Source organism: Corylus avellana, chromosome 3 (genome assembly GCF_965113065.1).
Source record: "Corylus avellana chromosome 3, dhCorAvel1.hap1.2, whole genome shotgun sequence".
NCBI lineage: Eukaryota > Viridiplantae > Streptophyta > Magnoliopsida > Fagales > Betulaceae > Corylus > Corylus avellana.
The window spans coordinates 13,328,104-13,385,440 of NC_142492.1; the positions used below are offsets into that span (position 1 = coordinate 13,328,104).

Consider the following 57,337-nt stretch of genomic DNA (forward strand, 5'->3'; position numbering starts at 1 on the left):
CCTACGCTTCACGCCAACTGAAGACTTAAGAGCAGAACTATCCCATGCACGACATGGAGTTGGCAACGGTCGTGTTTCCTCTAAAGATCTGGAGGCACTACTTGTATAGCGAGAAGTGCGAGATCTAGACGGACCATAAGAGCTTGAAGTACTTCTTTCCCCAGAAGGAGCTTAACATGAGGTAGAGAAGGTGGTTGGAACTGATAAAGGATTATGATTGTGAGATCAATTATCATCCTAGCAAGGCTAACGTAGTAGCAGATGCGTTGAGCAGGAAATCAACGGTGGAGCTTGTTGCTCTTGGAATTTCTCAACCCCAGTTGATCAGGGACTTCGTTGGAATGGGATTGGAAGTAATAAGCGAAGGTGTGCTTGCACATTTGACTAACCTGGTAGTTCAGTTAGAGCTTCTTGCTAGAATCGAAGCCGCTCAATTGGAGGATCTTGAGTGTTCCAAGATCAAGCAATTGCTTGAAGAAGGAAAGGTGAAGGAATTTTGTCTTAAGGACAATGGGTTCCTCTCCCATTTCAAGCAAGTATGTGTGCCAGAAAGTGGAGGATTAAGGAAGTAGACAATGAGTGAGGCTCATCGTTCCACGTAAACTGTACATCCTGGTAGTACTAAGATGTACAGGAACGTGAAAGGATCATATTGGTGGAACAATATAAAGCGGGATATAGCAAGATTTGTGGAACAATGCTCAACCTGCCAACAGGTTAAAGTAGAGCATCAGAGGCCGGTAGGGACGCTCAAACCCTTGCTTATACCTAAGTGGAAATGGGACGAGATCGCTATGGATTTTATTTTGGGGTTACCCAAGACACCCACTGGAGAGGATCACAAAGAGTGCTCACTTCATTCCCATGATGGTTAAGGATCCAATGGATAAGCTGGCCAAACTATATGTTCAGAATATAGTCCAATTACATGGAGTACCATCGGCAATTATATCGTATAGAGACTCTTGCTTTACTTTGAGGTTTTGGCAAAGTCTGCAGAAGGAGATTGGAATGAAGCTGAAGTTTAGTACCGCTTTTCACCCCCAAATAGATGGCCAGTCGGAGCAGACTAACCAAATTCTGGAAGACATGCTACGAGCTTGCGTGTTGGGTTTCAAAGGTAGTTAGGTCTAGTACCTACCTTTGATTGAGTTTTCCTACAACAATAGCTATCAAGCGACTGTTGGAATGCCGCCTTATGAAGCACTTTATGGACATAAGTGTCAGTCGCCCCTGTATTGGGACAACGTCGGTGAGAGGTAGACGTTGGGGTCGAAGTTGATTCAAGATACTCGTGACTAGGTGCTCATCATTAGAGAAAGGATGAGTGTAACTCAAAGTCGGCAAAAGAGCTATACCGATAATCAAAGAAGACCATTGGAATTCGAAGTCAGAGACTGTGTATTGCTCAAGATATCACCCATGTGGGGAGTGATGCAATTTGGGAAGAAGGGGAAGCTCAGCCCTTGATTTATTGGATCGTTAAAGATCACCCAGAGAATAGGGAGGTTGGCATGTAAGATTGCCTTAACCCCAGATTTGGTCGGTACGCATGATGTTTTTCATGTCTCGATGCTGAGGAAGTACATTGCTAACCCCGATGTAATTGTGGAATACAAGTTGTTAGGGATCCAGTGGGGATTGACCTATGTTGAGGAACAGGTGAAGATCGTGGAAAGAAGGAGCAAGTGTTACTTACCAAAACGATTCTTGTCGTTAAGGTACTGTGGTGTAACCATGGTGTCGAGGGACCATCATGGGAGGCGAAGCATGTTAAGTGCCAAAATATTCATATTTTAGCCCTTAACTTATATTTGTTAATTCCTTAGTTTTGTTGGTTTGTGCTATTTTATTTCTCTTTTTGTATTTTCTTTGTTTTATAGGTCATGGAAGAAAAGAAAGTGCTTTCGGAAAAGTTCGAAGCTTAAAGGGCAAATTGGGAAGACCTAGAAGATATAGTTAAGCTTAATCAATCATAATAGATGACCTATATGATGTGGTTAAGTTTAATCAAACAAATGAAATGATTAAATTGGAATTTCTCAAATTGAGTTAAAATCGGATTGGATTCAAATTTGGATTATGCACATGTCTTGGTATTTGGACCATAAATTTCAGCTCAAATATCCGATTGAGGTGACTCAAGTGGCATTGGAAATCTAACTCAAAATTCTACAAACCACTGTGAGCATTTTCCTAATTCGGACGTGCGCTATGCCAAAATCGTCCCGCAAGGTAAGAACGCAAATATGGATGAATCCTATTCCGATTTGGACTTAGGTTATCTTTATCCTAATTGGACTAGGAGATAAACCTCCGAATTTCCTAGTATTACTAAGGCTTTTAGGACTCTCCTAAGCCCTATAAATACACCTCTAAGCCTCATAATACAAGAGACAATTTAAGAGACAACTCTTGGGGAGAGGAATTGGAGGCTACTTTAAGGAGTTGTTTTTTGTTATTTCTTTCCCTTTTCTTTTTAGTTTTATTTTAATTATGTGTAACTAAACCTTTAGTAGGGCTAGATTGAAGCCCTAATTATGTTTCTTTAATATTTCAATATTGGCGCCTTTGTGATAATCATATTGTGATGCTTAACTTGATTAATGCCTGTTTTATTGAATTCCTCATATGTGTGTGATTGGTCATTATATACATGTGGTATGGATTAGTTATTTAAGTCAATTTAGATGAGCGAGCTTGGGCTTAATAAAGTAACAAAAGAACCTTACCACGGGTTCTTAGGTTAATCAACATGAGGAATCGGGAGTAAATACCCATACCGTATGCCTCATGTGTTTGTCGATTTTCAAAGATTTATGCTTTCTTAAAGAACAACTTAGTAGACGCCCATGCTAAATCCTTTAAGAAAGACAAGAATTAGAATAGATGCCCATGCCTAATTCATTGCTTAGGGAGATCAATAGCTTAAGGAATAGACACCCATACTCTTAGGTTGGCAAACATTAGGTATTCATAATATGATTAGAGCATTGGCATATTGTTATATTATTTGAGCATGATTAGTGGTGGATATCAAAGTCCTACCTTTATCTTTATCTTTATTTATTTTCATAGTATCAATTTTGTGACAAAATTGATATTTTAATCAATTCTAAATAAAATCAACAATCTCCATGGGATCAATCTTGTACTTGCTGCACTATACTATTGTTTTGATCTTGTGCACTTGCGAGTTAAAACGTACTAAATATTATCTATTAATTTAGGTAGTATTTGACACAACAAAGCATGATATGCGGAGTCGTTATCCACATTTGTTTGAGTGATTGTGTATGACTCTTTCCTTTAAGAATATACTTGGATAGTATACCTATTTCCGTTTTAGATAATGGAATACTTGATTAAGAAAGAGTTTGCTTTTCTCTACAGGATCATGGCACCTATACCAATCAACCCAGACTGCATGTGGAACTACTTTTGTGAGCTGATGGATTTAGGAGTAGAGATTGATGACGACTGTTATAGTATTGGTAACATTGAGTACGACCTGTTAGATGACTTGCAAGATGATTTTACGCAGTTGTTTGAGGATGATGAAGTGCTAGTTAATGGATGGGAAGAGATAGCCCAGGAACCTACTGAGCACGATGTTGACGATATTATGGACGAAAGGTAACATTCTGTTCCTCTTTGAATGCTGTTTTTTTGATATTTTATCTAGAAATTTCAAGGACAAAATTTTTTTAAGGAGGGGAGAATGTAGTAGCCCAAGTATGACATGGTATACGGGTACATGCGGTATAAGGGCCATGGGCTTACTATACATGTTAACTTTATGGTCAAAGGTGTGTGTTATATGGGCCTTAGATCCAATGGTTGTTTCGTGACTAGCGCAGCCTTAACGAGTGGTCGCTACAGGACGAACATCATTAGCGGTGTGGGCCACCCGAGGTCGGACTCGGTCGTGCCGCTAATGTGATGTACGGTAGCGTACAATGGCTAGGACACTGGCATTGTATTACAGGTCATTCGGGACAGCACCAACCCTGCTGAGAAGGGGTAATATATCGGGTAGACCATACTGTTGAACTATGACTGTTACTTTATATCATATGTATATATCATATATCTATATCACGTCTGTGCTAAACTGTCATGATGGAATTGTTATATGCTTTATAAAAACCAGATTTCATTACAAAAACTGGCATGCGCATTATATGTGTTAACATTCACTATGTGTTTAGACTTGCCCCTTTATTTTTTGTCTTTTCCTCTCCATTACAAATAATTGCGCGGTTTAGCTAGCTTAAACGGAGATGTCTTCGGAGTAGACGTAGGTAATCGCGCAGGATTTGATCCGAGTAATTTTTGAGGATTTGGGCCTAGTTTAGTTACACTCTATGTGGACTGATGGAGGAACCACCCGAGCAGACATGATTGAGATTGTTATCTCTCTACCTTTACTTAAACTTAGGATTTGATTTGTTGATCTTTTATTAAGACAATTATATTATGAGTTGTAACTTTATGATGGTCTGATGACCGGTACATTTGATGATTATCTTTATATTATGAGGTACTTTGTTTACTCTGGTCTATGAATGTGTGGTTGTGTATGTAATGCTTTTTATTCCTATAGTTTAGAAAGTCCTCCACTGAGATCTCTCGTCTTTAAGAGGTTGAAATCCCCTAGTGTTGTCTTGTGAGGGATAGGGCTGGGAGACAAACCATGGGATCAATTTCTAGCTAATTGACTTGCCAATCGGGGTCGTTACATTGTGGCCGGCCATGGTCTCTTCGCTTCCCATGTGCCTCTTAGGGCTAGCTCATGTTTAGCTCTTTCCTAGAAGCCCAATGCTTGGGATTTTGGTTTTATCCCATTGGCTCAATGCTCATTAATTTCTTCTTAAGATTTTAGTAATTAAATCCACGAGCCTAAAGCTCTTTTAATTGCTTAAGCCCTTAGGAATAAAACCCATGAGCGTAAAACTCTTTTAATTCCTAAACCCAATCAACTCCAAATAATAAGCAACATAGGAATTAAATTATTTGACCCATGTTTTATAAAATAAAACAACTCAAATAAATAAATGCATAATTGAGGCCCAAAACAAATAGTCAATTTACATTGGCTCAAAGAAGGACCTAAAGGAAAAATACATTTAGCTCTAATAAGCCTGTGACAATTGTCATCCATGACCTATCACAAGACACTATTAATCACAATTGATTCCATTAAATAAATGTGATTACACTCTAATATGTATTTTTTATTTAATCAATTAATTCTCGTGATGTACTTATTTATTACTTATTAACCATCCATGGAATTATTCCGTAGTCAAATCAAAGTCAATACATTGTTACTTTATTCACTACTTATTTTCTTTGAGTACCCAATTTAATTACATGATTATCCTTTTGTACCTTGTGAGACTCTATTTCACCTTGTACATATAAGTTTCAGTAAATTCCATTTCACCCTTGAAGAGGGTGTTTTCAAAATGTTATATGTGACCACCCAATGCACATAGATGTTGACTAATAAAAATATCTCATTCATAGATACATCAAAGTGACCTACACTTTACATCTGAGCTCACAATCTTCTCAAGATTTATAGTAACTAATAAGCCATCGTGCATGTACATCGTTCTTCAAGACAATATTAAAAGAATGATGACTCATGTGGTTCGTTCGGTGCATGGTACGATTTGATCTTACACCAACATATCAACCTGAAGCCCACTTGCTTTTCCTATTCAAGACAAATTGTTCAATTTGACATGTTATAGTCTACATAGATTTTCAAGTTCCATTTGCAAATACTAATTATCTTTTATATAAGTGACATGGGCCTATGGTTATGATTTTCTATGTGATAATTTCTTTGTTCACCCCATAATAAAAAAAAAAAATGTAATTTAGGGACCTTGCATGTATATAATATGAAAATATTCATATATATATATGTAAAACATTTATGTAGATGCCCAGTGTTTAGTAATAAAATTAGGAAATAAGCAATATTATTCAATTATAACCAAAGTATCTTCCAAACTTAGTAGGTGCAAACAGGGTTTGACTGGATGGAGTTCAGTGAAATATGGTGAGGTGGAGAAAGATATTCAGTGTAAAACAAAAAGGTCAGCAACCTTATAGACAACTGAAGGTCCTAACAATCAAGAGTAGATAAAGCAACTACAAAAGGAGATTGATCATTTAATGGAGATGGAAGATCTGAAATGGAAGCAACGGGCGAAGCGAAATTGGTTTAAACACGGGGACCAGAATACACAATTTTTTAATGCGTGGGCGAGTCACTATCGGAAGATCAATTTTATCGGGAAAATAATTGATGAAGAGGGAACACTATGGAGCGAACCTGAAGACATAGAGAGCCTTTGTCCATTATTTCCAGAGTCTTTTCACAATGGCTAATCCAGTGGGGGTGCAAGAGAGTATTAGTGAAGTTGAAGGCTAGGTTACGAACGAGATGGATGCGCAATTACTGAGAGCTTTTAATATAGAGGAAATTGATTTTGCTCTATCTCAAATGCATCCGTTGAAAGTTCCAAGACCCAATGGTTTTGCTGCGGTGTTCTATCAACAATATTGGACCACGGTGGGGCGAGATATTTGTAGTGCAGTGATGAGTTTTCTCCAATCAGGTAGCATGAATCCCGATTTAAATTCTACTTTTATTGCCTTGATTCCTAAGTCTAATCCATCTACAAAAGTCACTGAGTTTCGCTCAATAAGTCTATGCAATGTGATGTACAAATTGATTTCTAAAGTGCTTGCAAATAGAATGAAGAGGATTCTCCCACACATTATCTCTCCAAATCAGAGCGCTTTTATTCTAGGGCGCCTAATTACAGATAATGTTTTGGTAGCATATGAGGCTCTCCATACAATGGATTCTAAAATGGTTGGTAAGAAAGGTTATATGGGAATAAAACTTGATATAAGCAAAGCCTACGACAGAGTTGAATGGGATTATTTAGAATCTCTTATGCGAAAGGTGGGTTTTACGGAGCCTTGGATCAGATTAATTATGGAGTGCGTACACACAGTCACCTATTCAATCCTGATAAATGGTGATCCCAGGGCCATATAATCCCAACAAAAGGTCTACGACAGGGTGACCCTCTATCCCCGTATCTCTTTCTTTTGTGTGCTGAAGGGTTGAGTTCCCTATTATTGAAGGCAAAGGGGGAGGAAAAAATTTCCGGTGTTACTATTGTTCGAGGTGGCCTTCAGGTGAGCCATTTATTTTTTTGCGGATGATAGCTTGCTATTTTGCAGAGCAAATGTGATAGAGTGGGGGTATATACAACAGTTGCTTACCATTTATGAGAAAGCATCGGGGCAGAAAATTAACACAGGGAAGACTTCTATTTTCTTCAGCAGGAATACAAAGCGCGAGTTCAAGGAGTTCATTTTATCTATAGCAGGGATAGCCTCGTCGAACAACTATGAGAAATATTTGGGGCTTCCGGCAGTAGTGGGCAGGTTAAAAAATAGAACTTTTGTGAGCATTAAGGGTAGGGTTAGATCCAAGCTAAGTGGATGGGAGGAGAAATTCTTGTCATAGGCGGGGAGGGAGATTCTCATAAAGGCGGTGATCCAAGCAATTCCTATATACAGTATGAGTATTTTTCTTCTTCCTAAGACATTGTGCTGGGAATTAAATTCGATGATGAGTAATTTTTGGTGGGGTGGAAAAGATGGCTTGGGTGAGTTGGAAGTGGATGGGGAGACCAAAAGATTAGGGAGATATGGGTTTTAGGGACTTGGAAAGTTTTAACCTTGCAAAGCTCATGAAACAGGGATGGCGCTTATTACAAAATCCGGATACATTGGTGGCCAGAATTTTCAAAGCAAAATATTAACCAAATTCAACTTTTTTGGAGGCTGATTTGGGCAAAAAACCATCATATGCTTGGCGAAGTATATACAATTCCCGAGCACTTCTAAAATCGAGGCTGATGTGGAGAGTGGGGAATGGGAAGTCTATCAAAATCTGGGGGGATAAGTGGCTTATGTCACCAACTTCCTATGCGATTCAATCTCCAGTTCGGATTCTGGATTCGGAGTCTAAGGTAGAAAAATTGATTGGTGAAGATTTACGATGGTGGAACATAGCTCTTATCCAAAATATCTTCCAACCTGATGAGGTGGCAAAAATTTGCAATATGGATGTGAGCCCGTACGGTAACAATGACAGATTAATATGGAATAGCACCCCAAACGGGATGCTTTCAGTGAGGAGCGCCTATCACACTAAAAAGGCAAGAGTCTTGAGAGAACAAGGAGAAAGTTCTAAGGCCTCCAACCTTAATGGAACGTGGAAGATTCTGTGGAAAATGCAGGCCCCCGAGGTTGTTAAAAATTTTCTTTGGAGAGTTGGCAATAACTTGCTACCTACAAAGGAAAATTTATGCAGGAAGAGGATAGTGGAAGACTCTATGTGCCCCATTTGTGGTCTGTTTCCATAGACGATTGGACACATATTATGAAGCTGCAATTCGGCTACAGATGTGTGGATGGAGGGTGCAAGTAAAATTTAGAAACTTTCCAAAGTGGCTTATGATGGAATGGATCTTCTAGAGAAGTTATTGGAGGTGCTGGACGAACAACAAATGGAGTTGGTGGTTATCATTGCTAGACATATATGGCTTAGGCGAAACAATGTGGTTTTTGGTGGGGAATTTGTAACTCCGTCCAGATTGTATCGTAGTGCACAAATTTCTCTGGAAAATTTTAAACAAGCCGTTGAGATTGATGATCATCAAGAGAGGAGGCCAAGAAATAATAAGAAACGTAAATGAAACGTAAATGAAACAAGCCATCTGAAGGGGTTGACAAAGTGAACTGGGATGCTACTCTTGACACTACCTCCAAGAGGATGGGAGTGGGAGTGGGAGTGATCGTGAAGGATACAGAAGGCTTAGTATTGGCAGCCATGTGCACCATCTTTCCTCTCATTACTGAGTCTACAATAGCTGAAGCAGTAGTGGCATGGAGGGCTATGGAATTTTGCAAAAGCTTGGGATTCCAACGGATTTTTCTGGAGGGGGATGCGCTTGAAATTGTGAATAATTTAAGACAAGAAGGCTCTTGTTGGAATCGGTATGGGCATTTAATAGAAGATATCCGAGTCACTCTCAACAGCTTACAGAGTTGGGTTGTTGGTCACGTACGGAGGGTCAAGTGGCTCCACCAGGATCCCACATGGACTTGAGCCAAACCAGGTCTAGGTCCTCAAAAATGACTTTGATCAAGTTCCTCACTACCATTAGATAGTTCCCTGAATCCATCTCCTACTAAACTAGCTATAATGATGTAGATATACATATAAAGGGAAAATAATACAAAAGTAAGTCCAACGACTTAATGAGTAAAAATGCACATGATGTACACATTAGTAGATGATGAACTCAGTTGTATATAAACTACATTCAACATTATGAGGCGACATTTTATCATGAATGAAATATATATATATATATATATATATATATATAATACATGCTATAATATGAGAATCATGTCATAGTTTAAACTGTATAGTCTACCCAGGATATTACCCATTATCAGCAGGGTTGGCGTTGTCTTGAAGGATCTTTAATACAATACCGGTGCCTTGAATATTGCATGCTACCATCCATAACACTAGCAGCCTGACCGAGTCTGACCTCGGGTGGCCCACGCTACTAATAATGTACGTCTTGTAGCCTCCCGCCAATCAAACATAGATGCGCAAGTCACAAGCAACCATTTGATGCAAGGCCTATATAACAAACATATTTGACCATAGAGTTAGTTAACTTGTATAGTAAGCCTATGGCCGTTATCCCGCACGTATCGGTGTACCATGTCATACGATACAATTAGTCTTATCAGTCTTTTACATGCATGCTCTTATAAATCTCACCATGTTCATTATCTTTCTTAATCAACACATATTTTGAGAAAGTAAAGTTCATAGTAATCCAAAATGTTATGTTTTAGGTTGGCTAATTCGATGTCCAAAAGTGTATTCCTTTCTCGTTTGAAGCTCCATTTGCAAGACTGTTCGTAGTCCATTCGAACGTGCAGCAGCTAGTACTAAAAGCTGAGAGCTCCTTTTGCAAGATCGTTCGTAGTTTGTTCGAACGTTCAGCATCGAACGTTCAGCATCTAGTGCTAAAAGCCAAAAGCTTCATTCGCAAGGCCGTTTACTGAGTGTTTGAACGAGAGGTGTTAGAGAAGAGGTTTAACCAAGCCGTGTCCGAATGGGGTTTTAGTCCGTCCAAACGTCAGTTGTCTGTTGCCACATTAGGGTTTTTCAACTTCAGCTTGGATTTCTATAAAACTCTAGTTTCGTTCGTACAAGGCTGTTTGCCGTCCGAGCGCTACTGCGGATTTTCCATAATAAGCTTTTCTACTTCATCAAGGAAACCTAATTCTCAGTGCCTATATATAGAACTCTTTAGAGCATGATATTTTCTAAGCAATTAAGAGTCAAACTTCCATATTGTGCTAAAATAGGATTATTAGTATTCAGAGCTTCAAAGCTATTTTCTCGTAGAGTGTTGTTGTGTTTGAGAAGCCAATTTGTTCATCAACGACAAGAAGTCTATTGGAGGATCGGGTAAAGGAGAATCACTTTAAGAAGATTGTCGAGTTAGGAAGACAAGCGGGAAGCTTGTTGAACTTACAGAGCCGAGGAGTTACAAAGGGTTGTAAGTGTCCTTATGTTTGTAATTTGAATTTTCTTTTAGTGATTTCCTAGGTTTGGCTGTCCCAGAAAGGTTTTACTTTTAGAGAGATTTTTAAAAGGTTTCCTCTTCGTTACCAAAATATCTGTATATCTGTGATTTACTGCTTTACATATTTTGGTGATTGTTTATTACATGGTTCTTACTTTTAATTCCACATTGATTTTTGTTAAACACCAATTCACCCCCTCTAGGTGTATTTAGGAGTATGTTTTATATTTTCAATTGGTATCAAAGCAGGTTCACTCCTTGAATGATTAATTTCCTAAGTGTGATCTTAAACACCTCATAAGATGTCTCTAACTCTTAATTATGTTCCTTCTTTTGATGGATCTAATTATGGCTACTGGAAATCTCATATGAGATTTTTCCTAAAATCCATAGACATTTGGTCTGTTGTTGATTCTAGATGGAAAGCACCATATAAGCTAATAGCTGAATAGTCTACTCTTGACAAAAAAAAAAAAAAAAAAAAAAAAAAAAAAAATACACTCATTTTGGGAATGACAGAGCTATGAATGCCATATTCCTGGCAATATCACAAGATGAATTCTCTAGAAAATCTAATTGTGATAATGCTAAAGCTACATGGGAAATCCTATAAACTACATATGAAAGGTACACAACTTGTTAAATCTTCAAAACTTCAAATGTTAGGTTCTCAGTTTGAAGGAATCAGGATGCTAGAGGATGAGACATTTAATGAGTTTTATACCAAACTCAGTGCAATAAGTAATTCCATGATCAACCTTGGAAAAAAAGTTTCTGCACTAAAGTTGATTAAGAAAATCGTGAGATCTCTCCCTGAAAGATTTAGAATCAAAGTTACAACTATTGAAGAGAGTAAATACCTAAAAACTATGAGAATAGAAGACCTAGTTGGATCTCTTCCGAATTATGAGTTTTCTTTGCCCCAGCCTAAGAAAACCAAGACCCTTGCCCTTAGAACTCATAGAAAAAATTATGATGACTCATCTGATGAGGAATCAACAGATGATGAGGAACTTGACTTGGTAGCTAGAAAGGTCTTCAAGTATAAGAATAGATATGCCAAATTGACTGGGAAAAGGGAAGGGGACCTTAGAGGTGGTAAGGATGAGCCTGAGTGGAAAGAGATCCTCGGGGTCAAAAGTGTTATGAGTGCTCGGGCTATGGTCATGTTCGAAAGGATTGTGGTAATCTTAAGAGTAACAAGGGAAAAGCTTTCCAAGTTACTCTCAGTGATTTTGACAAGGATGACCTTAAATAAAACACCAACTATCTTGCTTTTGGTATTTCTTATTGTTAGAAGAGTCATTTGGGCTTGTGAGTCATTAGGGTTTGGGGGTATTTTGGTCATTGTAATATTTCTCTAACCCTATATAATAATATGTGTGGTAGGCTACAAAAGAACAAGTTTAATAGCTTCCGCCTTTTGTGTCTAAACCATTCATACAAACTATAACATAATATCAGAGCCTTAGGGTTTAAATTCTTGGCCCTTTGTTTGTTGTCTTAATTTTTTGCTCTTTTTCTTTTGGTTGAATTTCTCGTCCTGTTGTTAGTGAGTCTCCTTTTGGTGGCAGCACCGCTTGTGAGCATAGTGCCCACACAGGCGGTGCCTTGATGAAGTTTTAAATTTGTTCTTGGAAACCGAGAGAAAGGAAAAAAAAAAAAAAAGATTTTGTTTCTTTTTGGTGTTCTGTGATGGTGGTAGGCGTGTTCTGTGGTGGTTGGTAGGCATATTCTGTGGTGGTTGGTGACGTATACGGTCGTCGGGGTGTTCTATCTATCTCCGGCGAATGTTTTTTTTTTTTTTTTTTTTTTTTTTTTTAGGGTTTAGGAAATGTGATCATTGTTAGTTGTTGAGATCCGACCGGCCTTGGTGTTTTACGATAGGTTCTGGCTGGTTCTTGTTGTTTTTTGGCGAGATCCAACTGGCTGTTGCAATTTCCTACAAGTTTTCGACCGGCGTTGAAGTTTTTTAGCATATCTTCTTATTAATTTTAATTTTATTAGTCTTTGTAATGTGTGCTCCAAGCTGTTCCAGCTTGTGGGAGAGTTTTAGAGTATGTTTTTCGTTTGCTTGTTTCTTCCAAGCTAGACTTATATGATATATATGCTCCAACTTGAGGGGGAATGTTAGAAGAGTTATTAGGGCATGTGAGTCATTAGGGTTTGGGGGTGTTTTGGTCATTGTAATATTTCTCTAACCCTATATAATAATATGTGTGGTAGTCTACAAAAGAACAAAGTTTAATAGCCTCCACATTTTGTGTCTGAACCGTTCATACAAACTGTAACACTCATGATAATGGTAATGATTCCGATGATTCTAAATTCTCTGATAAGTAGTATCCTTCTAATAATGAATCTAAAAGGGAGAATGATCTTCAAAACACTTTTAATGATCTCATGAATAAATTGCTTGAAACTTTGAGTGATTCACATGATGTTTGTAATACTCTAAAATCTGATAATCGTGTGTTAATTGCTAGAGTTAAATCCTTAGACAATGATTGGAATGATTCTTCATCATCTGATCCAATAGAGGATAAGACTCAACATTCAAATATCAGAGATATGAAGATAAGATTATATCAACTCAACTCAAATTAATATTCACTGTAGATATAGCTCATCATCTCATGTAATGCTTATGTAACACACATGTTTATAAACATACATGCCTTAATACAGTAGATGCAAGGGCATAATCATTCACAAACTTAAGCAGTGCTTCAAACTCAACTGTTATATAACTCTTGTACAATTGGGCTGATGTTGAGTGCTTATAAACCATTGGAGAACCTTTATTAAAAAATGCCCATAAACCCAATGGTTTATGGGAACTCCACATCAGCCAAGTTGTACAAGAATTGTATAAGAGTTGAGTTCTTAGATTTACTCTATGAGCTAATTAATTCTTCACTGCACTCTATATGTAAACAATTATTTCCCAACTTTGCCTTAAAAGGGTCCTATATTGTTTTCTTGAGTACTCATCTGTATGCAAAGACGTAGGAACTTGTTACAGTACTCGTAAAATTAAGTTGTCTTGAAGCTTTGAATAAATAAATGATAAGGCATGAAGAAATTATACTTGACTTTGGTTGCTTGGCTTCAATCCTCCGAGTACATGCTTGCATTTGCAGAATGAGACCAGTATTCCTCGACAAGCTGCCCAAACAACGAGCCCTTCTTATTCATTAGCTTCAGTGGCTCATCATACTCTACTATTTTACCTGGTTAATGTCATATAATCAATAACCAACTGTATCATAGATAATGTTAAAATATAAATTAAACGATTAAATTCATCCTATCCTATCAGTTTAAACTTTTGAGATAATTGATGATTTAACATGATATCAGAACAAAGATACTTAGTTCGAACTTTTTTTTTTTTTTTTTTTTTTAATGACGGAGAACCCCCACAAGGTAGGGCCTTCGGACCTATCCTTGCAGAGTAAACCTCGGTTTAGTGCACCATACCCTCGGAAATTTCCCTACACGGAACAGGGCACTTCACTGACTATGCACCAGAGAGGTGTGGCCCCAAGAAGCAATATGCACTTGGTGAGTTTCGAACCGCAGACCTCTTCGATTGCTCAAGGACTTACGGTTCAATAGGCGCCACTGAGCTAGCTCCTTGGGGTTTTTAGTTCGAACTTTATCTTCGTCATTCATCTTTCATTTCAATTAAATATTTTACGTGCACTGATATAACAAGTAAGATGTAACCATTTTTGGTACAAGAGCTTGAGCATTTAAGACTCACCATCACTAATAGCAAGCACCTTATTGCAGTCCATCACTGTCGGTATTCTATGAGCCACTGTTATTACAGTGCAATGAGCAAATTCTTTTCGTATGGTTTTTTGAAGAGTAGAATCAGTTGCATTGTCAATTGATGCAGTGGCTTCATCAAGCACTAGTATCCGGCTTCTCTTCAACAATGCGCGTCCCAAACAAAATAGTTGTCGCTGTCCCATGCTCCAATTTGATCCATCTTGTATGACTGCAATCCAAGTTATTAGTTATGATTTTTAAGATCTTTAAAAGGCACCCCTACATGCATGCATAATATTTTTCTTACCTAAGGAATCCAAGCCATCTTCTTTTTCTTTAATAGCCTCTTGAAGCTGACATTTCCCAAGAACCTTTTACACATTCATAAGATATAGTCTATGTCAGGAATGAACAAGATAGTATATGTTAGAAATAAATATGTGGGATATTCGGAATTACAGAAAGTGAGAAAAAAATTGTATGGGAATGACTGAACTTTGGACAGTGTCACAGTAAGGTGAATTTGAATCTATCCTTTTAGAAAGATATTGCCTCCCACTTATACAATAAGTTTTGTAAAGAGAATACAACAATTCTGTTCTCAGGATAATTATAATGTGCAAATTGTAAACTCTTGACACTATTATGAACAAGAAATGTGTAACTGCAGAGCAAAAGAGGAGAAAAACTTGTGTCAATCAAATTTCTGAAATCAGCCTTTTATAGAACAATAAGAGTAATTTATGACTGTTACAATATGCTGATGTGATTTTCTGGGTAAGTGCTGAATGTTGAGACAGCTTCAATAAACCCATTTTGTGACTGCACAACTTACATCCAGTGGGAATTTCATTATTCTAACAATCCTACAACATCTAAAGGCCAATTAACATGGTAAATTGTTCAATACAAACCATAATCCATGCTGATAGTGTCACCAAAACAACTCAAAAGAAGAACTTTACCTCCCATATTTCCTGATCAGAATGCTCTGACAAGGGGTCTATATTGTATCTCACAGACCCACTGAAGAGTGTTGGATCTTGAGGTATGATTCCTAAACGTGATCTTAGATCATGAAGCCCAATTGTGGAAATGTCAATGTCATCTATAATGATCCTTCCCTCTGTAGGCTCCACCAGACGAAACAAAGCACTGATAAGAGTTGTCTTTCCACTACCAGTCCGGCCAACAATCCCAATTTTGTGCCCTCCTTCAAATATACAGCTGATCCCATGAAGGATTAGTGGAGCATTGTGTCGATATCTAACCTGATTGATGGCATCTAACATTGTAAATACATTTCCATATTTCTAGAAGTTGAGAATGAAAAAAGTAACATTTTTTTGTTTTTTGTTTTTTGGGTCTATGTAATATTTACCTTCAAATCAAATATATTCACTTTGCCAACAACAGGCCAATTGTGCATGGGTCGGTGACCTTCTACTACTTCTGCAGCTTCACTGGGAATATGCATGTACTGTTCTAGCCTTTCTACAGAAACAATTAAGTTTTCTAGCAAGCACCAGCTTTGGACAGAAGCAATAACGTGTACATTTAAAGAAAGACCATATGACAGTGCCATTCCAATAAATCCTGCCATCAAAAATTTGATAAACAAAAAGGTTGATATACAAGTATCCTATAAATGGAAAAATTCTACTAACATCATGGATATACAAGTGATGTTCTTCTGACAATAAAAAATGTACTTTATCTTGAACTAACAAACCATGATTCTAAAGGTGGGGCAGGTTGAATAAGTAAAGTGATGATCCATTTTCATCCTCAGTGGTTTTGACTGATGAAGCTTAAGACAGTAGATGTTGGAGGAGCATATGTCTGGAATGAACAACTAAATCATGCAAGAAATCATAATGCTTGCCGCATATGTAAATACAATGAAGGAGATTTAGCTGAGATGGAGCATGTTCAAGAAAGACAAGTGAGCAGAACAGATTCTGCTATAAGGTGTTAATTAGTGCAAGTTTTCAGACCTCAAAGTGAGATAAGGAGGTCAAACAAGACATGGTTTTGAAATAATAAGAAGATTAACCAATACTTCCATACTAAGTGAAGGCTTGGCTTGTGGCAAGGCAGGGGTTGTGGTGCTTTTGGATAAGCAAGTAAATTTTATTGGAATATAACATTTCTCTTATGTCTAATTGACATTGTGAGTGGAAGGAGCTGCTGTTTTGCTGCAGGATTTCATTTCTGCTGTTGCAGTATAGTGTTGCTGCTGTTTTGTTGGGTTGTTTCCGGTTTGTTTTGTTGTTGCTTTTAGATAGTATATGTTCTGTTTTGATGAGTTTAGGTGGCTGATTAGGCTTAAATCTCAGAAGATTGAGATTTTGGCTGTATAGTTCTGGTTGAGTTCCAGTAGTTCTCTGCTGAAGGGACTTTGTATTCTTTGTGTTTTTATAATCCGAAAAAAAAAAAAAAAAAAAAAAAAATCTCTTGTGATGATGCCCATGATTAACTGGGGGCCTTAGGGTTGTGGTGTTGGCCTGTTGCTTCTAGGAATTGGAAAAGCATCACAAGTATGAAGCTGAACGCATGATATCATGTGAAAGCAACTCAGTAGTTGAAGCTGAATATTACTAACCAGAGGCAGAAGCTCCAAAAGGAAGCAAAGTTGTGGCAAGTGCTAAGGATGAGAGAACAATTGCACATATTATTTCCAGACGTTGGATCAACCACTCGTTGGCTGAGAAACCATGGAAATAAGGACTTGAGTTTTTGTCAATAAGGTCCAAGTTCTTTGAAAAGAATCTCTCTTCCTCCCCAAAAGCTCTGATTGTCATGGCTCCGGCAATGGATTCGGCAAGGTGGCTAGCAAGCACAGACTTGGTTGTACCATCTGTTCGCATCAACTCTTTTGCAGAAGCAAGATAATATCTCTGTTTGTTTAAACAAAAAAAAAAACAATTGCCAAAATTTGCCAAGTAAAATTATGAGTTGCAATGTATGAGGATATTTATCAGAGGGAGAAAAATTGATTGGTTTCATTTCAATCATAAACAAATGTTGTTAAAAATCACATTATGTGATTAATTCTGGTGTACATAGTACCTGTAAAAGAATAGTGAGATAAACCATGGGTATGATGACAAACAAGACTGGCCAGGTTATAATAGCCAGAATTACATAGGTGGAGTATGCAGTCATAGTTGCAACTAGGGCAATACTTAATTTGTAAGCCACATCGATATCGACGACATTCATATCAGAAGATACCTAAAAAGGAAAATATTGATGTAAGTCCGAGTAAGTATTTCTTAAGAGTATTGATATTTTTTAGATTGTTATACGACTATCATACAACTTGATGATGTAACAGTGAATATCGTTAAAAAAATACGAAAGAAAATTAAATGGTTAATATTCACTACCACGTCATCTCAGTTGTATAAATAGCGGTACTCATTTTTGAAGCATAGCATAAAAGCATTACTTTTAAAACCCTTACCCGGCTGAGTATCCTTCCGAGAGGTGTCGAGTCATAAAAAGACATTGGTGCCCTGAAAAGAGAGCCCAGAAGTGTAGAAAAAATAGATAGTGATGCTCCAAAACCTAAACCAACAACAGAAAAGGCTCTAAGGAGCAAAAATAAAACCAGGATAGACCCAATCCCTGAGTAAACTGCAATCAATTTCACTCTGCTTATATTAGAATCCTGGATGTCAGCAGCCAACCAATAGTTTTGTATCAACTGCCCAACTATGAATATCAAATGACATATAGTTGCCAAGAAGAAGTACAAGAAGCCCTTGCTCTGACTCAGATACTGTATGTAAGGCTTTAGACCAGGGTTTCCTGTTTCTCTTTCCTCTTTCTTAATCAACTGATCTTCTAGAGATGATCTAAACTGTTCCTCATAATTTTTCTGAATTTCACCTGTAGAGGTTTTAGATTGCTGGAAAGAAGCATACTTGGCATGCCTCTGGGAACCAACAGTTTCATTGTGTGCATTGACCAAGTTTTGAAATTCTTGACTTGAGTCCAGCAACTGATCATATGTGGAACCTCTTTGAACATGCCCCTCAGACATAAACTGCCAATAATTTGAAGTTAATGTAGATTGTTTGCATAAAGTTCTATTCAGGATCATAGCCTTGACACAAAAAGATAAGAACAAACAAGAAAAGAAGATTAAGAAAACTACTGTAGTTTAAGTGATATACCAACCAAAATAGAATTAAATGCAGGAAGGAAGTCAACTTGGTGGGTCACCAGCAGGACTGTCTTCCCTGACAGAGCTTCCATGACATATTCCTGGCGGCAAGCCATGTTAGCTTTTCTGTTAGAAAAGATAAAGTAGTAGCATAAACTGCATAAAAAATAAATGTCATTACATTAAATAGACTGGTAGCTGTATGTGCATCAACAGCACTGAAGGGATCGTCCAAGAGATAAACATCTGCATCCTGATAGAGTGCACGAGCCAGTTGAACCCTTTGCTTCTGACCACCACTTAGAGTAACACCTCTTTCTCCTATTTCGGTGAGATCACCAACTGGAAGCATCTCAAGGTCCTTTATAAGGGAACACGTTCTTAGCACTTCTTTGTATCTATTTGGGTCCATGGAGGATCCAAAAAGAATATTTTCTCTGATAGATCCTGTTTGGATCCAGGCTGTTTGTGAAACATATGCTATCTTTCCATAAACATGAACCTGGGAATTTAGAGTCATGAGCTTTAGCAAGATGTTTTTTTCTTTCTTTCAAAAAAAAAACGTAGTAGTCTACTGTGTAATTGATGCTTCTAAATGAGCTGGTGAATTAGGTGAAAAGCAGAGGGGGGAAAAGGGAATGGAGTATCATATTCTTCAAAAATTTCTTTAAAAAAAACTTAGACTATACTATATGCCGATTGAAAGTTTGTTTAGAACTGTGGACAAAGATTGAAATGATTACTTACTATGCCTCTGATGTTTGGAACTTCTCCCAGAATAGCAGCTAAAAGGGTTGATTTACCAGAACCAACCTCTCCACAAATAGCTACCTTTTCTCCTGGTTTAACCACCAAATCTATGTTTCTTAGCAATGCCTTATCTGAATTAGTCTCCCATGATATCTCACTGGCCCTGATTAAAATGGACAGCTCCATGTCTTTGTCATTGTAGTTCTGTCTTCTGTTTCTGTTCTGCAACTCTGGTTCTTCAAGGAACTTAAGAATCCTAGTGAAAGAGACCTTTGCTTCAATGAACACTCCAGCAACATCAGGGATCATCCTGATAGGCTCCTGAACAATGCGCAAACTTGCTAAGAATGTGAATACATTACTAGCAGATAATGGAACTCCAAATAGGTAGCATGCCCAGAATGTGGCAACTGATACTAAAATGGGAGATGACCAAAACAAAACCAGATAGTATCCTTTTTGTATTAGAACTGCTACTATCCATTTTAGTTCTTCTTTCCTTAACCCTTCAATGACATTTTTAAAATGTTTCTCCCAAGCATACAACTTTAAGACCTTCATATTTCCAAGAGCTTCTGTTATGGTCTTCAATCTCTTATCTTGTGCCACCATGAGCTCTGTCTGATACTTATGCTGCATTTTGGCTACTGGTGAAGTTGCAAGCACTGTCAAGATGATTACAGCTAGAGCTGCAACAGTTGCCAGCCCTACAGAATAGTAAACAATAACTAATGCAAGACACAGCTGAAGGCTTGTTGACCATATTTGATGAAACCAATATGGAAATTCACCTATTCTATTGGCATCTACTGTTACATAGTTCATTATCTGGCCAGCTGAATGAGATATTTTAGCAGCATTTGAGAGTCTTAGCTGCTTCTGATAAATAACCGCAGATAGGAAAGATCTTACTTGGAGCCCAATAACCCTTGTTTGAAAGAACCACTGCCTCTCTGATAATGACTCCAAGCACTTCACTAAGAAGAGCAAGCCAGCCAGTGCATAACCCTCGTATTTAAAAGCTGATTTTCCTGCAGCAATCTCAATGAAGGCTTTGAGAAATAGTGGACTACTGGAGACTGTGAGGACCTTGATCAATGCAAATAACCCAGAAATTAAAATAGCTTTTCTCTGGCAGGAAAAAATTATTGAGAACATTGAAGGGGATTCATATTCTCCTTTTTGTTTCTGTTTGCTCAGTTTCTCTTCAAACATTAAGTAGCATGTTTGTGCTCGATCGTCCTGCCGTAACACGGGAATATCATTCTCCGAAAGGTTTTGATGTTTACCTTGCTTCATTAATGGATTCAACCACCAAAATAGCATTTTACTAAGAAATCCAGCTCTGGCAAATGGAGTAACATTACCATTTGAAGATTTTTCACCTTGCAAAGGTGCATATAAAGAATAATGACTGATGTCTGGATCAGTTTTCACATTCTTTTGTTCCTGAAATGCGCACAAGAGCAACAGGTTTGCTCCAGGAAATGACAGAATATCTAAAACCATCTTAACAGATGCCATTTTGTCCACAACAGCAAGCCAAAGAGAAGAAAAGCAGAGGAATCCTGCAAATAAGAAGGTGCCAATGGAACAAAGCTTCACTGTTCTGATATATGGAAGGCATAGCTTCTCGCTGATTACAGTAAAATCAAGCAGCAGCCATGTGAACCCTTGGAATAGCAAAACTAGCCATCCATGCAAAGGTAAAATGGTTCTGTTTTCATTCAACTTCTCAACTAGTATCCAGATCCCCAAACCCAAGTAAGCCAAACCCACACCACCATTGTAAATGGCTGAACATATCAGCATTGGAGAGAAGTGTTTAGGCTGTGAGGGTGCTATTTTCTTTCTTGAGAATGATCCATTAATGATTATATGCAAGAATATGAGCAGGAGAAGGAGAAAAACAGAAATGACCAAACAATGGTTGATGCATGTAGACGGCTGGAATATGGATATAATATCATAATTGCATGTCTTCTCTTCTGCCTGTGAACAATTCCCACAGAATACAATCCAGAAACCCATCACCTCGCTTGATTCTCGTGCCATGAAAGAGCTGCAATAAGACTTAAGGAGAAAAAAAAAAACACAAAAAAAGAACGCATATCATTCAAATGAAACTACTAGTTGCTGTTCCATGTTCTTTCTTATGTAATAAAAACATGTCTAGAAGTCCAGAAATATCAACGGAGAAACGTTTGTATCAATAACATAACAGAACACAGAAAAACATGCAGCATCATACCTATTACATTCACATTGGCCATCCACAAAGTTCACAGATTTTAAGGGTGATTTTCCATATTGAACTAAAGTTGAAGGCAGCACAACTTCAAGAGAGATATATCTCTCTGTGTTCAAAGAATCTTTCAGTACATTCCGAAATAGGGCTGTAGATGCCAAAAAAATGAGTAAGTTGACACTATTTTGTATGCATTATAATGGGAAGACAAAACTGAGCAATTTCATAGAAACAACGAGCTAACATTCTTTTGGCAAATCACCATCAAGGTCCTTGATTACCACTTCTGAACTAACAGTCCCCTCTCTTTTATGCTAAAAAGCCCATCTTTTTCTATTATTACAACTTACATACAGTTTTGCTTAAGTCCTGTGTGTTTTACTCATGAACATCTCCCTCCAATAGGCATAGATATCAGACTAGAAAAGGGTTGGATAATAATTATGACATACCATTTAAGATGTAGCCAGCCATCCCTGTTGCCCCATTACTTGTTGAAACTAGCCCACATATAGTACAAAAACATTTTTATCTAGCCTATAAATCGCTCCGCTCCATAATTCAACCACAAAGTTACTATCATTCGATCCCATATTCGAAGAGCTGCGTTGGAAAAAAAAAAAATTACATCTTCCTGAAACAAACACCAAAATCTTTACACCATCTCATAACTTACTCAGAAGTCAGAACCAAATAAACCGGATCAGTCAAGCTGACTGCTTTTAGGACGCCAGATGGAAGGCATTCACTAAAAATTGGTGATAATTAAAGATGACAACCATCTTTTGCATCATTCTGTTGTTAGGAATTAATACATTCACATGCACCTCACAGGACTGGTTTAGTGATTCTCATCATTATTATAAGGGGAATTTCACAAAATCCCATGAATTATCAGGCATTTTGAAAGTATCTCATCGAAGTTCAATTAAGAGTATTATACTTTCAATTTTTTTTGTCTTACTTGGCACATGTTGGGAAAGTCGTCCATAAGCTTTCTACACCCATGTCAAAGGACGACGAGTATTATACTTTCAATTTTTTTGTCTTACTTGGCACATGTTGGGAAAGTCGTCCAAAAGCTTTCTACACCCATGTCAAAGGGCGACTGACAACGGGTATATATGAATATCCTATAGGTGATATATATATATATATAAAATTGGGTTAAATACAGGTTTTAAAAAAGTGACAAAACTAATACTCATACTTTACAAATTTATCAATTTAATACATTGGTCAATTTAGCGTCTAAAATCCAACGAAAACTTTGCAACGTGTATAAAATGTCATTTAAGATCAATAAAATGTTGTTACATGTATGAAATGTTACTTCAATTTAAGACTTTGTCCAATCTAATAGCTGTTGGGGTGGTCCACCCCAAGGACCTAGGGGTGGCTTCGGCCACTCCAGACCAGACCAGACCGGCGGTCTGGATGGCCTCTATGCTAAACTGGGGTTGCTTTGGCCACCCCTTTTGATTTTTTGATTTTTTGATTTATCTTTTTATATTCTGATTTTAATTTTTAATTTTTTTTTAAAAAAAATATTAAATAATAAAAAATTGCAAATAGCCATGTGCCCTTTGCCACATAAGAATTAGATGGGTCAATTGTGAGAAATTTATCTCTTATCAATCAACACCTCATCATGTAATTAATGCTTCTAGTGTTCCACTTACCTAACTTTCGCAATTCCCCAATTCTTGGTCCCTAGAGTTTTCTCAGCTCCTCCATGCTTAACAAACACAAAGCAACAAAGACAAACCAGGTGAAGAAGAAGAAGATTTTTCTCGACCTGCCCCTCCTTGCTGAACAAACACAAACCAGCGGGGGCGAACCAAGAAAAGAGGAGTAGCAGAGGCTAGAACAAAAAAAATTTAAGAACTGCCTTACAAAGACTTATTTTCCAAAAATTTTGTAGAGGCGAGCGCCCTGCTTAATCACAGCGTGTCACGTGTCATATGCCCAATAAATAAAATAAAATAAAATTTTAAATTTTTAAAATGAATATAAAATATAAATAATTAAAAAATTAAAACAAAAAAATTGAAAAATGGGTGGCTTAACCACCCCCATTTCGCCCGAAGGGGTGGTCAACCATGGGGGTAGCTGGAGCCACCCCGGGTCAATCTAGAGGTGGCCGAACCACCTCTGGCCAGTTTAGGGGTGGCCGAACCACCCCCATGGTCCTTGGGGATTGTTCGGCTACCCTAGACTCGCCATATGGGGGTGGCCAAACCACCCTTAAAGGTTATAAAGTGGTTCAGCCACTCGTAAAATAAAAATTTGAGGGTTACCTTTGGGGGTAGTTGGAGCCCCCTCCCCCTAGGAGTGGGGTTGTTTAGCCACGTCCTAGGTGGTAGAGAGGAGAGAGCCACCCCCACCATTACCTTTTTTTGTTAAAAGTTCATTTTTTGGGATTTTTTTTTTTTTTTTTTTTTAAAGTGGCGAGCTTAGGTGAGATTTTGTACATGTGGCAACATTTTATTGGTTGTATATGACTTCTTTATATGCATGGCAAAAATTTTGTTAGTTTTTTAATGGTAGATAGATCATAGATGGAAGTATCATATTGATAAATTTATAAAGTTCAACTATTTATTGTCATATTTTAAAATTCATATACCCTTTTGAGGTAAACCAAACATACCAATTATGCATTTAACCCAATTAAATTTCATGATATTGTGTTATGAGTAATGTTACACTTACTCACACTTCTTTATACCAATTTTTCAACACTCATAAATTACTTTTAAAATTACTATTTGATTAAAATTCAATAAAGATCCATCGTATATTCAATGGTGGTTTTTAAAACCACCTATAAGTGTGAAAAACTGTGTAAAGAAGTGAGAGTAAATGTAACATTATTCTTGTATTATAATCCTATCACCCACACAAAAATATCCATTCGATCTCTTATTTTAAACCATTTAAATTTCAAATGAAATGACAAAAACAAAAAAAATTACAAATAGTCAAAAGACAAGACAAACCCAATTAAGAGTGAATAAAGTTCATGAACGATCATGAGATGGGTTATAGATAATGAAGGCAAAATTTCATGATCTAATTGGCCTGTCAACATGTCCACTGTCCACTTCTTTGGTGAAGGCAAAATTGCCCCCTTTTAACTTGTTCCTCTTGATTTTTTGTTTTTTGGGGAAATTTTCTTGTCTTTTTTCTTTGTCATGTCACTTTCTAATTAATATAATACGTGTATGGATACAATAGGGGTTGTATCTTCATTATGTCACCAGCACGTTATAGATAGCAAGTTGCTCCTACCTATCATTACATGTTAACTATAATGTGCTACACTTGATTAACATTTTCAAGTAGTGTTCCAATGATTTGACTTTTTGAGACACATCATGGTACACAGAAGTTTTGGAAATAAACACTAATTGTTAATTTTGATTGCTATTGGTTGTGTGTCTCTTGATGCTTTTCTCGACCCGGATATCCCGTTTGACTGGAAGTTGGAGTCATTCATTTTTAAACTCACTCTTTCAAAAAGTTTTATCACTTTGTAAATTGAAGTGTGCACGCATAACCTTGTTAGATAAGCCCTTTTTTATTTGTTAAAGTGAAAGCATTCACGTTGCATCTATCACTCCTTCGTGAAATGTTTGTTTATATTTTTTGCAGTTTGTTTTAGTGTTCACATAATCTTCGGTAAGTATTATTTTTTAAAAAATATATGAGAGACCACTTAGATAAGTTTTTTTTTTCAACTTTTTTAGAAGACAATATCTAAGTAAGACTAAAAAAACACAAAAACAAAAAAGACCATAACATCATCATCTTTGGGACACCAATCCCCCTAACCTGTTCTTTCTTTTTTCCTTTTCCAGGTTCTCTTTTTTCCTTCTATTTGTCCTATTTGCTCAGAAAAAAACAAATGCTACTAATTGTAAAAGGCTTCCCACTATCTATTTTTATAATAAAAATAGTAATCACAACAATAATGACAATCATGATTACGATAAGGCTTGAATCAAGCTTAATTATCTCCAACTACGTCATGCTAGACAATCATTGAGGGGACTGAACACACCCTTATTTATTTATTTAATTTTAATAATATTGAGTTGTTACATCGAGTAGCAATCTTGGGATCAAATGGTGGCATTTGAAGAACGAGACCAGTACTCCTTGACAAGCTGCCCAAAGAGCGAGGCACCATTGTTCATCAGCTTTGATGGCTCATCATACTCCACTATTTTTCCTGTCAATATAAAATAACAAATATGTCACTGCTTGCATTATAGATAAGATGGAATAGTGGCTCTGTTTCTGCCTTTTGCTTTCTTCTTTCAAGACAAAAATCATTAAAAAATACCTTTAATAAAAATAATAATAAAAATAAAAATAACTGGTACGTTAGAACAATTTTTTAAACAAAAACATAAAAATAAAAATAAAAAAAACAACCTCAAACAGAGAGCCAGCATAGGGATAGAGTACTGACCATCACTCATAGCAAGAACCTTAGAACAGTCCATGACAGTTGGAATCCGGTGGGCAACAGTTATGACTGTGCAGGTTAAGAATTCTGTCCGCAAAGTATTCTGGATGATGGAGTCTGTTGAATTATCAATGGAGGCAGTGGCCTCATCAAGCACTAGAATCTGGCTTCTCTTGAGCAATGCACGCCCCAAACAAAACAATTGTCTCTGCCCCAAGCTCCAGTTTGATCCATCTTCCATTACTGCAATTCATATGATTATTATTGCTTGTGATTTTCTAAACCAATTGGGTAATCATCACCTGCATACACAAGTTATTACCTAAGCAATTCAAGCCTTCCTCTTTTTCACAGATTGTCTCTCGAAGCTGACATTTTTCTAGAACCTGTGACACGTTCATAAATGTTGACATGGTATGTGAATTAGTAATACATCTCGTTTCTATATGAAAGATAATCAAATCATCAAAAAAAAAAAAAAAAAAAAAAACCAATTTCAAGATCTTTTTCGTTTGGAAACTATACACCATCATGGCCGTTAATTCGACTCACATGGTAAATCACATTCAATAAGACTATCTTTAGTAAGTGTTTTTATTTTAACTACTCAAAATACAACCCTTTTTTTTTTCTTTTTTTTTTTTCACTACACACTTCAAACAAACATCTATTTTAACCATTTACTCTAATTAAATATTTTTTCAGTATTATTTTATTGTTGTATTTATTCCTTTTGATTTTTTCAATGTGAGACACACGCTCACACGTCCCAAGACACTTGATTACATTTGTTTTATGGTTAAATGACTTATACTATCAAAGTGGAAGATTGTTGTATTTATTCCTTTTGTGTGGATTAGCATATTCATTTGTTTAGTTGTAAGGCCATAATTAATGGGATGAGCCAAATTTTATAGACACATGAAAAAGTCATTTACTCTCACCCTATATATAAGTGAAGTTAGTCTATTAAACTTCATTAGGTAATGTGAAAATTAGGATTGAGAGTAATAGTCTCTTTTTTTTTTTGATAAAAGCTTGGTTTCTCATTAATTCAAATCAGGAGGCACTGATCCAATACGATCCGCCTCTAAAATTTCACAAATACACTCAGGAGCAACAGAGCCCCACTCATGATCCATGGTTTCTGACGTCGCCAGACTAGCTAATGTGTGGGCCGCCCAATTGATCTTGCGTGGGATATAGACCATCTCCCAGCCCGGCATTCCCAGCAATGAGAGTTTTATATCTGCCACCAGGTGACCTCTAATGCTGTCATCAGTTTCCGTGTCATTCACAGCGTCTACCAGCACCTTGGCATCACTCTCCAGCTTCAGGTTTTGGAAACCCCGATCTTGGCACAATTTAATAGCCATTAAAGCAGCCAGTGCTTCTGCGGATGTGGGATCCAACAGACCCGGGTGGGTCAAACTCTTAGCAGCCACCATGCGCCCCTGAAAGTCGCGAATGAGAGCCCCCAGTCCTATACGTCCGTGCCTCCTATCAACTCCAGCATCCCAATTAACTTTGTACCACCCGTTTGGGGGAGGCATCCATTTGGGTGTATTACTCGAGTCAGAGGAAGAACTCTTCTGAGCCGTCGTTTGCCGGGAGGCAAAATCTGCCGACGCTTGAACTGCGTGCTGTAAAACAGAGTTTGGGTGAACAAAAGATCCTCCATGCACATACTCGTTCCGTCGATGCCATATCCCGCGAGCTATTCCCACAAACTGCTGGATTTCCGCATCACTGCATTTCCGGATCATGTCATTAACAACCTGGGTAAACTCTGGACCTTCATAAACACTTTTCTGGAATTTTATATTTCCAGCTCCCCAAACATCCCTCGCCGACGGACATTGCCACAAAATGTGGAAAGTCGTCTCAGGCTCAAGATCGCATATGGGACACATTGGTGAGGAAATAATTTTACGGCGGCAAAGATTGTCCCGGGTGGGGAGAATCTCAAGACAAGCCCGCCATAAAAAAAGCTTCGCCGCATTGGGGACTTGAAGCTTCCACATTGATCTCCAGAATCCTTCAGAGTTTGCCCGAGAAGACCCTTCCTCCTTGGATCCCATTTCACGCTCTTTTTGGAGATGATAGGCACTTCTCACCGAAAAAATCCCATTAGCTGTACCACGCCAGATCAGTTTGTCTTCCTGGTTCGTATGGCTTATTGGTATTGAACGGATTATGGCTATTTCCTCCCTGGTAAAGAGTCTCTCCAAGAGAGCATGATTCCACCAACGCGTCTCCCCTTCTATAAGAGTACTGACTGTAGCTTGAGGATCCAACAACCTTGGGGGTGAATGCACCTTAAAGGTAGATGGAATGGGGAGCCATCTATCTTCCCAAATCCGTACTAATTGGCCATTCCCGATTCTCCAAAATAGCCCCTCCCGAACTAAATCACACGAACTTTGAATACTCCTCCATGCAAATGATGGGTTGTGTCCTAACGGAGCTTCTAAGATTGAACACCCAGGGTGATATTTGGCTGTTATGATACGTGATAGTAAACTGTCGGGCCTCTTCCACATTCTCCAAATTTGCTTAGCCAGAAGAGCCTTGTTAAAACAATGCAAATCTCGAAAGCCCATACCTCCCGCAACCTTTGATTTGCCCATTTTTTCCCAGCTCATCCAATGGATCCTTTTCTCCTTCTCTTTGTGTCCCCAAAAAAACCTCATCATCAAAGAATTGATCTCCGAACATAATGATTTTGGGAGCATAAAAATGCTCATACAATATGTTGGGATGGCTTGGATCACTGCTTTCAATAATATCTCCTTCCCAGCTTGAGAAAGGAATTTTAGCTTCCAGTCTTGAAGCCGTTTCCATACTTTCTCTTTTAGGTTCTTGAAAGCTGTCATTCGAGAACGACCCACTAAAGCTGGTAAGCCCAGATATTTATCAAAGCGCTGTGTAGGAGGGATTCCTGCAACACCCTGAATCAATTCCTTAACCACATTAGATGTATTGCGGCTAAAAAAGATCCCCGTTTTGTTGGTATTCATTTTTTGTCCGGACGCCAACTCGTACTGGTGCAAAATAAAATATAGATGATTCCATTGGGAGAGAGAAGCCCTGCAAAAAAGAAGGCTGTCATCCGCAAAGAAGAGGTGGCTAATAACCGGGCCGTTTTTTGATGTTGGGACCCCTGTCAAAAGTCCCTCCCTTCGGGCCTGGTATAGCATAGAGCTAAGAGCCTCTGCACATAGGAGAAAAAGGTACGGGGATATGGGGTCTCCTTGGCGAATACCCCTAGTCGGGGTAATCAACCCACATGGTGATCCATTAACAATTACTGAATATCGCACCGATCTGACACACATCATAATTAAAGAAATCCACCTTTCATCAAAACCCATCCTCCTCATAACGGCCTCCAAAAATCGCCATTCCACTCGATCATATGCCTTACTCATGTCAAGTTTAACAGCCATGAAACCTTTCTTACCACACATTCGAGAATGCATCGTATGTAGGGTTTCATAAGCCACCAAGACATTATCCGAGATAAGGCGGCCCGGAATAAAGGCACTTTGTGACTGGTCAATAATATTTGGCAAAATCTTTTTGAGTCTGTTTGCAAGAACTTTGGCTATAATCTTATACAAAACATTGCATAAGCTTATAGGCCTAAATTCCGAAACGCTCGTTGGATTTTTCCGTTTAGGAATCAGTGCTATATGAGTCATATTCAAATCACAGGGCATCTCACCAAAATGAAGGATTTCAAGAATAACCTTGCATACCTCATCTCCCATGGTGCTCCAATTTTTTTGAAAAAAGCAAGCATTCAAGCCGTCTGGACCCGGTGCTTTGAGGGGGGACATCTGGAAAAGTGCTGTTTTGATTTCAGCTGCTGTAAAATTCTGTGTAAGTTCCATATTCATTTCTGCAGACACTCGGCCCATGAGATGATGAGTACACGGATGAACATCCCCAAGCTGTCCCTGGGTGAAGAGTGTAGTGAAATACTGCACAAAAGCCCTTTCCACCTCCACTGGTGTATTCCAAATCAGCCCATTATCATCCGTAATTGACCCCACATAACCTCTCCTGCGTTTAGAGTTGACACAAGCGTGGTAATACTTAGTATTACGGTCGCCATATTTTAGCCAGTCCTCCCGTGCCCGTTGTTTCCACCACAGTTCTTCCTTGTCTAACATAATCTGCAGTTTCAGTTGGAGCTGTTTCGCTTCTGTAGCAGCCCCCAATTCGTCCTTCTCCTGTAGCCTCACTAGCTGTTTTTTCAGCCTTGTAATTTGGGCCTGCATGCTTTCATTCTGGGTACTCTTCCAATGAAGGAGCTTCGCCACACATCCCTTCAACTTGTCATTTAAAGCATCCCACTTCTTATCATGTGTGCTGGGCCGGGTCCATGCATTCTGGAGGATTTCCTGGCATTCTTCGTCCAAAGCCCAACATGCTTCAAACCTGAAACGTGGACTCTGTCGAGCTGGCTCAAAATTTCGGACCATTTGTAATAAAAGTGGAGCGTGATCAGAGCAAATTGTTGCCTCCACAGTGATCATTGCATCCGGGTACAAAGTCCGCCAAGCCTGGTTTGCTAAGCCACGGTCCAATCTCTCCTTGACTAGCTCCAAGCCATCTTGACAATTACTCCAAGTAAATTTGGGTCCATTATACCCCAAATCGTTCAATTCACACTCCTCAAGGGTTTGTTGAAAAGCTTGCATTAGACCCCATTGGCGCACATTGCCACCCCATTTTTCCGACATTGTTAACACCTCGTTGAAATCTCCAATACACATCCACGGTTTGGGGTCTAAACTAGCTAAATGTTTCAACAAAGCCCATGCTTCATGTCGCTTATTTGCCTCCGGGTGGCCATAAAAGCCAGTAAACTTCCAATCCAGATCAAGAGTGTGGCTGTGAATTTTAGCATTTATATGTCGTCGGCTAAAATTTTGGATTTCAACTCCGCTCTCCGACTCCCATAGCAAGGCCAAACCTCCACTTTTACCCATACAATCCACGACAAACATATTATCGAACCCCAATTTCATCCGGACACTCTCCATTTTATTATGGCGTAACTTGGTTTCCATAAGAAAAACCAAGTTGGGTTTCTTTTCCTTCACCAAGCGACGAAGGACATGAACTGTGCGAGGGTTCCCAAGCCCTCGACAGTTCCAGCTAAGAACGATCATTGCGGTCGGCGGGGCTGTAAAACAGCCTCCGCCATTCCCGAACCATTTTCGACTAAATTACTATCAACCCATTGGCAAGTCTTCTTTGTGTTTACCTCCTCCTTCTCTTCCCCCCCTTGTCCTCTTTTTTTCCGGCTCCCCGATACAATAGGAAGTATCTCATTCTGCTCGTCTTCTCTATTTTTCCTCTTCAAAGGTATCACCATCTCCCTTTGATCTCCATTAAATTTTTCCTTCAGCTTCGCAATCCCCCCCTGGCTTTCACTCATGGTTTTTTCCACGTCTGCAAGTATCAAGCCTGTGTAAGTTCCCCGTGGGCTAGAATGATCGCCTCCCAGGCCCTTATGCATAGAACTTGGGCTCTTCCCTATTTCATTGAATCCAATGGGCCAAACACCCAAAGGTGACAGCTGGTCCTTCCCTTTTGTAGATTTTCCAGCCTTCATAAAATCTTTCTCTTCTTGTGCTGCGTCTTTACTCTTGTGGGTCCGCATATCATTTTTAAAATTCAAAGATTTCTTCTCTCCATTAATATCTCCAGCTTGTCGTTCCTTAGAAAGAACATCCTCCACATGGCAATCCCTGATATTCTTCCCCTGATGCACGCCCGACCCCTCGCTTTTTCCATTTCGGGAGACAAATCTCTGGCTTTCCCGAAATACTTTTCTCCTATCCTCTCCTTCGCCGGCATCCGAATTCTCAGTTTTCCGACCAAAACCTGGTCTGGTTTCCCGGTCAGCAGTTCGCCCAGGCCGCTCCTCCTGTGCAGTCCTCGCTTGCCCTCTGGTTGGAATGTTTCGCCCGAAAACTCTATCCGTTTTCCTCGTCGGAGATGGAGCTCTCAGCCACGGCCCATATCGTGGAATGGTTTCCTGGTTACGCAGCTCACTTTTGTTCGAGCAACCCGTTTTCCCATGGCAAATTACACCACAATGAAAACAGAATATTGGAAGTCGTTCGTACTGGAAAGTTATCCAAACCGGTTTCCCCTGGATATTCAATTTTCGTCCCCGCAAAAGTGGTTTGGTTAAATCTAGACGAATTTTAACTCGTAAAGATTCTCCCCAGCCCATTCCATTTGCCTCCGTGTCCACCGCTTCCACCGTACCTACTGAATCGCCGATCTTCCGTCCAATGTCATTGCCCATACATGCCAGTGGGAGATTTACCATTCGAACCCAGAAAGCCGCTTTGTCAAAAGTGTAGTCTGATGGTTGTGCAAGTCCATCAAAATCCTCGACCAAAAAGAGACTGCCTTCGAAGACCCAAGGTCTTCCCCCCAATACCCGTTCCTTATCCCTTGCTTCAGAGAATTCGATCAAAAACATATTCTCCCCAAGAACTTTGAAGAAAAGATCTTCAGCAGGTTTCCACCACCTTATTAGAGTTTTTCGGATGGTTTCTTTGCTCACCACGTGGTCCACCATTAGTTTCCCAATAACACATGATTTCCCCAAAGAAACCCCTGTTGATAAATCTTCATCTTGAATATCAATTTCCACGCCATCTTCCTCTTCCGTCAACGACAGGTTTCCCCAAGGTTTGGCCAAGTTGTCTGCCATTTGAGCCAGGTTGTCTGCCATTTGAGGTGAGAACAAAGAGCGATGCGAGAACTATTCCTTTCACAGTCCCAAAGGTCTGGAAAAACTATTTCTTCTCCACTAGTTAGAACTACAGAGAAAACCACAAGATTCAGAAAACTGGCGTATTCCCCGCCCTGCAAAATTTCGATTCCTCCCCAATGGCCTTGACGAACAATGGGTAGCGCCACCTCAAAGGCTACACCTCCCAATTGTTCCCATTAGTTTCTTCGAAATCGGAATTTTCATCGGCCGGCCGGCGGTTTTAGCTTGGCTTGACTCTAGAGTAATAGTCTCTCTACACATACAAAACACAGTTTTCTTCCATATATTGGGCATCTACAAGAGATTCGTGTGGCAAATATTAAAAGCATGTCCAGAGAATATTAAAGATGTGTCATTGTTAGATTTTATTTATACATGTTATGGAAAAATAACGGATCTATTATGGAAATATTTTAACATTTTAATCATTTCTTTTTCTTTCCCAATCAAAAGAGAGAGAAAATAGTAAAAAAATAGAAAAAAAGAGAAAGTATAATAAAATATTACTTAAAAATTATTACATTAAACTTTCAAATATTTATTGTAGCAATTGTTGAAAAAAGTTCTATTTTACAAGGACTGTCGGAGCAAGAAAATAAGGCATATATGGGCTTTGTTTGGTAAACAACAAGCTCTTTACAATGCACTATTTATGATTGGTGAGGAAAAAAATGAGTGTAATAATTAGTATAGAAAAGTAAAAAAGTTGTATTGAAAAGTGAAAATGTTTTGTTTTGTAATAATTTTTTTTTTTAAATAGTTATAAGAGTAAATAATGTAATATAAAAAGTAAGAATATTTTAATATTAATTTAAAAAAAAAAATGAGATGCTCTAAGAAAAATAGAGATGATCTAAGAAAAATTGCACCTCATTTGATATCAATGCTACTATATTCGACGAGTAGCATTTCCCATAAAAAGGTGGAACTCTTGGTACCCCAGACATTCTTTTGGATAATGACTTGTGTTTCACAAGTCATGGTGGGCCCTTTTATTTATTAGTTACTGTTTTGTCTCTTTAAGTTACTTTGTGGTGAAGTTTTTTACTTTACTGCACAGTGAAGCATTCTTGGCCGACTATCTCTTATTGTAGGTAAGCCTTAGCCTCTATATATATTGAAGACTTAAAATTCTGATGGTTAGTTGAGAGGGCAGTAGCTCCATTTTGGGAGAAAATGTGAGCTTCGCAGCAGCTCCGTGTGGAATTAGAGAGAAAATAAGAGTGCTACAAGTTCTTAGAGAACTAAGAAAAAATTTAGGGGTAATTACCTTTTCTTCCATAAACTACAACACATTTTCACGTTGCTTTCATGAGCTAGCAACCCTACTGCTCAACCCCTACGAACTACCATTTTGTGTTCAAAACCCTCTTTCGTCAGTCAAAGGCGTTAACTCATACGGTTAAAGTGACAATGCATTGTACTTTATGGGTACAAAATGACAATGTGTCGTAGTTCATGGAGGCAAAGTGACAATGAATTGTAGTTCATGGGAACAAAGTGATGGGTAGATCGTCTGAGTTAACGCCTTTGACTGACGAAATTAAGGGGGGTTTTGGGCACAAAATGGTAGTTCGTGGCGGCTGGGTAATAGGGATGGTAGTTCATGGAGGCAAAGTGAAAATGTGTTGTAGCTTATGGGGGAAAAGGTAATTACCCTAAAAATTTATCTTTTGTATTTAATTCCCTTGTGTGTTTGTGAGCTTGAGTGTATTGGGGCTTTTGGGTTTGAAGGGTTTTATTTGTACTACTCTTTGTACTCCATCATTTTGTTAGTGAATTTATCCTAGTTCACTTCCACCAGTTGATGTAGGCTTGTGAAGCCGAACCACTTAAACCTTAGTATCTTGTGTAACTGATTGTTATTTTCTATTATGCTATTTTTTTGCTTCATTAGTGATCCTAGAATTATTTTATCTCAACACATTCTTTGATGTATCTCACGTTCTTTATTTAGGTTTTTTCATAAAACTTTTATCGATTTAAGCATCAGAGTATCCTCAATCCTCCTGGAGACCGGCGGACTTCCGATGACTCTAGTCGTCCAAAAATATACTTCAACACTTCAAATATTGAATTCGGTCGTTAGAAAGTGTTATAGATAACAGATTGTCAAGATTCAAGAAAATGCTCATCGTATTTACGTTATACTCCAAAAAGATTAGTCAAAATTATATAATTTAGTCTCATCTAATAAGGAATTAATGTTCAGATTTCAATCAATTCTTATAACAAAAACAGGGGAACAAAAGCCATACCTCCCATATCTCTTGATCAGTATGCTCTGACAAGGGGTCTAGATTGTATCTGACAGACCCACTGAAGAGTGTTGGATCTTGTGGTATGATTCCTAAACGTGATCTTAGATCATGAAGCCCAATTGAAGAAATGTCAACATCATCTATAATGATCCTTCCCTCTGTTGGCTCCACCAGACGAAACAAAGCACTAATAAGAGTTGTTTTTCCACTGCCAGTCCGCCCAACAATCCCAATTTTCTGCCCTCCTTCGAATATGCAACTTATCCCCTGAAGAACTAATGGAGCATTGGGCCGATACCTTACCTGGTTCATCACATGTTATTGAATATATACATTTCCATAGTTCTAAGCATGTGGATGTACATAGCAAAATGCTACACGAACTTGCTCGTTTATAATGTTTGGTGCTTATTTTCTAATGTGGCAGTGGCAATAAGAGAGTAAGCAGATGGAATTAAAAAACGTTGCAATGGAAAGCTGGCAGGGCATCTGCCACATTAAGGAATAAGCATTTGAAAGTGCATGAGAAAGAGTTCGTGTAGCATTACTCATACTATTTTCTTTTGGGTTGATTTCTTTCATCTAAGCATGTGGATCAGTGGATGTACAGAGTAATACTTTTCTTATTTTGGAAAACTTCCTTAATTGCCTCCATCGATGAGTAACTAGTTTTGCAATGTTGACCTTGAATTATTAAAAGTGTGTATTCTAATTTTCAGACCCTTTTAATTTCACCTCTCAATTAGAATTTTTCGTTAAATCCTAATGGAAGATATCAAAATAACCAAAATACTCCCATTTTTAAAAATACTTCTTTAATAAAAGTGAACATTTTCTGACCCACGAGTTTGGTCACGGCAAAGCCGTGGTTTTGATTTATTTATTTTTTATATGTTAATTTACAGTTTTTTTAATTTATTATTTTAAATTAAGGGTAAATTTGTATTTTATAAATCTTATAGGGTTATAATAAATATTTCACTTGTTAACCGTTTGAGTTAACACAAAATGGTAGGGATGAAAATTAAAAGGGCTAAACAAGGAAATACACACACTGCAACTTCTAATAATTCGAGGTCAACATTTCAAAATCATTGACATATCAATGGAGATAAGAGAAGTTTCCCATGTTTTCGGGCGATTTCGTTCTTGTTTACCTTTAAATCACATATCTTCACTTCACCAACAATAGGCCAATTCTGCATGGGCCGGTGACCTTCAATTACTTGAGCAGCTTCACTAGGAATATGCATGTATTGTTCAAGCCTTTCTACAGAAGTAATGAGATTTTCTACCAAGCACCAGGTTTGAACAGCATAAACGACATTTACATTTAATGAAAGACCATATGAAAGTGCCATCCCAATAAACCCTGACATCATATTTTGAAAACAAAAAAATGTTGGTTAGAGAATATACTGCAGATGGCTAATGTTCTTCAAACCTTTCTTCAGTATCAGTTATATATAGCATGCTAAATAACATTCTTGAACTACCTATCCATGAGTTGCTTTGGCTGAAGAAGCTCAAAGATGTCAGGAATCCTAGAAATGTCCCCAAATGATGATAATATGGAGCTTCAGTTAAGATAGGTTAAACATGAACAGGGAAGAATGTTTATGTCATAAGTTGTTGGTTAATGCAAGTCAAAGATCACAAAATGCAAAGAGTAGGATAACCCTTACTTGTTAGTTCTAAGAAACACATATGTTCAATGTGCAGAGTAGAGAACGAGATAACCAAAATATGCAGAAGCACCAAAACTTATAAGATATAGGATAACCCTCTCAAACTTATATCTAAATTGCAATGCTTCCAAAACTTTTAAAAAATCCCAATGTCCCTCCAAACTACCAAGTTTTTTCACTTAACCCCATTTGTTAGTTTTTGTTAAATCTGACAGAAAATGGGTCACGGGCAATACACGTGACACAAAATAATCGTACTGCATTAGATTTTTTTTTGTTTGTTTTTAATTCAAGGGCATAATTATATTTTCACACAGATGATAGGGGACATAATAGATATTTTAAGTCACGTGAAGCGTATGCCATCCAAGTTATCAGAAAACCTACCGGTGGGGTAATTTGAGTGGGCCAATTGTAACTTTTTAAAATTTGGAGGACGTTTGTAATTTGAGTGTAAGTTTGAGGGTGTAAGTGTAATTTTTCCTAAAAGGAAAATATACAGAAATATTAGAGAGAGAAAAAAGACAAAAATAATTGAAATGGTTCGGTGTTAAAGGCATACGTCCACGGTAGAAAATGCTCAATAAGACAACATTTTGATTCTATTTACTTGAAGATATTGAACTACAAGGGAATGTATTAGGTGAAGTGTGCCAAATAAGGGCATGTGGTATGCAAGACAAGACAGTGATGTGTAAAGCAAATATTACATTTACTATTAGAATAAATTATTATTAGAATAGCATTTAGTTAAGGAAACTGATATTACTAACCAGAGGCAGAAGCTCCAAGCCCAAGCAAAGTCATGGCAAGTGCTGAGAATGAGAGAACAATTGCACACAGAATTTCCAGGCGTTGGATCAACCAGGCATTTGCTGAAAAACAATGGAAGAATGGTCTGGCGTTTCTGTCAATAAGGTTCAAGTACTTTAAGAAGAACTGCTCTTCCTCCCCAAAAGCTCTAATTGTCATGGCTCCAGCGATGGATTCAGCAAGGTGGCTTGCAATTAAAGACTTGGTTGTGCCGTCTGTTCGCATTAACTCTTTTGCAGAAGCAAAGTAGTATCTCTATACATCCAAACAAAAACAAGAACTCTGTTTATTTCTTGAGAAGGCTGGATAAGTATGAGAAACCAGAAAGCGTAGGAGGTAGCTTCCTAGCTAACATGATATAGTGAGAGTTTGTACATCTATTTTGCAGCCATTTCATTATTGTCATGCAAGATGTCAAAATAGCTGTAAGATGCATGCCCTTTCAATAAGGGTGGTAATTTGTGTTTGTGTCTCGGGTTCTAATCATGTTGAAACATGGGAATAAGATTATATAGATCAACCATAATCCGACATATTTAATTAATTGAGTTAGACCCCTCAACCCTAACTTACTAATTTTGTGTTGGGTTCATGTCGAGTTCATAGGTCGTGTCAAAAATTGCCAATCCAACTTTCAATCCCTTATAAAAATGTCTGTTGTTGTTGGTGTATGTATTACCTGCAAGAGTGCAGTCAGGTAAACCATGGGAACGATGACAAACAAGGCTGGCCAGGTTAAGGTAGCTAATATTCCATAGCCAGAGTATGCAACCATAAATGAGCCAACTGCAGTACTCAATTTGAAAGCCACATCAAGGTCAACAGCACTCAAATCAGATGAAACCTGTAAAAGTAAAACCTTAGTGTAAGACCAAATGAGTTCTTCTAAAGCATAGATATAAGTTCTAGTTTTGAAACTCTTACCCTGCTGAGAATTCTTCCCAGAGGAGTTGAATCATAAAAGGACATTGGCGCGCGGATAAGAGAGGTCATAAGTGTGGAAAAAATTAAGTTTGAAGCACCATAGCCTACAAGAACTAGGAAAAAGGATCTAATAAGCAAAATGAGTACTAGGATACACCCAATGATAGAGAAAACTGCGAGCAGTTTTACTCTAGTTACATGAGAATCCTGGATGTGAGCAGCCAACCAGTAGTTTTGTATAATTTGACCAACTATGAATATGGCATGACATATCATTGTCCAGGAGAAGTATAAAAAGCCTTTGTTATGGTTCAGATATTGTATGTAAGGCTTGAAGCCAGTGTCTCCTATTTCTCTTTCTTCCTGCTGAATCAATTGATCTCCTGAAGATGATATTAACTGCTTCTCACTGTAATTTCTCTGGATCTCACTTTTCGAGGTTTTAGATTTTTCAGAAGAAGCATAGTTGGCTTGTCTATCAGAACCAACACTGTCATTGTGTGCATTGACAAGATTTTGAAATTCTTGACTGGAAGCCAGCAACTGATCATATGTAGAAGCCCTTAGGATTTTCCCTTCAGTCATAAACTGCCAACAAAACCAATAAATATATAAGAGTGCGTTTGACATTGTGATTTCACGTATCAAATGTGCGTCTTTAAACCAAATTACAAAAACTATATCATTTGAAAGTGCCTTTTTTTAAATCGCATGCTATTTCAAATTACGAGGGGGATGCGTTTTTAAGATTTCAAAGACAAAATTGTGAATTCTTTACCAAACGGTTAACTGCATTTTTAAAAATCATGTTTCCAAATCGTTAAGTTTAAATCACTCATTTTGGAATCAGAAAACCAAACGAACCCTAAATCAAAGAAAGAGATTTGAGAAAGCAGCATATTTTCACTGATATACCCACCAAAACAGAATCAAATGCAGGAAGGAAGTCCACTTGATGAGTCACCAACAAGACTGTCTTCCTAGATAGACCTTCCATGACATATTCCTGGCCACAAGGCATATTATATGAGCTTTGTCTCTCAACAAAACAAAAACAAATACAAGTAGTTGCCTAAGAACAAATTATTACATTAAATAGATTGGTTGCTGTATGTGCATCAACTGCACTGAATGGATCATCCAAGAGATATACATCTGCATCCTGATAGAGTGCACGTGCAAGTTGAACCCGCTGCTTTTGTCCACCGCTCAGAGTAACACCTCTTTCTCCTATTTCTGTGAGATCTCCAAATGGAAGCATCTCGAGGTCCTTTATTAGGGAACATCTTCTAAGAACATCTTTGTATCTAAGCGCATCCATGGGAGACCCAAATAGAATGTTTTCTCGTATAGACCCTGTCTGGATCCAACATGTCTGAGAAACATATGCTTTCTTTCCATAAACATTAACCTGAAAATGTCGACCCAGAAGCTTTATCAACACTTGAACTTAGATATATAATTGAAGCATAAAATTCAGCGGGCAAACAATGTATCTTCCACAAATTTAGTAGGGGGGAAACTAAAGAAATGAAAGCAAAATATCATATTCTTCTTCGAAATATGCTTCCTAAGTCAACCCCAAGCGGTTGGCCCTAATGGTAAGTCACTTGGCCCTCTCATAAAGCACCAGGTCTAAGTTTGGACCCCTATTGAGTGTAAACAATTCTTAGGGCCACGCTCGCACACGAAAGCCCGAGTTTATCCTACTCGTGTGGAGAGGGTGCTTTGTATGGTGTCCCCGGGATCTAGTTGGGGCGAAGCCCTGAATACCCGAGTTATCAAAAAATATGCCTCCTAAGTCTCAACAAAAACTTAACATATACAAGGCTGAAATTGAGAGTTTATGCTACTTCATGGACAAGGAATGAAATGATTACTTACTATGCCTTTGACGTTTGGCACCTCTCCAAGAATTGCAGCTAAAAGGGTTGATTTACCTGATCCAACCTCTCCACAAATAGCTACCTTTTCTCCTGGTTTCACCACCAAATTTATGTTTCTTAGTGTGCCATTTGAAGAATTAGTCTCCCACGATATTTCAGTGTCACTGATATATATGGACTGATCAAGCTCCTTCCCTTTGCACACTGGACTTGTATTTCTGTTCTCTAACTCTGGTGCCATCAGAAACTTTTCAATCCGAGCTAACGAAACATTTGCTTCAATGAAAATTCCAGCAACATCGGGGATCATCCTAATAGGCTCCTGAACAATACGCAGACTTCCTAGGAACATGAATACATTACTAGTAGTGAGTGGAATTCCAAGGAAGTAGCAAGACCAAAAGGTGACTGCCGACACTAAAATGGTAGACGACCAAAACAATATCAGCTGGAACCCCTTTTGTGATGAAACTGATAGTATCCACTTGGATTCTTCTTTCCTTAACACTTGTATGACATTATCAAAATGTTTCTCCCAAGCATACAACTTCAAGACCTTCATATTTGCAAGAGCTTCTGCAATGGCCTTCAGCCTCTTATCTCGTGATCCCATGAGCTTTGTCTGATATTTATACTGCAATTTGGCTAATGGAGAACTTGCAAGCACCGTCAGTATGATTGCAAGTAAAGCTGCAACAGTTGCTAGCCCCACAGAATGGTAGACAATCACTAATGCAAGACACAGCTGAAGGCATGTTGACCAAATCTGATGAAACCAACATGGGAATTCCCCTATTCTATTGGCATCTACAGTGACATAGTTCATTATCATACCAGGAGAATGAGTCACCTTAGCAGCATTTGAGAGTCTTAGTTGTTTCTGATAAATAGCTGCAGACAGGAAGGATCTTACTTGCAGCCCAATCAATCTGGTTCTAAAGAACCATTGTCTCTCGGAGAATGATTCCAAACACTTTGCCAGGAAGAGCCCTCCAGCAAGTGCATAACCCTCATATCTAAAAGCTTCTTCACCTTCAGCAACCTCAATGAATGCTTTAAGAAACATTGGACCAGAGGATACTGTGAGGACCTTGATCAATGCAAATAACCCAGAAATTATAATCTCTTTTTTCTGGCAGGAAAAAAGTACAGACAACATTGAAGGGGATTCACATGTTCCTTTTTGTTTTCGTTTGTTTACTTGCTCCTTAAACATTAAGTAGCATGTTTGTGCACAGTCTGCCTGCCGCAACTGTGGAATGACATTTTCCTCAAGAATTTTCTTCTTCCCCTGCTTCATTAATGGATTCATCCACCAAAATGACATAGTACTAAGAAATCCAGCTTTGGCAAAAGGTGTGACATTTTCATTAGAATACTCTTCACATGTGGCATAATTGGCTTTTTCACCTTGCAAAGGTGCATATGAAGCCACTTGACTCAAGTCTGTTTCAGTTTCCACATACGTCTGTGCCTGCAAAATACAGAAGAGCAACAGGAATGCTCCCGGAAAGGATAATATTTCCAGTACCATCTCAATAGATGATGTTTTGTTCGCAATAATGGTCCAAATAGATGAAAAGCAGAGGAAACCTGCAAAGAAGAAGATGACAGTTGAACAAAGCTTCGCAGTTGTTATGTGTCGGAGGTGTAGATTGCCAATAAGTAATGTAAAATCCAGCAGCAACCATGTGAACCCTTGGGATAGCATTACTAGCCATCCATGCAATGGTAAAATGGTTCTCTTTGCCTTTTGTTGCTCATAACATATCCAAATCCCGGATCCCAAGTAAGCCAAAGCAAGACCACCATTAAAAATGGCTGAGCAAATTACAACTGGAGGGAAGTGATCAAACTGTGAGTGTGCTATAATTTTCCTTGAGATGAAGATAGATATGAGAATGAGCAGAAGCAGGAAATCAAAAGACATGACCAAACAACTGTTGATGCATGTATTTGGGTCGATTATGGATAGAAAACCATAGTTGCATCTCTTCGCAACTTCACTTGAACACTCAGAATTCCCACAGAACACTCTCCAGAAACTGTTTGCCATGGCTAATCTCTGCAAGCTGCAAACTCAAAAGAGTACCAGTATTGCAGGACTTAAATGTCTCAAACCAATGTCTCTTTGAACACATTATTAAACTCAAAAGTTTAAGCGGATAGGAAGAGGTTAATTTAATAATTTAATCATTACTTTAATACTCCCCCTCATGTGTGGACTCAAACTCCCTTTTAATATGTGAGGCCCAACACATAGAATATTTAATTTAAATGGGAGTGATTTGATGGAGATTCCAAGACCTTTGACTCTGATATCATGTTAAACTGCCACTTGTCTCATATAAACAAACAGAATTAGAACCAATGATAGAGCCAACAATTCATTTTTGAGGGGCTGGACTCAAATGTAACAATAAATTTTTCTATTCACTTATACTATGTTGCTTGTTGGGGAGATAAATGGTTTGCGAGCTTTTACCCATAGTACATTAATATCCATATTTGAACACTACTCTAGCGCTAAAGCCTAAGTTAATAAGCTTAAGTTCACTTATTGGCACATCGCCTCCTCCGACTCTAGTGTTTATTTCTCATACAATAATGTTGTAACCAAGCGATGCGATGCAAGCAAAACTATCACTTTATCTTCTTCTTCAATCTTCATTCCAAAGTTTAACAACTGTGAATTTAACATGTTAAACTCGTTGAGGTGCTCGAGCATATCTATATTTCTCCATCTATAAACCATATAGTTGCATCTCCACATAAAGCTTATTCATCAAATTCTTCGCCATATACATACGCTTTAATTTCTATCAAGTTGACTTCATCTCTTGACGGATCATTGTACACTCATATGTAGCTTTTAAAACCACCATTGAATATGAGATGAATCTTTATTGGAATTTGATCCAATTGTAGTTTTAAAACCCACCTACGGGTGTGAGAAAATGGGTGTAAAGAAGAGTGAGAGTAAGAGTAGTATTACTCCTTATAAAAAATTATTTTTATTAAAGATGAAAAAATTGTTAATAATTTCTATGTCCAAATGCCACTTTTGTGGAAATATTGGTTAAATAAATAGTGTGCTAGATGGTAGGAAAAAAACCCAAAAAAAAAAAACCAAAAAACAAAAAAAGTGTGCTACGTACATCATTGAACTCTTTTGTTCCTTATACATAATTGTTGTGGTAGAAGGCATATCTTTAGTGTCAAAAAGTGAAAAAAGCTGAAGCTTTGTGTGGCTCATTAACCTTTTTGTTTTTTTTTTTTCTGCTGCAACAAAAGAGGGAGGGCTTTTTAATGGAAAAGATGCAACATCAATTCGTAGGCCACCGCCAGCAGCAGCGATCCAATATCCCTTGCCACCCAAGATTGGTGGATAGCATCCACCGTTGTAGATATTTTTTCCACCATCTGCTTCCTCTTCTTTAAGTGTTAGAAAACTTCACAAAAGTGCTAATTTCTGTTTAGAGTATATTTGAAGAGATTAGCTAACTTTAAGAAGGATCTGATGAGATTGAATCACCATAAATTAAGAGATTTAATTAAGAATATATTTCAGATATAAGCGTTTTGTATTGAAAACTTATTAAGGAATAAAAGCAAAAATGCAAAATATAGTCGTTTGGACTTTATCGATGTAGATCATAGATCGAACCACATAAAATCTTTGTGTTTTATTTTATTTTATTTCAAAGCCCATTTCAATCCAGAGTTGACTCTCATATCTACTCATAGTTAGCCCATTTTTGTACGGACTTTGTAGTAATGTTTAAAACTCATGCCAATTTAAATCCCTTTGTCAGCTTTCTTTCTTGGCCCATAGGTGGCATTGTTTTAAAGATTCTCGACCTATTGTTGTTAAAGGTCCAACTCCCTCTGCTGCCAATCGTTGTCAACTTATTTCAAACTTAAGATTCCAAGATCTTCCACCTTGAGTTTGAGGGAGATGTTAGAATATATTTGAAGGACCATGCTATTCGTTTATATTTTTTCCATTTGATTGTGTTTTCTTTCAATTTCTGCGTCCATCATAAACCATTTTAGCTGCATTCTCATTTTCACTTCCCCTCCTACTTTTCCCATGCGTAGTGGAAGGCCCTCTAACTCTTTTAACTTGTTCCTCATGTTTTTTCTTTCTTTCTTTCTTTTATTGTTATGTCACTTTCTAATTATTATATGTGGAGTTGGACCACCATTATGTCAGCAGCTTTGCAGTTGGTGGGGACAAAACAAAAGCTCGAGCACTTTATAGATATCAAGTTTTCCCATCTATCATTACATGTTCTTAACATGTTATGCTTAATTACAGACCATTACTCATGAGGGCTACCATGGTTTGCCTCATATACACAAAAATATTGGAAATAAACAAACACTAGAGAATTATAATATTGGAAACAACTATTTTTTAATGTTATAGTTACTGTTAAATTATCACTTGTCCCAAAAGCTTAAGCTGATAGGAATAGGTAAATTAATGTTTGAAAAATTGATAATTAATTGGCAACCAATTTCTCACTAAACCTTTATCCGAAAGACAAGTTTAGAAAGAAAACACACGAGAACACATACCAATCACACACGTACACAAAGAGTTTACGTGGTTCGGCAATATGCCTATGTTCACGGGACGTGATCCGGTTTCCTTCTTTACTATTGAGAAATATTGAGTACAATGGTACAAGCCTGAACCGCTTAAGTTTAATTTAATCCCTTGTACACCCCACTCAACTGTCCCTCTCAAATACGCAATAAAAAAAAAACTCTCTACACTTTGTAAATGCCACAAAGTGCTCTCACCAATTTGAATTTTCCGGATGATCTCAACCAAGGACTACATGTCCTTTTATATAGGCTTAATCACGAAAAATGGGAGAACAATTTTAATCCAATTGCTGGGAAAACGAAACCATCATGAATACAGAGTCTTTTCCATAATGAAGATAAATATTGCGGCCCACATGTTTACACACATGTTTTCTCCAAAAATCCAATTCCAAGTTGTTTTTGGACTCCTTTTAAAACTAACATTATCCTCTTATAGATAAAATAGGACTTGAGCCCACCAACTTGAATATTGATATTTTCGCAATTATCTTCACGACAATTTGAGCCATTATCAACAATTAACACATTCTAAGATTGTTAAAAAATTGGGTTTTTGTATTGAGTATTTTGAAAGGTTGTATTGAATGGTTATAAAGCCAAAATTAGGGGTGAAAAGGCAGGCGGTTAATACTGCTAACCGCTTAGGCTATTGCGGTTAGCGGTTTTTTCAAAACCGTTAACCGCTAACCGCCTATATATATATATATATATATATATATATATATATATATATATATATATATATAAGTGGTTAGCAATTATTGTGGTTATTAACCACTAATTAACCGCTTAGGGGAACCGCTTTTTCACTCTTAGCCAGAACGTATGGTTTCAAAGTAATGAAATGTTAGTAGTACAAGTATTTTAGTTATTTTCTAAGAGCTCATGTCAGATTTTTCCATTCATATCTTTGTTTTTGGATCTTTCAATATTCCTGCGACGGTTTCTTCTTTCTTTCTTTCTTTTAAAAAATAATAAAAATAAAAATACCAACGTTGTTTTGTTTAGAAAATGAGTAATCTAAAAGTATCAATATTCTCATATTTTTAGTACACTTCTTAATTTTTGTTTGTGTAATATAAATATTTCTTGAAAATTTTGTTGATAAGAAGAAAGTTCAACTGCCAAAAGACAAATGGTTTATCATATTAATATTTGAGAGATAAAAGTGTTTTGTAGTGGAGGGGAAGTGGTATTATTGTTAATTTTTGATAATTTTCAATATAGTTGGGATTATGAAATGAGTAATGTTAGGAACCATCTTTTTATTCTCTTTTTATCCTCCTAAACGTGATGTGGCTTTTAAAATCACCATTAAATTTTATATGAATCATACTTGAATTTTGATCCAATAGTGATTTCGAAAGCCACATTAGCTTTAAGAGGATAAGAAGAAGATCACTAGCATTACGCTTATGAAATTTCCATTTTGATAATTTATTTTTTCTAGTTCCTTTCGTTTTAAACTACATCTATGCAAACGAATATCAATCATGTTCTAATTTAGACAGATTAGACTTTATAAATTTCTAAATTTATTTTATACAAGGTTTATGCTGTCAAGTAAAGAAATATGGTTCAAAATGACCTTATGAATATTTTTTTTTTTTAATTTTTGGTAGGCAATTAGCTAATTGAGTGAGGAAAAAAAAAAAAAAAAAAACCGCTCTATTGGCTAGTAATAATAATATTGAGTTGTAACATTTAGAAAGCCTCACTAGCAATCTTGGGATCAAATGGTGGTATTTGAAGAACGAGACCAGTATTCCTTGACAAGCTGCCCAAATAGCGATGCATCATTATTCATCAGCTTTGATGGCTCATCATACTCTACTATTGTTCCTGTCAATGTAAAATAACATGTCACTAGTCTACTTGTGTCAAAGATTTTTTTTTTTTTTTTTACATGTCTGCACAAGAGGGGAAGATTTCAACTAATGACCTCTGCTTCATGAGACGTAGTTCTTAATCGATTAACCTACCATTTGAGGAGTAATGTATAATAGATAAGAGGTAGTAGCGGCTCCTTTTTTTTTTTTTTTTCCTTCTCTTTTCTTTTATATTGTTTTTTCAAACTCTTAGAGCATGCTTAGAATTATGTTTGAGAAATAGAGTTTTTAAGTCAAAAAAATGCTTTTTGACAAAAGCTCATTTTTAAGCATTTGTCAAAAGTGCGTTTTGGTTACTTTTAGAGTAAAAAAATCATAATTACTTTTAAAATTTTTTACTAAACAAGTTAGCTTTTGTTTGGCACGACTTTTTAGGTACTAAAAGTATTTTTGAAATGCTAACACAAACCCAAACATGCTCTTAATAAAAAAAAAATTAAAAAAAAAAAATCACTTAATCCACTGAACTTTCATCGCTTTTGCAATCACCTTCTAAAGTTCAAAAACTCTCAATTTAGCTTTAAAAAGTTTGCAATGCCACTTATTCGTAACAATTTTCTACTAAATCCTAACTGGGGCTTTGGAAATTCCCAAAAAATTATTTAATTAAAATAATTTTGTAAATTTATAAATATTACAGAGATATAAATGTCATTTCACCCCTTTACAGTCTAATTTTACCCCAAACTCGAGTAATGGTACATTGCATTTAAGTTTGATACATTAAATTGAGAGCTTTTAAAGCTTTAGAGGGTGATTACAAAAGCGAGGAGAGTTTATTTTAGAGTTTGTTTCTAAAAAGAAAAACGAAAAAGAAAAAACAGTTTATTTTCAACCTAAAAAAAACAACCTCAAAGCACATCAAAAAACAGAGAGCCAGCATAGGGATAGAGAACTGACCATCACTCATAGCAAGAACCTTAGAGGAGTCCATGACAGTTGGAATCCGATGGGCAACAGTTATGACAGTGCAGGTTGAGAATTCTGTTCGCAAAGTATTCTGGATGATGGAGTCTGTGGAATTATCAATGGATGCAGTGGCCTCATCAAGCACTAGAATCTGGCTTCTCTTCAGCAATGCACGCCCCAAACAAAACAATTGTCTCTGCCCCAAGCTCCAGTTTGATCCATCGTCCATTACTGCAATTTATATGATTATTATTGCTTGTGATTTTCAAAACCAATTGGGTAATCATCACCTGCATACACAACTTCTTACCTAAGCAATTCAAGCCCTCCTCTTTTTCGCAGATTGTCTCTCGAAGCTGACATTTTTCTAGAACCTGTTCATAAGAAGTATTACTTCACATACTTGTGATTTTCTAAACCAGTCGTCAGAATGTCTGGCCGACCTTAAGGAAACGCTAGCCATATCTGTATTGAGTAATGCTACACCTATTGTACAACTTGCCGACACATGTTAGCAAGTGATTGGAGCCATATCAGCCACTAAACGTATAAATTTAACACCCTCCAATCACATGTTGACACGTGTAAAGAAGTTGTAAAAGTAGCTTATGTGTCTCCAATCTCATGCTAACACGTGTAATAAGTTGCAAAATAGTTGTTCAAGTAGTATTACTCAAAAATAATAGTTAAAACTATAATTTAAGCTCTTTCAAATTATATATATATATATATAAATCTATAGTCTCACATAATAAGGAAACAATGTGAGATTTAACACTCAGGTACCACCTTCGTTATCCACCCATCCAATGTGAATTTTTTGCTACATTCCACACCCATTTATCATACTCATTTCACATCAACTTATATGACATGTTTTAAATGGCTTTTAATGTTAGTCGGTAAGAAATGAGTGAAGAATAGCATTACTTAAGTGGGTTTGTTTTTTGAGTGTTACATAGATTACCAAACATAATCAGCTTTGTGCAGATTTCAACAAATTCTTATAACCAAATCAGGGGAACAAAAGCCATACCTCCCATATCTCATGATCAGTATGCTCTGACAAAGGGTCTAGATTGTATCTGACAGACCCACTAAATAGTGTTGGATCTTGTGGTATGATTCCTAAACGTGATCTTAGATCATGAAGCCCAATTGAAGAAATGTCAACATCATCTATAATGATCCTTCCCTCTGTTGGCTCCACCAGACGAAACAAAGCACTAATAAGAGTTGTTTTTCCACTGCCAGTCCGCCCAACAATCCCAATTTTCTGCCCTCCTTCGAATATGCAACTTATCCCCTGAAGAACTAATGGAGCATTGGCCCGATACCTTACCTGATTCATCCCATGTTATTGGATATATACATTTCCATAGTTCTAAACATGTGGATGTACATAGCAGAGCGCTACACGAACTCCCTCGTTTACGCTCTCTAATGCTTACTTCCTAACGTGACAGTGACAAAGCATATGGGATTAGAAAATGTTGTAATGGAAAGCTGGCAGGACATCTGCCACATTAGGAAGTAAGCATTTGAAAGTGTAAATTAAAAAAAGAGTTTGTGGAGCATTTCTCATACTTTTTTTTTTTTTTCTTTTGGGGGTGATTTCTTTGAACTAAACATGTGGATGTACAAAGCAATACTTTTTTCTTTCATGTTTACCTTTAAATCACATATCTTTACTTCACCAACAAGAGGCCAATTCTGCATGGGCCGGTGACCTTCAATTACTTGTGCAGCTTCACTAGGAATATGCATGTATTGTTCGAGCCTTTCTACAGAAGTAATGAGATTTTCTAGCAAGCACCAGGTTTGGACAGCGTAAACGACATTTACATTTAATGAAAGACCATATGAAAGTGCCATCCCAATAAACCCTGACATCAAATTTTGAAAAAACAAAAATGTTGGTTAGAGGATATAATGTAGATGGCTAATGCTTTGCAAACCATTGTTCAGTATCAGTGATATAGCATGCTAAATGACATTCTTGAACTACCTATCCATGAGTTGTTTTGGATGAAAGAAGCTCAAAGATGTGAGGCTAGACATGTAGAGAATATACAATGTGAGGAGTCCTAGAAATCGCCCCAAATGGTGATAAAATGAAGGAGCTTCAGTTAAGATAGTTCATACATGATCAGGGAAGAAGCAGATATCTATCATAAGTTGTTCGTTAGTGCAAGTCAAAGATCACAAAAATGCAGAGAGGGAGGTGTTTGCTGGCTTGACGAGTTGGATTTACTTCTTAGTTCTAAAAATATAAAATGAAAATATGTGGAAATATGTAATTGGCTGCCGGCTAGGTCTGACAGTTTAGTTTCCATACAAAGTAAATTTCCTTTTGTAAAAATGGGGGTCAGTGACACTCCTTCATGATTGGCTTCAAAATCTAATAGGTATTCAAGCAAGGATTCTTGGGAAGCTATTCAGGTGAAACATCCAAGGATTGAAAGGAGTAAGCTGATTTGGTTCTCCATGGCTATCCCAAAGCATGCTTTTTTCTTATGGTTGGAAGTTAAAGATTCCCTTTCTACTGGAAACAGATTGTTGAAGTGGGAAGCTAAAGGTGAAGTTAAATGCTTGTTTTGTAGAAGTTGCATTGAATATAGAGACCGCTTGTTTTTTTAGTGGGGCATCTCCCTCACTTTTCTGACTTAGAATGGAATTTGGGGTATGTGATTGCTGTATGGCTCAAAGGAAGGTTATTTGCAAAATATGTCATGTTCTGTTATGTTGCTTCTGAATTATATTGTGTCTGCTTGTTTATGGCTAGCATAGAAGCTGGGGGATTGGAATAGTTTGGTATGGTAGCAGTTCAAGAGTGCTGTCTGTACTCTCTGCATCAGCCTCCATGGGAAGAGGTTCTGCTCTGGTTGCAGGTTTTTAGTTGATGTGCTGGAATTGCTGACTTGTATAGCTTTGCTGATAGTTTCTATTGTTTTTTTTTTTAAAATTGCATTTGCTCTTATACTAAGTAGTTTGTTGATGTAGAGTGTTCAATCTCAGAAGATTGAGATTGGAGTCTGTATAGGTGGGATATTTATGGCTTTTTTGGGCTACATGTTGGTTGTAGCAAGATTTTTTTGATGGCATCTGGGGTTGTGGAGTATTTTTGGTAGACTGTTGTATTCTTTGATTTGTAAATAGAAATTCATTCATATATATATATATATATATATATATATATATATATATATATATACATATATGTGTGTGTGTGTGTGTGTGTGGAAATATTAGAGAGAGAAAAAAAAGACAAATAATTTAGGTAGTTCAGTCTTAGAGGCGTACGTCTACCGTAGTAAATGCTCAATAAGACACATTTTGATTATATTTACTTGAAGATATTGAACTACAAGGAAATGTATTCATAGAGAGTACAAGGTGCTACAGCACATGGTATGCAAGACAAGACATTGATGTGTAAAGCAAATATTACATTTACTACAGGAACAAGAAGAATGTAACTGAATCATAATTATATTATTATTATATTAGAATAGCATTTGGTTAATGAAACAGATATTACTAACCAGAGGCAGAAGCTCCAGAATCAAGCAAAGTCATGGCAAGTGCTGAAGATGAGAGAACAATTGCACATAGAATTTCCAGGCGTTGGATCAACCACTCATTTGCTGAAAAACAATAGAAGTATGGTCTGGCGTTTCTGTCAATAAGGTTCAAGTACTTTAAGAAGAACTGCTCTTCCTCCCCAAAAGCTCTAATTGTCATGGCTCCAGCGATGGATTCAGCAAGGTGGCTTGCAATTAAAGACTTGGTTGTGCCATCTGTTCGCATCAACTCTTTTGCAGAAGCAAAGTAGTATCTCTATACATCCAAACAAAAACAAGAACTCTGTTTATTTCTTGAGAAGGCTGGATAAGTATGAGAAATCAGAAAGGGTAGGAAGTAGCTTCCTAGCTAACATTATATACTGAGAGTTTGTTTGTACATCTATTTTGCAGCCATTTCATTATTGACATCAAAGAATGTAGTAACCAAATATATGACCCCTTCCAGAACCATGTAAAATGTAGAATTTCACCAATATCAATGGAGAAACCAGTGTATTGGAGACGGCTTCTGATGCCATACCCCAATTAAATACATGTCATGCAAGTAATCAAAATAGCTATCAGATGCAAGGACAAGGGAATGTTCCGTTTCAATTAAGGATGACAATTTGTGTTCGCGTGTTATTGGGTGGTTTTGGGTCTCTCTTCAACCCCGAAAGCTAGCTCAAGACTTTTCCTTACATTTATAAACTGACCACCAGCCCCTTTCACAACCAATGTGGGATAACCTTAACAATCTCCCCCTCACACATCGGGTCCTGGGTCGAAGCAGAGACAACCCGTTTCTCCTGTGAACTGTTGGGCCAAGACTTGTTGGTTGAACTCAACCTGGGCTCTGATACCAATATTGAGTGGTCTTGAACCTCTCTAAACCCCAAAAGCTAGCTTAAGAGGAAAGGTTTTCCCTCACACTTATAAACTAATCACCAGCCCCTTCTACAACTGATGTAGGATAACCCTAACACATGTCGAGCTCAGATTATGTTGAGGCATAGATATAAGACAATATGGGTAAACCATTACCCGGCTCATTTAACTAAACAGGCCATACCCCTCAACCTTAACCTGCTAATTTTCTATCAGATTCACAAGTTCTGTCACGAAAATTGCCAGCCCAACTTTCAATCATATAGGAAAACTTTGTCAAAAAATCTGTCTAGTGTTGTTGGTGTATGTATTACCTGCAAGAGTATAGTCAGGTAAACCATGGGAATGATGATAAACAAGACTGGCCAGGATAGGATAGCTAATATTCCATAGCCAGAGAATGCAATCATATATGACCCAAGGGCAGTACTCAATTTGAAAGCCACCTCAAGGTCAACGGCACTCAAATCAGATGATACCTGTAAAAGTAAAACCTTAGTGTAAGTCCAATAGAGTTCCTCTAAAGCATAGATATAACTTCTAGTTCTGAATCTCTTACCCGGCTAAGAATTCTTCCCAGAGGCGTCGAATCATAAAAGGACATTGGCGCACGGATAAGAGATGTCATAAGTGTTGAAAACATAATCTGTGAAGCACCATAACCTACAAGAACTATGTAAAAGGATCTAATAAACAAAAAGATTACTAGGATACACCCAATGATCGAGAAAACTGCGATCAGTTTTACTGTAGTTACATGAGAATCCTGGATGTAAGCAGCCAACCAGTAGTTTTGTATAATTTGACCAACTATGAATATGATATGGCATATAATTGACAGGACGAAGTATAAAAAGCCTTTGTTATGGTTCAGATATTGTATGTAAGGCTTGAAACCAGTGTCTCCTATTTCTCTTTCTTCTTGTTGAATCAACTGATCTCCTAAAGATGGTATTATCTGCTTCTCACTGAAATTTCTCTGGATCTCACTTTTGGAGGTTTGAGATTTTCCTGAAGAAGCATACTTGGCTTGTGTATCAGAACCAACACTGTCATTGTGTGCATTGACAAGATTTTGGAATTCTTGACTAGAAGCCAGCAACTGATCATATGTAGAAGCTCTTAGGATTTTCCCTTCAGTCATAAACTGCCAACAAAACCAAGTTTACATGGTCTAAGTGTTTTTCACCAAAGTCCCAGCAAATATTGGAAAAAGAACACTTAATGCAAATGAAAGATATTTGAGAAAGCAGCATAGTTTCACTGATATACCCACCAAAACAGAATCAAATGCAGGAAGGAAGTCCACTTGGTGAGTCACCAGCAAGACTGTCTTCCTAGATAGACCTTCCATGACATATTCCTGGCCACAAGGCATATTATATTAGCTTTGTCTCTCACAAAAACAAAAACAAGATACAAGTAGTTGCATGTCGATTAGATAAGAAAAAATTATTACATTAAATAGATTGGTTGATGTATGTGCATCAACAGCACTGAATGGATCATCCAAGAGATATACATCTGCATCCTGATAGAGTGCACGTGCAAGTTGGACCCGTTGCTTTTGTCCACCGCTCAGTGTAACACCTCTTTCTCCTATTTCTGTAAGATCTCCAAATGGAAGCATCTCGAGGTCCTTTACTAGGGAACATTTTCTAAGAACTTCTTGGTATCTAAGTGCTTCCATGGGAGACCCAAATAGAATGTTTTCTCGTATAGACCCTGTTTGGATCCAGGATGTCTGAGAAACATATGCTTTCTTTCCATAAACATTAACCTGAAAATTCAGCAGACAAATAAATGTATCTTCCACAAATTTAGTAAGAGGAAACTAAAGAAAATGAAAGCAAAATATCATATTCAAGGCTGCAAGACCAAAACTTAACATGTACAAGGCTGCAATTGAGACTTTATGCTACTCCATGGAGAGGGAATTAAATGTTTACTTACTATGCCTTTGATGTTTGGCACCTCTCCAAGAATTGCAGCTAAGAGGGTTGATTTACCTGACCCGACCTCTCCACAAATAGCTACCTTTTCTCCTGGTTTCACCTCCAAGTTTATGTTTCTTAGTGTGGCATTTACAGAATTAGTCTCCCACGATATTTCAGTGGCACTAATAAATATGGACTGCTCAAGCTCCTTCCCCTGGCAGATTTGGTTTGTATTTCTGTTCTCTAACTCTGGCGCCTTTAGAAACTTTTCAATCCGAGCTAAGGAAACATTTGCTTCAATGAAAACTCCAGCAACATCAGGGATCATCCTAATAGGCTCCTGAACAATGCGCAGACTTGCTAGGAACATGAATACATTACTAGTAGAGAGTGGAATTCCAAGGAAGTAGCAAGACCAAAAGGTGACAGCAGATACTAAAATAGGAGACGACCAAAACAATATCAGATAGTACCCCTTTTGTGTTAAAACTGATAGTATCCACTTGGATTCTTCTTTCCTTAACACCCGTATGACATTATCAAAATGTTTCTCCCAAGCATACAGCTTCAAGACCTTCATATTTGCAAGAGCTTCTGCAATGGCCTTCAGCCTCTTATCCTGTGATAGCATGAGCTTTGTCTGATATTTATACTGCAATTTGGCTAATGGAGTTGTTGCAAGCACCGTCAGTATGATTACAATTATAGCTGCAACAGTTGCTAGCCCCACACCATAGTAGACAATCACTAATGCAAGACATATCTGAAGGCTTGTTGACCAAATCTGATGAAACCAACATGGGAATTCCCCTATTTTATAGGCATCTACAGTGACATAGTTCATTATCTCACCAGGAGAATGAGTCGCCTTAGCAGCATTTGAGAGTCTTAGTTGTTTCTGATAAATAGCTGCAGACAGGAAGGATCTTACTTGCATCCCAATCAATCTGGTTCTAAAGAACCATTGCCTCTCGCAGAATGATTCCAAACACTTTGCCAGGAAGAGCCCTCCAGCAAGTGCATAACCCTCATAGCTAAAAGCTTCTTCACCTTCAGCAACCTCAATGAATGCTTTAAGAAACAATGGACCAATGGATACTGTAAGGACCTTGATCAATGCAAACAACCCAGAAATTATAATCTCTCTTTTCTGGCAGGAAAAAATTACTGAGAACATTGAAGGGGATTCATATGTTCCTTTTTGTTTTCTTTTGGTTAGTTGCTCCTTAAACATTAAGTAGCATGTTTGTGCACAGTCTGCCTGTCGTAACTGAGGAATTTCATTTTCCTCAAGAATTTTCTCCTTACCCTGCTTCATTAATCTAGTCATCCACCAAAATGACATAGTACTAAGAAATCCAGCTTTGGCAAAAGGTGTTACATTTTCCTTAGAATAATCTTCACTTTTGGTATTGGCTTCTTCCCCTTGCAAAGGTGCATAGGAATCATCTTGACTGAAGTCTGTTTCAGTTTCCACATACTTAGAATTCCAGCAGAACACTCTCCAGAAACAGTTTGCCATGGCTAATCTCTGCAAGCTGCAACCTCAAACAAGAAGCTTTATGTGGTTGAGCGGCTGCCAGGTAGAGCCTAACAAGAAAGAACAATTAAACAGGGTGAGCACAAGGAATATCCACAAGTTAACAACTATATCTAAATACATATAAATGGGTGTTCACCCATTCATGCCATAAACACACACGTCTTTTCTTAAATAAAAAAATTATATTAAAAAAAAAAAAATTGCTTTTTCAAATTGCAAAGCATGAAGGTACATTTTTTAAAACACACTATTTTAAAGCTAAACTGCAATTTTAAAGGCCAAAACATTATTTTACCTAACGCTTAACTGCATTTTTAAATCGCACATTTTTAAATCACTATTTTTTAATCGCACGTTTTAAAACCGCAAACACAAACGGATCCTAAATCCCTACAAAACAATGTTTCCTTTACCTAGGATACCCTTTCTTTTTTTTATTCTTACCAACACTCAAATATGGAGTTTGTGCTCTTTGCTTAACCGCCTAAGCTCCTGGCAAATCTTCCAACCGACATCAAAGAGTACAAATACAATTTTGACTTCTCCATCGATATCAATATGGGACATCACCAGCCATATACACGTCAGCCTTGTTTTTATGGATGAATATACGACAACCTTGCAGAGACTGTTTGCTAATCTTGTTACAGATGCAGACAAATTGTTACAAACTAAACTTTTTATGAACAAACATATACCAAAAAACAAAAGGACAGCTGAAAATATCAGCATAATGACAAAATAGAAGACCCACAGATAGATTCATCAAACAGCCAAGAACACAAAACCTCTCAGATAATTCCAGGGAAAATCTATACTAAAAACTGAGGGATATTGAAGCAGCATGAATCCAATTGCAGGAAAAGAAACAAAGAAAAAGGAAAAAGAGAAAGTGTATCTATAAAGACATTGATTTATATATTTGAGTTCCAAGAAAACCTGCTTGAGTGGCTTGTTGTTGAACTTGCATTCCTTGCTTTTTCATGCCCAAAAAAAAAAAACTCTGATTTCTTAATATACTATGAACACTTAATGCAAATGAAGTGGTATGGCTACCTCCTGCATTACTGCATATATTCCTACTGCCAAGTTATATATAAATATAAAACCATTTATAGTGAAAGCACAATGTACGTAGCAGATATGAGCTGAACAATTCAACAAACATTATTAAAAACAATTTAAATTTTTATGATGAGTTGGGTGTTAATTGCCATTGTTGTTTCAGTTAGATTCATGAACCACTCGGAGGACACACCTGATCAGTGCAACTACAAGTCTGTCAATTCGCAAATGGCAACCCGGAAACTTGGCTGAATCCACGTGAGTTGTCTGTTTTTTTTTTTTTGTGTGTGTGTTTTTTCGAGGATCCTAAATCCAAGTGACCATTTTTTTGTTTTATGTAATGTTGCTGGAACGTCAACGACATTTTTTACACTAAATTATTGACGT

General features: G+C 37.5%; 3 protein-coding genes across 4 annotated transcripts; all 3 read right to left on the reverse strand.

Moving 5' to 3' along the window:
- Positions 1-9,490: 9,490 nt before the first annotated feature.
- On the reverse strand, positions 9,491-22,194 carry LOC132175031 (ABC transporter C family member 10-like). 2 transcript variants are annotated; one of them, XM_088514893.1, is made up of 13 exons: positions 22,129-22,194; positions 19,426-21,501; positions 18,860-19,180; positions 18,693-18,779; positions 17,974-18,558; positions 17,577-17,741; positions 17,110-17,404; positions 15,886-16,100; positions 15,470-15,775; positions 14,812-14,875; positions 14,494-14,733; positions 13,816-13,957; positions 9,491-9,763 (listed from the first exon to the last, which is right to left on the reverse strand). In XM_088514893.1, the coding sequence occupies exons 1-12, from the start codon at positions 22,129-22,131 to the stop codon at positions 13,836-13,838; spliced, it is 4,479 nt and encodes a 1,492-aa protein (XP_088371019.1). In that variant the 5' UTR covers positions 22,132-22,194; the 3' UTR covers positions 9,491-9,763; positions 13,816-13,835. The 2 variants fall into 2 exon arrangements, with proteins under 2 accessions (XP_088371019.1, XP_088371020.1); XM_088514894.1 differs by lacking the exon at positions 17,577-17,741.
- Positions 22,195-25,593: 3,399 nt separating this feature from the next.
- On the reverse strand, positions 25,594-42,599 carry LOC132175032 (ABC transporter C family member 10). Its single transcript, XM_059586831.2, has 11 exons — positions 40,532-42,599; positions 39,738-40,058; positions 39,567-39,653; positions 38,648-39,235; positions 38,403-38,567; positions 37,684-37,978; positions 36,380-36,594; positions 35,220-35,525; positions 26,476-26,539; positions 26,157-26,396; positions 25,594-25,913 (listed from the first exon to the last, which is right to left on the reverse strand). Exons 1-11 carry the CDS (start codon positions 42,587-42,589, stop codon positions 25,804-25,806), a joined length of 4,449 nt encoding a protein of 1,482 aa, XP_059442814.2. The 5' UTR covers positions 42,590-42,599; the 3' UTR covers positions 25,594-25,803.
- A 4,223-nt stretch (positions 42,600-46,822) lies between these two features.
- LOC132175034 (ABC transporter C family member 10-like) lies at positions 46,823-55,941 on the reverse strand. The gene is made up of 11 exons (XM_059586834.2): positions 54,359-55,941; positions 53,865-54,185; positions 53,682-53,768; positions 52,965-53,552; positions 52,720-52,884; positions 51,497-51,791; positions 49,623-49,837; positions 48,988-49,293; positions 48,262-48,325; positions 47,943-48,182; positions 46,823-46,995 (listed from the first exon to the last, which is right to left on the reverse strand). The coding sequence occupies exons 1-11, from the start codon at positions 55,862-55,864 to the stop codon at positions 46,886-46,888; spliced, it is 3,897 nt and encodes a 1,298-aa protein (XP_059442817.2). The 5' UTR covers positions 55,865-55,941; the 3' UTR covers positions 46,823-46,885.
- Positions 55,942-57,337: the final 1,396 nt, after the last annotated feature.

Bases quoted from the DNA above. Each gene is read 5' to 3' on its own strand.
- LOC132175031 (XM_088514893.1), bottom strand. The intron at 15,776-15,885 runs GTAAATATTACA...GCCATCAATCAG, and splicing joins TGAATATATTTGATTTGAAG to GTTAGATATCGACACAATGC. The intron at 13,958-14,493 runs GTGAGTCTTAAA...GACATTAACCAG, and splicing joins GGTGCTTGCTATTAGTGATG to GTAAAATAGTAGAGTATGAT.
- LOC132175032 (XM_059586831.2), bottom strand. From the start codon at position 42,589: ATGGCAAACAGTTTCTGGAGAGTGTTCTGTGGGAATTCTGAGTGTTCA. The intron at 38,568-38,647 runs GTAAGAGTTTCA...TTACTTTTACAG, and splicing joins TGGGAAGAATTCTCAGCAGG to GTTTCATCTGATTTGAGTGC. The intron at 36,595-37,683 runs GTTAGTAATATC...ATATGATGTCAG, and splicing joins GCTTGGAGCTTCTGCCTCTG to GGTTTATTGGGATGGCACTT.
- LOC132175034 (XM_059586834.2), bottom strand. From the start codon at position 55,864: ATGGCAAACTGTTTCTGGAGAGTGTTCTGCTGGAATTCTAAGTATGTG. The intron at 52,885-52,964 runs GTAAGAGATTCA...TTACTTTTACAG, and splicing joins TGGGAAGAATTCTTAGCCGG to GTATCATCTGATTTGAGTGC. The intron at 46,996-47,942 runs GTCAGTTCTCTA...TTACATTGACAG, and splicing joins GGTTCTTGCTATGAGTGATG to GAACAATAGTAGAGTATGAT.